The 59115-nt window shown below is 35.5% G+C and overlaps 6 protein-coding genes across 8 annotated transcripts; 5 read left to right on the top strand and 1 right to left on the bottom strand.

Moving 5' to 3' along the window:
* The first annotated feature begins 941 nt into the window (after positions 1 to 941).
* On the top strand, positions 942 to 1771 carry LOC142612261 (uncharacterized protein At4g02000-like). The gene is made up of 2 exons (XM_075784377.1): positions 942 to 1005; positions 1191 to 1771. Exons 1-2 carry the CDS (start codon positions 942 to 944, stop codon positions 1769 to 1771), a joined length of 645 nt encoding a protein of 214 aa, XP_075640492.1.
* Positions 1772 to 2150: 379 nt separating this feature from the next.
* On the top strand, positions 2151 to 3273 carry LOC142612260 (uncharacterized). Its single transcript, XM_075784376.1, has 2 exons — positions 2151 to 2236; positions 2553 to 3273. The coding sequence occupies exons 1-2, from the start codon at positions 2151 to 2153 to the stop codon at positions 3271 to 3273; spliced, it is 807 nt and encodes a 268-aa protein (XP_075640491.1).
* Positions 3274 to 10698: 7425 nt separating this feature from the next.
* LOC142613925 (SUPPRESSOR-OF-WHITE-APRICOT/SURP RNA-binding domain containing protein 1) lies at positions 10699 to 15406 on the top strand. Of its 2 annotated transcripts, none has more exons than XM_075786443.1 (4): positions 10699 to 10828; positions 11473 to 12576; positions 14065 to 14333; positions 14428 to 15406. In XM_075786443.1, the coding sequence occupies exons 2-4, from the start codon at positions 11537 to 11539 to the stop codon at positions 15186 to 15188; spliced, it is 2070 nt and encodes a 689-aa protein (XP_075642558.1). In that variant the 5' UTR covers positions 10699 to 10828; positions 11473 to 11536; the 3' UTR covers positions 15189 to 15406. The 2 variants fall into 2 exon arrangements, with proteins under 2 accessions (XP_075642558.1, XP_075642559.1); XM_075786444.1 differs by having other exon boundaries at positions 10707 to 10828; positions 11533 to 12576.
* A 2417-nt stretch (positions 15407 to 17823) lies between these two features.
* LOC142611669 (UDP-galactose/UDP-glucose transporter 7) lies at positions 17824 to 25255 on the top strand. Of its 2 annotated transcripts, none has more exons than XM_075783768.1 (9): positions 17824 to 17999; positions 18110 to 18310; positions 18731 to 18836; positions 18923 to 19168; positions 19855 to 19965; positions 20083 to 20241; positions 24178 to 24321; positions 24555 to 24748; positions 24870 to 25255. In XM_075783768.1, the coding sequence occupies exons 2-8, from the start codon at positions 18270 to 18272 to the stop codon at positions 24717 to 24719; spliced, it is 972 nt and encodes a 323-aa protein (XP_075639883.1). In that variant the 5' UTR covers positions 17824 to 17999; positions 18110 to 18269; the 3' UTR covers positions 24720 to 24748; positions 24870 to 25255. The 2 variants fall into 2 exon arrangements, with proteins under 2 accessions (XP_075639883.1, XP_075639884.1); XM_075783769.1 differs by having other exon boundaries at positions 17848 to 17978.
* A 13518-nt stretch (positions 25256 to 38773) lies between these two features.
* On the top strand, positions 38774 to 42681 carry LOC142614039 (putative xyloglucan glycosyltransferase 5). Its single transcript, XM_075786564.1, has 5 exons — positions 38774 to 39834; positions 40385 to 40693; positions 40787 to 41077; positions 41212 to 41325; positions 41454 to 42681. The coding sequence occupies exons 1-5, from the start codon at positions 39112 to 39114 to the stop codon at positions 42096 to 42098; spliced, it is 2082 nt and encodes a 693-aa protein (XP_075642679.1). The 5' UTR covers positions 38774 to 39111; the 3' UTR covers positions 42099 to 42681.
* Positions 42682 to 49567: 6886 nt separating this feature from the next.
* Positions 49568 to 57287, bottom strand: LOC142614278 (putative cyclic nucleotide-gated ion channel 14). Its single transcript, XM_075786862.1, has 7 exons — positions 56776 to 57287; positions 56102 to 56684; positions 55393 to 55605; positions 55002 to 55303; positions 52351 to 52462; positions 51490 to 51726; positions 49568 to 50597 (listed from the first exon to the last, which is right to left on the bottom strand). The coding sequence occupies exons 1-7, from the start codon at positions 56820 to 56822 to the stop codon at positions 49863 to 49865; spliced, it is 2229 nt and encodes a 742-aa protein (XP_075642977.1). The 5' UTR covers positions 56823 to 57287; the 3' UTR covers positions 49568 to 49862.
* Positions 57288 to 59115: the final 1828 nt, after the last annotated feature.

The following is a 59115-nucleotide window of genomic DNA, read 5'->3' as shown; positions in this document are numbered from 1 at the left end:
AAGAGAGCCAGCAGAGGAGGCGCAAAGCAAGCTAAGAGCCTACCCCCTACATGGTACCCACCACGACTCGAACGAGGGACCTTGTGCTTGCTTGCGGGATCTCCACCAACTGGGCCACCCCTCCTGGGGCAAGGTAGATTTGTTAAACACGTACTTAGACAGCCAAGAGCATTTCATGACCATGATTTTAAAAATCAAAGCGGCCAAATAATTGGAATTTGGTCATGTTTGCAACTTTTACTGGCTATTATTGAGCTGGATTAGGGTTTCATTCTCTTATAAATTGTTCAGCCTTGTTTGATTTTTAAAATAGTGTTCAACAAGTGCCTGATTTGTACACGTGTGCAATAGGTGAAAACATAGAGCAATTATCAATCAATTTGCATTTTTAGACAGTCTTATGGATGTCCTATTAGAAATGAATACTTCCAATGCATAAGGATAATATTTACTACTTGTTTGCTTAAGAGTTTTACAAGGTAAAAAATAAATAAATCAAAGTGGAAAATTTGTCCACACATGACAACACATTAGTTATTAAACTTGGACTAACTTAGCTAGTCGGATCAATTAACTAGTACATTGATGTGTTAATTTTTAGAACAATTAAGCATATGATCCAATCGAATCAAGTTAAATTTATAGAGTTGAACTTTATCCTTTTCTTCCATCAACTAAACATTGACCTATCCCACATACTCAGTTTCTTTGTCGCTTAGGAAGGTGGTATCCATCTCCCTTCGATTGTAGAATTTGTCGTCCCTTCTTGTAAGGCTTCTCTTCCCCTCTCGCGACGGTGTTGCGTGTAGGGCTTGTGGTTACTTCTTTTTGGGATTGGGGAAACAGTCTTTTTTTCTTCCTTTCCTTCCCTCCCCTTTTCTTTTCTCCAACTCATCTCTTACCGTACCTCTTCTCCTCCTTTGTTCTTTTTTTCTATCAGTATGGATGAACTCACAAAACATTGGAGCTGTCTCTCTCTGTCTGAACGAGAGGGGGATGAAATCTGTATCAATAAGGATCGCTACTCAAAGGAGTATATCATTGCAGCGAGATTTCTGACTTGACGTGCACTTAATATGGATGCAGTGGCAAGGACTTTCAAACCACTTTGAAATGCTGAAAACGGATTCACAATCAGTATAAGGGCGAGCATAGGGTCTTATTCGTTTTTGACAATGATGCGGATGTAGATCGTATACTATCCAATGAGCCTTGGAGTTTTGATAAGTCTTTGGTGGTTCTGCAGAAATATGACAGGCTTACTCCCCTTAGTGATCTGCCATTGGACAAGTCTTCCTTTTGGGTTCAGGTGCACAACATTCCTATTGGTTTTAGAAACAAGTCCGTCGCAGAAGATATCTATAGCTCAATAGGTGTTATTGATCGATCCATAACAGTTACGGAGTGTGAATGTGGAAGCTATATCCGAGTCAGAGCAACACTTGACGTCTTCCAACCCCTATGCAGAGGTAGAATTATTAAGTTTGAGGGTGGCGAGAAGGTATGGGTAAATTTCAGATACGAACGTTTACCTAATATATGCTATTGGTGTGGTTATTTTGATCAAGGTGACAGGGATTGTGATCTCTGGATACAAAGCAAAGGAACTCTAAAACTGGAATCACAACAGTTCGGGTCTTGGATTAGAGCAAGTCAGATGGGGACAAAAAAATCTATGGTTCGGGTTTCAGGTTTCTATAAGGATAGACCGGAAAATATCTCCACACAGCGGCGGAGGGAAGGGTGGAAACCTCCGTTCTCAGCTCCATAGTCAGGGAAGATGGCATCTAATAAGGAAAGTTCAAATAAGGAAACTGATGTTGTGATTCCAGAGAATCATAAAGACCAAGAGTCCACGGCTCCACCAAGCAAATCAGCTCCTTTTTTTTAGGATCGCGAAGATGAAGGGGATAATTTCTCTCAGCATTTAAAGGAGATTGACAAAGATTTGGGGACATATGAGGATCCCATAATCGCAGTTGCTGATAATTCAATTTCCAATAAGGATTCTTCTTCACTCTTTGACTTAGAGAATTTAAAAAAAATTCTAGAGGTAAACCCGGGTCTGCCACCTCAGCATTTTTATAATGCTCTGAACCACAAAGAAAGCAACACTCTTCTTCAAGACATTACCAACTCCTCTCCTTACCATGTGGCCTCTGAAACTCCACCCCAAGTCAAGTGGAAAAGACTTCAACGTGTCCCATAAGTCTTCACAGGTACCAGGTCTGATCAGGTTGGCTCAAAACGCCCAATCTGTCTGGTTATTGATCGATGTGAGTCACCAAGTAAGATACTACAGGTCTCTCAAGATGACAAAGAAAATACCCCGATGTTGGCGGAGGCTGGTTTCCAGCCCCGCCAGGCCCAATGAGTTGCTTAGTCTGGAACTGCAGAGGGCTTGGGAACCACCTAGCAGTTCAAGAGCTTGTGAAAGTTGTACAAGCAAAAGCACCCTCTGTCGTGTTCTTAGCCGAAACATTGGTAGATGAAGCAAGGCTAGACTATGTAAAGGATCGTATTCAGTTTGATTAAAAATTCTTTGTGCAAAGAGTGAATAATGGTGGGGGACTTGTGCTTTACTGGAAAAATAGTGTGGAGATTGATATTGAGTCCTCATCAGTGAATCACATAGATGTCATAGTTAATAGACATTCGGGTGAACCTTGGCGCTTCACTGGTTTTTATGGTGAACCCGAAACACACAGAAGGCAAGAATCTTGGGATTTACTACGTAGTTTACATGGGCGGAACTCGCTTCCTTGGTTGTGTGCCAGAGACTTTAATGAAATTATCAAGCAATCAGAAAAATTGGGGGGAAGATTAAGGCCATATGCACAAATGCAGATATTCCGGGAAGCCTTGGATGAATGTGAACTTACGGATTTGGGATTCAAAGGTTTCCCATACACATGGAGCAAACATTATAGGAATGGTGTTTCAATTTGGGAATGGCTTGACAAGCCAGTAGCTTCTTTTGAATGGTTTTCTAAATTCCCTGGCTCGCGGGTGCACCATATTGATAGTACTACATCATACCATAAAATTATGTGGTTGGAGCTTTCTGATCTAGATTTTCAAGAGAAAAAGAAGGTTTTCTGCTTTGAAGAAATGTGGCTGGCAGATAAGGGTTATGGGGAACTTGTGGAAAGGATTTGGCAAGCCAATTATGACGTGGTTGATGAAAAAATGGTGCTTATAAAATTAGATACTTGCAGCAAGGAGTTAACTCGTTGGAGTAAAGAATGCTTTGGTAATATAAGCACGAATTAGAAAAAAAGAAAAAACAACTAAGCCAGGCCGAGAGGATGGCTGCTCAAGGGGGGGAGGGGGGCTCGGATGTGCTTTTGCAATTGAGAAAGGAAATTAATACTCTAATGGACAAGGAGGAAAGGATGTGGAGGCAGCGGTCTCGTGCTTTGTATCTTAAGGAGGGAGATCGGAATACCCGATTTTTTCATTGTCGAGCTACACAAAGGAAGCGTCGAAACACCATTTCAGGTGTCAAGAATCGAGAGGATGAGTGGTGCACACAGGCGGATCGGATTTCTTCCACTTTCATTGAGTATTACCAACAGCTTTTTACATCTTCTAACCCGGAAGCACTTGAGACAGATTTAGATTCCATTCCCCACACCGTGACAAAGGAGATGAATGCTTCCTTGTGTTGTGATTTTGAGGCTTGGGAGGTTGAAAATACCTTAAAGCAAATGGCACCACTGAAGGCGCTAGAACCTGAAAGAATGCCACCACTATTCTATCAACATTTTTGGAGCTTGGTCGGTAGCGATATTACCACTTCCATTCTGCACTACTTAAAGGCTAGTTCACTGCCTTCCCCCCTAAACCACACATTCATCACCTTAATTTCCAAGACAAAAAACCCGAAACGAGTGACCGAGTTTTGACCGATTAGTCATTGCAATGTACTTTACAAGATCTTCTCAAAAGTACTTGCCAATAGACTGAAACAAGTGCTTCCACATCTTATATCTGAACATCAAAGTGCCTTCATTAAAGGTCGCCTCATTACTGACAACATCTTGGTAGCTTTTGAAACTTTACATTACATGAAGAATCACAATTCCAGGAAACATGGTTGTATGGCTATCAAATTAGACATAAGCAAGGCATATGACCGAGTTGAATGGTCTTTCTTGAGGGAAGTCATGAAAGAATGGGTTTCGATGATAAATGGGTGGAGTTAGTTATGGAGTGCGTATCTACAGTGACCTATTCCCTCTTAATAAATGGTGAACCTATGGGAAACATCAAACCAACCCGAGGTATTCACCAAGGGAACCCATTGTCACCCTATCTCTTTTTGTTATGCTCGGAGGGACTTCACAGAATGATTAAAAAAGCAGCAGATAATGGTGACATCCACGGTGTTTCTATTTGTTGTAATGGGCATAAACTAACACATTTATTTTTTACGGATGATAGCCTTTTGTTTTGCAGGGCCACCAATCAAGATTGTCAAAAGGTGCTTGATATACTTTCCTCGTACGAACGAGTATCGAGACAAAAATTGAATAGAGATAAGACATCTCTATTTTTTAGCAAATCCACCTCAATTGAAATGCAAAACCAGATCATGAATGCACTTGGAGTTTCGGCCTTGAGACACTATGAGGAGTATCTTGGATTACCAGCTTTGGTGGGTAGAAATAAAAGAGCTAGCTTTGACCACTTGAAGCAAAGAGTATGGAAGAAATTACAAGGGTGGGAGGGGAAATTACTTTCTCAGGCTGAAAGAGAAGTTCTTATCAAAGCGGTGATACAAGCAATTCCAACTTACACCATGAGTTGCTTCAAACTCCCAACCACTTTGTGCCATGACATTGAGTCTCTTGTTCGCAAGTTTTAGTGGGGACAAAGGGGAGATAGGAGGAAAGCGCATTGGATAAAATGGGATGACTTATGCCAACATAAATCTCAAGGAGGATTGGGTTTCAAAGATCTTGTGATGTTTAATGAGGCTATGTTAGCCAAATTAGCTTGGCGGTTGCTACATGATGATAACTCACTCTTTTATCGAGTCTTCAAGGCTAGATTCTTCCCAAATGGGACTATTCTTGAGGCAAAAGAAGCCCTATCTGCTTCGTATGCTTGGAAAAGTATCTTGAAAGGTCGAGAAGTCATAAATAAGGGAGCTCTATGGAGGGTGGGAGATGGGAAGCAAATCAGAATCTGGGGGGACTACTGGTTGCCGTCTAGAAATGCAGCAAGAATTACTACTCCAGTTATTAGGGGTCAAGAAAATTCTAGTGTTGAGGTGCTCATAAATCCAGCCACACGGAGTTGGAGAGGTGAAGTTATAGACCATGTGTTTAATTCGTTTGAAGCTGAAGTTAGGGGTGTGCAAAAAACCGACGAACCGAAAAAACCGCTTCAAACCGACCGAATCGTTGTAAAAATTTCGGTTCGGTTTAGTTCGGTTTTGGTTTTACTATATAAAAAACCGAAATTTTCGGTTCGGTTTTCGGTGGCAGATTTGAATGCACCAAACTAACCGAACCGAACCGAACCGAAATATATTATTATATTATATTTTTTTATTAAATATATAAAAAATAATATAAATTTATAAACGTGGGCTAGGCCTTGCCAAAATTACTCAAGCCCACTGCCTTTTTTTTTTTAAAGAAGCCCACTGCCCATTTTTTTTAAAGAAGCCCACTGCCCATTAGATAATCTAGATTAACTAACTAAACTTAAACTAATTAACTTAAACTAATTAAATTAAACAGAAACTAATAAAATAAAAACCCTACCCTTACCCTACTTACCCCACTTTAACTTACGCCTCCATCTCCCTAATCTGAGTCTCCCTCACGCCTCCATCTCCCTCATCTCCCTCCTCCATCTCCCTCATCTCCTTCATGCCTCCATCTCCCTCACGCCTCAGTCCTCCATTGCCCTCATCTCCCTCACGCCTCCATCTCCTCCATCTCCCTCACGCCTCTGTTGCCGCCTCCACATGCCGGCCTTCACACGCCGGCCTCCCCACATAGCTTGATATTTTCATTCTCACGGTGACCTTCTCTAGCCTCTTTTTAATTTTTGGATAACCCTTTCTCTTTTTTGTATTTTGGGTTTTGTTTAATACTAAATCAATGCTATTTTTTGTGAATCTGATGTTGAGCTGTTATTTTCTTATGGAAAAAATGTGATGTTGAGTTGTTTTTTTCTTTTTGTGACTGTGAATCTGTGAAGTTGACTGCAACCGAACACCGGCCGAAAAACCGACCGAAACCGAAACAAACCGAAACCGACGGTGTTTCAACTATTTCGGTCGGTTTCGGTTGACAACTTTGGAAACCGAAAATTTCGGTTTCGGTTGGCCAGTTAAAAAAAACCGGCCGAAACCGAACCGAAACACCCCTAGCTGAAGTGATTAAGAGTATCCCCCTAAGCTCATCAAATCAAGTTGACACACTAATATGGCCTTTCACTCCATCGGGTCAATACTCAGTGAAATCGGGCTATAGATTTCTGTAGGAAAATGCAGAAAATTCACGTGCACCAGTCCAAGATTCTGCCTTCTGGAAGAAAGTTTGGACTCTTGAAGTCCCTAGCAAAGTTAAAAACTTTGTCTGGCGTGCTTGTAAGGAGGCCTTGCCCACCAGGAAAAACTTGCAGCGAAGGAAAATAAGCCCTGATGGCCTATGTGATCTTTGTAAGGCCAGGGAGAAAGATTGCTCATATGCTTTATTTTTCTGTTCTGATGTGTAGGTAATTTGGAGCTCGGAATGGTCATGGATATCGGGTATGCAGGGGAGTAGTGTGAAGGAAATTTCCAATCATGCTTTTCTCGGAAAATAAGGATGTAGCACTACTGGCCTTCACAAGTTGGGCTGTGTGGAACTGGAGAAATCAAATTCGTTTCAAGGAGAGTGCTTGCCCATTAAAGCAGATTCTACTGTTGGCAAAGGAAAGAAAGAGGGAGTTCCAAAGTTTTCATCCAACAATTCTGAAGTTGCAGCATCGAAAACACACCAAATGGAAGCCACCAGAGAGGGAGTTTTACAAGGTTAATTATGATGGAGCGGTCTTTGCGGAGCAAGGAAGAGCAGGCTTAGGCGTCATCATCCGGAATTCAGATAGGGAAGTCATGGCTTCAATGTCTCAGCAAGTTCAACTCCCACAACAGTTACGCAGGTTGAAGCATTGGTAGCGAGGAAAGCGGCAAAGTTCACCCTTGAGATTGGTGTTAACAAAATTGTCTTGGAAGGCGACTCAGAGATCATTTATAAGGATCTCCAGAATAATGGTCCTTCACTGGCTCTACATGGTCACTTGATACAGGATGTTAAAGCTTTGATATCTTTTTTTTCTAGCATCTGTTTTAGCCATGTAGGTCGAGCAGGAAATAAAGTAGCCCATTCACTAGCTAGAAGGGCAATCCTCTCACAAAATTTAAATGTCTGGATGGAAGATGTACCACCAGACATCCTTGATGTAGTGCAGGCTGACTTCAGCCCCCATTGATTTTTTAATACAATTGCAATTTCATTCTTAAAAAAAAAAAGTTAAATTTATAGAGTTCTTGTAACCCGTTCAACCTAAACAGGTTCCTTAAAACTCTATAGTTATTTTCATGAACTATAAATAACTTATCTACTTTTTTTTTTAAAATGGTTTGAATTATTGTCTTCTGAATGCAACATAAGGATTTGATCATTAAAAATTGTTGTTAAAATAAATTATTGACCAATGTAATATACAAAGTATTCAACAAGTATAATTACTGTATGGGGTAAAAAACTGAGGTCCAATAGAAGATTGAGCTTGAATCAAGGCCTACTACAATTAATTTGTAGAGATTGGTGTACAAAACAACACTTGGGATTCCTAATTGGTGAATCGAAGCAAAGAAATGAGTCAAGAAAGAAATACTAATGTTAATCAAGGACAAAAGAGTTCATTTATCATTCCTTGGAATGGCCGAGGAGCCCTGTTACAACTGGAATATTACCAATTTTAAGAGTTATTCTCTCTCTAATTTCTAGGTTTCAATCACTGTTTATTGGGATTCTTCCCCCTTTTATAATGATCTAGTTCTCATCCTGACCTTCCACATGGAGGGTCGTTGATCTCCCCCAAGATACTTGTCCCATTCTTCCATTGGAGAATGTGCCGAGTAAGACAAATTATCTTGGCGCTGTTTAGGTGTCATTCAACCATTAATGCAGCTGACATGATTGTTACAATGCATTCAATGTGAAGATAATAGATACTTCCTTAAGAATCTTCCCTCCTCCCTTATCCATGCTTCTCATTGTAGCCTCCCTTGGTTCCTATACTCCAGTTTGGTGTGGTCTTCATCTCATTTTCTTCAAGCGATCTCCATCTGAGGGTCTTCCTTAGACCATCTAGCTCTTTGGCTACAAAACTCTTCTTCCAAGTTATCTTAGCTCACTTGGATCATGTTGACCACCAATTGGGCTTGCATACTCCTCGAAATTGGCCCAACAGGGCCAATGCCCTTGGACTCCCCCCATTACTACTATGATGTTTAATGTGTCATTATATATTATTGTGTGGGCCTTTTTGCAAGTGTTGGGCTGAGCCGCCTGCTGCTACACTAAGCCCAAAGTTTTCTTCTGGATTAAGGAGTTGGGACCGGTTCGAGAGCAAACCTTCCTAGTCCAGCTTATGCGCAAACAATGCCCTTTGGTAATCAGATCTTTACGGCAGACATAACTATCACGTTAACTACAACAGACAAATATAATAAAAATAATAGGAATTTAAGCAAAATAGTCAGTGGCCCTTGATGAATGGTGGCCGTTTTACACTTTGGTATCAAAATAATGAGTGTTAGATAGAGAGTAATAAACGTATTAAAGAAAACAAACATCAGCCTGCCGCGACAAGCTATTCCGTGGAGTTTGCGTCAGGAAGGGGAACCACTCCTTCAACGCGACTAATTTCTCTAAGGAGAAAATTAGTTGCTTTGAAGGAACGGGCCTAAATGACTTGGGTTGAGTGAAGTTTTCTCCCTTTTGTTAACAGAGAGCATAGGTTGGAAGGGGAGAGGAAGATTAACCCATTTGGTGCATGCCAATCACTCTATTAGCTTCGTTTCCTATTTCTCTCTCCCTCTGTTTCTCTTTAATCTTTTTCTTTCTTTGTTTTCTAGTTCCCCTGTTTTTCGTGATTCTAGCCACTTTCTCCCAGAAGTTCCCGTTCCCCTAGCCGTGCATTGTACGGCTTCTTATATAGGGCTAGCCGTGCTTGGCTCTTTACAATTTTAGCCTTTAACCGTTTTTGTTTGGCATGGGTTCCTTTGTCGACCATCATTGACTGGTCAGTCACCTAGTTAGTGCCGTTCCGCCTCAGTCAGAGAAGGCTTTTTCATTTTGTTTGCTCCTTCTGGCATTCTTACTTGCCATGGTGTGAATAATCTCCTTCCCTCTATCTCTTACGGCATGCACCTAGTAGTTCCCACTCAACCTTGCCTCTTTTAGGTCGTATGCCTTCCTAGCAGGACATTGCTTCCAAAAGGGCTTGAGCAGGAAACACAAAAATGAGTTTTCTCCCTCCCTACTTCCAGACCATATCCCTTTACCTTTGACCCATGACCTCACCATTTCCTGTATTGGCTGGGTACAGGCTGGTGGTGTCTGGGCCTTGCGCGTGCCTTGCCTCCATGCTTATTCAAATTCTGTCTGCTGCTCATTTGTCTACCGCGGTCTGAAGGTCAAACTGCCCAGTCTGCTGCTCGTTTTTTACTTCTTTTGGCGTGGGCTGTTTCGCCTGACTCATTATTTATGGTTTGCATCTTCTAAGGGCTGGGCCATGCCTGTTCGTGGGCCGTTTCAAGCCTTTATTCCCAGCCCCTATTGCTTGCTTCCTACCACCCAATTTTGTTATGTTTGTCATGAGGCCTACTTGACCCAAGCCTTCTAGGCCACTTTAGACATTTTCTATTTATTCTTTCTCTGAGGGCCCAATGATCTCACTGGACCCTTTGCTACTTGCGGGCTCCTATTGTCTCGCCTATTTCCACTTGGGCGTCCTCAGCCCGCTTACTCTCTTGGGTGTCCTTGGCCATTTTTTAATTCTATGTTTCCCACGGGCTTTTATTAACTTCTTAGGCTTCCTCAGCCCAAGTATTTCTCGCCTTTCCCTTGGGGCTCATGGGTTTTCCATGGTCCCTTACTTTCTTTACTTGCGCTACTTTGGGCCTGCTGTAGCAACCATGGCCCATTTTCACTTTTTCCACATCCATACAGCCCATGAGTTTGTTGTTACATTCTTCCGGGCCTTTCTAAGCCCACTTACTTCCTCAGGATCCATTTATCTGCTCCTTAGACCCACTATCCGTTATTCCTGCTACTTGCTTTAATGGCATTTCCACAATACTTTCTTTTGCTCATGGCTTTGGGTCTTCCTTCCTGCTGAGCTCGGAAAAAAAATGAGCATCTACAATTATATATTGTTGAGAATATTCTACCTAGTTTTTTGTTTTGTTTCTTTTTTAATTTTTCTAAAAAATTGATCTATATTTTCTAATATTTCTTAATTTTTATTTAAATTTTAATTGGACTTGCCAATAAGACATATGGTCCATGGAGGAGTCCAAGAATGAAATTTACATTTATTATCTTGGGGACAGGAGTGAATAATAAAATAGCTATGGGTATTGTTTATAAATACGTAAAGTTTAACCAAACATAAAAAAAAAGAAAAAGAAAAAATCTATCTGCTCGTTATTTCAAACGAAGCCCTAAACCCCCAAAAATCTAACTGAAAGAGCAACAGAGTGAGAGAGTTGGAGCTATCGAGATTTGAGAAATCCAGTCGATAAAGAACAAAGGTAAGTCTGTAGCCACTGAGACCCAGTAGAAGAAAAAATAAATAAAAAAGAGAAGATTGAATGCAAAGTTAAAATTTTGTCATATGCGTCTCTTATTGCTAACTTTTTAATTATTCTGGTGACAACAAAAGATAGCAATTCTTAGCTGTTTGTACGTACTATTGCATTAGTTACTGTCCTCCGATGTCTGTAGATTTTTCTATTTGATTGCTGTCTCACATTGTACACTAGCCTTTAAAAACCAATGGAGTAAACAACATAGTTGGGGATATATACATATTCCGTGTTCTTCTTTAAATGGGTTTTTGGTGAAGTATATAAGAAGTGTTTATAAATCAAAGTTAGTTTCACATAGAAAAATGGGGTTTGTGTTAGTATAATGACCCAAGGAAATACGCTAGCCTCTGTGTTATACCCAAAAAAGGATTAGTTTAGTCACAATCGAGGCTCCTTGTGGTTCCTAGATCAGCCCATGTCAATTAACAGGCAGTCAACTAATTCAGTATCAATCTAAGTCATCATAGTCAGTATTGAAACAATAAGACGCATTTCTCTGGTTATAATTCTTATTTGTTTTAAAACAACGCCCATATCTCTTGCTATATAATGTTTTTTTTTGGTTGGGGTGTGTATGTTTGGTGTAGGTAACGTTGAATATTGTGACAAGGGCTGCTGAATTTTTCGTTAGCTGATTCATTCTACAGGGTGATGGATCGACAGCCTCATGATTATGCATCAGCTTCTGCTATGGCGTATGCCCAGCAGCAGCGACAACCCCCTAACATGCAACAGCAGCAACAGTTTGGATTTCCTCCACAGCATCAACAGTTTCCTCCATCGGTGCACGGTCCTCCGTTCCTTCCCCCACATCCTTCTCTCCAACAATTCCCTTATCACCACCACATGCAGCAGCAACCACAGCAACTCCATCCGCATCCTCAGCCCCATCCTCACCTTCTTCATCTTCAGCAGCAACAGCCGCCACAACAAGCTTTCCCTCCACATTTAGCCCCTCCTCTCGCTCCTCCACCTTTTCATGGACTATACGATGCCCCTCCACCTCCAGCTTCTCCCCCTTCTGATCCAGAGCTCCACAAGCGCATTGACAAACTTGTTGAGTATTCTGCAAAGAATGGCCCTGAATTTGAAGCTATGATTCGTGAAAAGCAGCAAGATAATCCTGAATATGGCTTTCTTTTTGGTGGGGAGGGACATGCTTACTACCGTTATAGGCTTTGGTTAGCTACACATGCTCCAGGTGGCGCCTTCAATTCTCCTTTTCCATCCTCTTCTATACCTATGATGCATCCTCCTAATCCCATGATGAGTCCATCTCCTTTAAATGCTCCTCCAATAAATACAGCAGCTGCAGGTGTTGGGGCTTCAGCATCAATGTTGGGTGCTCAAATGCACCAGCCTCCTTTCCCACCATTCTACGACCAGCAGCAGCACCATCAACATGCTCAGACTTTTGGGATTCATGGTCGACCAGATTATGATCAGTCATCCAAGTCTTTCAGAGGTCTTTCTGGACCACTTCCATCCGATGTTGCACTGGAGCTCAACAATGTGCTGAATAATCTTAATGGTACAAAAGAGTCGATTAAGGGTGCCAAAATTTGGTTTATGCAGAGATCTCCTTTTGCACCTGCTCTGGCTGAGGCACTTAGAGACAGGATTTTTGTCCAAGATGATTCTGAGCGGCAACTGCATATAATATACCTTGCCAATGATATTCTTTTTGACAGGTATCATTCTATTGCTGCATAAATCATGTTATCTTGTAGACTTATGATTGCTACTCACGCTTTCCTGACACTTTGTTCATCAATTACTTTTTTCTTGCTGTACACCATGTCTGATAGCTCTTTCTCTATGAGTCTTTTCATTTATGTGATATTTCATTTATTTTTTTAATGTTGTCTTTCTATGGTTATTTTGGGGAATACTTCCAAGGATACAATATAAATTTGTTTGTCTTGCAGTTAACATGTGCTGTGTAGGCAATTAAGTTTAACAATACGAGGGCCACAAACACACACAGAGAAGCCTTTAGTTAGCTATTTTGTTTTTTCTTTTGTATTGACTGTTAGTTTTATTCATTGTCTGTTCTCCATAATGAAATGTGAAAGGTATTAATTTTTTGATCTTGGTTAACATAATTCTAGGAGCTTCGGTAACTCAAAACGATAAAAGCTATATATTTTCCTCCTTTTGTGTGTGTGTGTGTGTGTTGGGGGAATGGGGGCTGTTTTTACTTGTATTCCTTAGGAAGGCCTGAAGGCTATCTGATTTTGTGTTGGTGAGATTGTTGGCTGATTTGAACAAGAATCCATCAAATTTGGCCTGGACATTCCCTTGTGACATTGAAAACAAGGAACTTGTAGAGAATTAATCACAAATACTATGGACCTTAGTTTCCTTAACTGGAAAGCTTTTAGTTTATTTGCACCCTTTGTCCATCAACATAGTATGGCTGTATAATTTAGATTCTATAGTATTTAACTAGAAAAATCAGTAACCCAACATCAGAGGCTCCCTTAAGATAAGTTCAAGCCCTCAGACTTGGCTGAGTGACTCTTCAACTTTTATTTCAAACTAAATAACTAAATAAGTGTCAGCCCTGAATTTAAATCATGTTGCTTTGTGGTAGCCACCCTATGGATATGTTCCAGTCATTGCGGAATTGAATATATGTGGGTTGGGAGATTTCCAGGGAATAGTAGAGTGCTCAAAGAGCTGCAGATACTTTGACAACCCAAAAGAAAGAGTAGAAAAAGCCCCCTCCAGATTTTGTTCCTTTTTATTTGGCTCAAAGACTTTTATTTGTAAGTTACACACACACTTGGTGGATCTTGAACCCACAATCTTTCTCTGCTTTGTTTATCTAAAGTAGATGTTTTTACTTCTAAAAGTCCATCAAGTACTTACTGGTACTCAAATTTCTTTTGAATTGAAGGTTCCTGTGGTTTGTGATACAAGTCCTCACCACTTCCTTTCTTGCAAAATGACCTTTTTCTTTTCTTTTCTTTTCTTTTCTGTTCTGTTCTTTTTTTTTATTAAGAAAAAAAATATCTTGCATGCAATTTGTATTGTTCTTACTTCTTAGTCAAGTTATGGGATATTAGTTCCAATTTATTTATTTTTTCTTTGCTGCAATTTATTTTTATGCTTTCTACATATTAAATGTTCCCATATGCTATTTTCCTGATTCTTTTGCTTTGCAATTTTTGCAGCTTACAGAGGAGGACAAGCCCCGATTTTGATAATGAAGCCCATGCATTTAAACCTGTTTTAGGTTCCATGCTTGGGAGGATTTATCATAACCCTCAAAACAAGGAGGAAAACCAGACAAGGTTACAGAAAATCTTAGAGTTGTGGGCTTCTAAAGATATTTATGATCAGAATACTATTGATGCACTTAAGGCTGAGATGATTGGTGGACCACCAACTATTTCTTTCCCAGGGCCTCCTACAATTAGCGGTTCAGCAGATCCAGCTGCTGGTAAGCTATGCCTGTGTGTGTGTGTGTGTGCGCACGCCTTGCAGTTCTCACATTGTCAATGCTAGAAATTTCGCTTAATTTTCTTTTCATGCAGGATTGCCACAGATGTCAAACCACAATATCCAACAATGGCAACCTGATAGGAGTTTATCAGATCAAGAGCATCTTGATAAACATGCTGCCTCTGCCCAAGTAATCCCACCATCTGTAATGACCCAGCAATTTCTCCCCAATTCAGTCCCTGCTGGTGCTTTTGTGGGATCCATGCCCATACCATCTTCTGTTCAACCAGCAAACCAACAAGCTGCACCCCATTTATTGCCGGGTATGACTAGCAGTGGCGAAAAATTGCCGCCATATCCTTTGTTTCCACCTGGTCTTATTCCTGGAATGGTCAGAAAGATGCAGATTGGTAGCGGGGTGCCTTACTCTCCCATGAGCCCTTTGGACATACCAACTGTAATACCTCCATCTACTGTACCTCAATCCGAAATTCTTGAGAGAGTGTCAAAATTCTTCAAAGAAATTGGAGAGGTCAACCCTTCTGAAGGGCCCATTAATTCTGATTCAAGAGATGAAGATGATGAGTACGAGTATGACAGAGAACCTCAAGTACGAAAGGGAGGAGCTTGCATCCCCCCTCCCCCAAACCTGCAACTGGACCCAGAGACTGGGACTTATGCTGATGGAAGTGTAGATCGGAAACCAGGATCAACTAGCTCTGGAAGGCTGGGACTTGGGGCCACAGCTAATCCAAATGAGGTGAGTCAATATGATGATGTTTATACATCTTACAGGAAACAAAGAAGCACCACGTATCACTCATCCATGAGCGCAAGAGCTGCTGCCAGGTAGAACCCATGCAGTTATTTGTCATCAGAGATTGTAAAATAAGGCTGAATTTGAATGGTTTACTTGATTTTGAATGGCGACTTGATGTGGAGCGACAAACTTAATTAACCTATGGTGCCATCTAGAATTTTGATTTTTAGAAATGTTAATGCTTTCATGTACTAACCAGATGTAAACAGTTTGACGTATTGTTAAATCATACAAAGTTTCTTTTCATCTTATGGATTTCTGGACTCGAACTGGGATGGATGATAAATGACCAAATGATGTACCTATGTCACTAGTCACAAACATTATTATTTCCAGTGTAGGCTGCAGAAACTGTGAGGACTTGCAGCATAGCTGTAGCTAATTACTTAGAATTTGGAATTTACAGGCTTTGGGGCCTGGAGGGATGAGAAAGTCCTTTAAACCCACTATGTTTACTTTAGTTGTCCCAATTTGGTTGAAATTGGATAGGAAGAGATTATAGTTTAATGAATTTTTATGTATTTCACATTTTATTTTGAAACAAAATAAAGTCAATCAAACTAAACTTATCTAAAGAAATATATTCGTTCATTTTTTAAAAACATTTTGCTCTCCCCATTCCGAGAAACTATATGTCAAAGATACCATGTAGTCATGTAATTAACCAATAATTTGATAATATCAAGTATACAAATAAACCATATTAGAAACTTTTGAACCTTTTGATTTTGAAGAAAATGGGGGAAACATCTAAAGTTTTCTCCCATTTGATTCAAAGTTTCAAACCAATTTCATTAAAAGCAAAAGAGGATGCAGAGGTTCTTAATCTTGAATGGAAGGATATCAAATGTGGAAGAGGAAGAGTGGCACAACACCATTACACATGTAGCAGATTGCTTGCACAACCCCATATGACAAACAATATTATTACAATCATAACAACTTTCACAACTATTTTTTACAACATTCAAAATAGCAAATTATGATTAATGTAACCTCATTTTCGCATAAAAACTACCACTAATATTACTTTTATTGTACACTAATCACAAGTCGTCGTCTTGTAAAATAAGTTATGAAAGCACTTTCTAGATTTATAGTAAGACAAACCCAATACTTTTTTTTAATAGAGTTGTACAACTTATAACATCCGCTTGTAATGATTATACTCTTTATAATCATGCTAAAACATCAACCAATTCTTGGTGTAGGCGAAAATTGAACCCCAAATCTCTTATTCTACGATTTATTTTTGGTTTGCAAATGATGCAAGTATGTAACACTCTAATATACAATTACAGTTTTTTTTTTTTTTTTTTTGAGAAAATATAATGATACTTTTATGACTTTTGTCTGGATTTTTTTTTTTTTTTTGAAAATAACTATAATAGCCAAACTATTTTGTTAGTTAGCACAGTTTTGAAACTATTTAGGTATCTAACAACTCGAGTGTAACAAACTCGATTTTGGATTGCTAAATCGAGTACAATAAACTTGATTTCAACATCATGTTGCAGCTGAAGTGAAAATTTGTCCAAGTAGACATAGAACTCGAGTCAAATGGACTCGAGTCCAATCGTCTAGAAATCGAGTCCTACAAACTTGATTTAGTTTTGCTTCAAGAACTGATTGACTTTCTTGTTCTTCATTTCCTTTTTTTACTTTCTCCAGATGCCATCTCACTCTTCACTTCCAAGCCCCAAAAACTCATGAACAAAACCAAATACAAAACTCAAAACAAATCAAACCCACTCTCCACTCCAACGTGTTCTTCTCCTCCACTGGAGCGGTGGTGAGAAACCAAACGCCCGATTCGATTTCCGTCGCCTGAAGCTTTTGCCGCCTAGGTTGCTTTGTTATTGCTTCTCTGGTTTGCTGGGTTTTACATCGTTGCTTCTTTCTTCTTCATTGTTCATCTTTGCATTTTGATCTCTGGTTATTGATCTCTGCATTTTGATCTTTGGGTTTTGCTGATCTTTGCATTTTGATCTTTGGTTATTGATCTATGCGTTTAGGTGGTACTAAATTGAGTCATATGGACTCAATTTCTATATGACATAACTCAAGTTCTTTTGACTCGAGTTCGGTGTCTACGTGGAGCAAATGCCCACCTTAGCTGAAAATCGAGTTTATTGTACTTGATTTAGCAATCCAAAATTGAGTTTGTTATACTCAAGCTGTTAGATACTTAAGTAGTTTCAAAACAATGCTAACTAACAAGATAGTTTGATTTTTATAGTTATTTTTTTTAATAAAAAATCTACTTTTGTCCACCCAAGATAGATCCGCCTGTCCAGCTGGCTTGTGTCTTGACGCCACTCCCATTTGTCCCCAATTCCCAAAGGTTAAGACAAACAAACAAACAAACTTGGGTTTATGGGGTCCATTAGCAATAATTAATCACAATAAAATAAGCATAAAAAAATCAAGAAAGTTCCAAGAGAGCCTCAGCCTTTCTCGGCTTATCAGGAACAACATGTCACCCATACCGCATGAGATGGCGATAGCCGATAGCTTTCCCAATTTTCCAATGGAAAAATTTGCTAAAGCCATTGCAACAATCCCATGTGAATGTGAATGTGAATGTGAATGTGAATGCCATCACTCACACCCACTCCCAAATCCAAAAGTCCCACAAGACTCACTCACCCAACTACACAAACTATTGTTTTTATTATACACCCACTTTGTTTCTCTCCCACTCAACACTACACTCCTTTACTTTGACTCACATAAACTGTGATAGAAACCCTCACTTATTAGATCTCAAATTCATTAACCCAGTTTTTTTTTTTTAAAAGAAAAAAAAAAAAAACCTCGCATGTAATTTTTAATCCATATCAGGTTTATTTATTTATTTATTTGTATTTTATTATTATTATTTTTTTTAAAAATCTAATCTCAATTTCGTATTTGTTCTTAATTTCTTAGTTTTGATTTTGATTGAGTGGCAGTGAGTTCGGGCATAGGCTATAATTGGAGCTTTCTGTTTTTTGATTTGATGTCGTCACTCAAGTAACAGAAGAAACCGTTTTTTCAATATCTCGATCTCATAATCAATCATCACCATCATCATCGTCGTCGTCATCGTCATCGTCATCGTAATCATCAGCCATGGAAAATCACAGTGATTCTGATATAACTCCATTTTTAAGGTCCTTTCTTTTACATTCATACATACATACATACATAAATGCATATTTTACTTTTTATACACACAAACACGTGCTTATAGATATTTATTTGCTAATCACTGAATTTCAGCTTAAGCATTCTTGGAAACTTTATTATTATTATTATTATTATTATTAATAAACAGTTCTGAATTTCAGTTCAAGCAATTCTACTGGTTAATTATTCTTCGTTTAAATTTGTCCTTTTTGTGCTTGATTGTTAAATTGTCTGTTAATATCAATGGCAATGCGGTTCGGGTAAAATAGGACAAAATTAATTCCTTCATATGATTTTAGTTATCTTATCTAATCGTTGTCGAATCGAATTGTTAATCACACTATTTTGTTTTTTAAAATTTTTATTGGGCGGGTTCTAATTCAGTGATATTTGTGTCAATGCAGTTTATCTGCAGCCATTTCATATGGGATTGCTTCAATGGCGATGGTTTTTATCAATAAAGCCATACTTATGCAGTATGCACACTCCATGACCCTCCTCACCTTGCAGGTATCGTTTTGAAGAAGTTAAATATAGCACTGACTCAATGATATTTATGTCAATTTAATAATTTTTGGTGTCGATCGTTATCTTAGCAAATGGCAACAGCGATGCTTATACACTTTGGTCGAAGAATGGGATACACAAAAGCCAAAGCGTTAGATATGGCAACGGCCAGAAAGCTTCTCCCCATTTCACTGTTTTACAATGCTAATGTCGCGTTTGCATTGGCAAGTCTGAAAGGAGTTAATATCCCGATGTACATTGCGATAAAGAGACTCACACCCCTAGCTGTATTGATTGCTGGATTCTTTTCGGGAAAGGGGAGACCCACAATACAGGTCTGTGTAGCTTTTATTAAATTACCATGTAAATTAATCAACCTCTTTGGTTTAGTTTATGTGAAACTGCTTTCATTGTAGTTTTATAGTTTTTGACTCAATAAGATGTTAATGGTATTGACCAAATTTTGTGTTAACATTGTACACCGGGATGCTTAACTTTACTCCAACAGCATAAGCTTATTTGATACTGTGTACACTATTGATTTCATGATTACATAGCTACTTATGTTTTAATAAGCACAAGCTTAAATACTTTTAACGAGCATATGTGATGTTCAAGCATCATATCCGGAACAAGTTTTTGGCCTACAGGTGGAAGAATGGGAACAACATATTTCTTGCATTTCCATGAGAAAAGCATGTCTACAATGTCTTACCCAACTAGTTGTTGTCTGGAAAATTTGAATTCTAGTTTGGATCTTTTAAAATTTACATTATCTAACTAAGCCCAACCCAACTATCAATTGGTCTGTTAGTGTTGTGTTGTGTTGCCTGTACTGATCTAAATAAAGAACTTAAATGTTTGATTCAGTCAGTAATTTCTGTTTGTTATAAATGCAATGGCTTTTTTTTTTTTGGAATCTTTGATATTTTTCATGTTAAAACTGAGCAGATAATCTTCATGGCTATTAAATTTGAATAGTTGGTTTTAATCTATCGATGGCCTCAATATCAAATGTCAGGTGTCACTTTCAGTAATATTGACTGCTGCTGGAGTTATCATAGCTGCTCTAGGAGATTTTTCATTTGACCTTTTTGGATACAGCTTGGCCCTTACTTCTGTTTTTTTCCAGGTTGGACCTTTATTTTTTAACTATCACTGGATACGTTTTAGTTTCAAAACCGAGAATTGTTTTGGAGCTCATAATTATGCATGCTTTACTAATGGAATTGCTTATATTCAAATGCAGACTATGTATTTAGTGTTGGTAGAGAAGTCTGGTGCAGAGGATGGGCTTTCTTCAATTGAGATCATGTTCTATAACAGCTTTTTGTCCCTTCCATTTTTGTTATTTGTCATCATAGCTACAGGAGAGTTTCCAAATTCTTTAGCACTATTATTTGCAAAGGTCAGAATCTAAATTGGTTTTCTTTTTGTTAGCATTCATACTATATTGTTTTGGAAAGCAATGGATGCTTGGGCATGGAATAATACTCTACTTAAGAATTATCTTGTGCATTTTTATACTAGAAGAATTATGATGTGCATTATTTCATAGTTGTTAAATCTAATACATGCTGACTGCTCCTTCTCTGATGCACCATTGTTTTTTCTTTCCATGTGGACAATATAGTGATTGGTGATTGGTGCTTGAAACTGGGTCCATGTGGATAAGGAGCCAAATTTTTTCATGTATAGCACTTTTAAGGACATTCTCTTTGCTATTGAGACTAATTTGTATATGATCCAGTCTTCTATGTTTGCTCACAGCTGGTGATGGCATAACTATAGTATGGTTAGAAAAGTAATATCCTCTTTGGAAGCCTAAGGTTATGGTAAAGCCCAGGTTTAAGTGTCCATGGTAGTTAATTAGGTTGTTATATATTATTTGGTTATTCTAGAGTCAAGGCTATTTTAGTAATTTTGCAAACATTGGGTATGGGCAATAGTTGTGGACCTTGGGTTAATAAGAAAACCTGATTTAGTTATGGGCCTTTATGTGCGGGTTTTGGTTCAATTTAATTAGATTTGGTTTACTAGTCAAAGTAAAAGTCCTAGTTCTACTAGAAGTTAAGATTTAGGATGTATACAAGTGTGTTATTGTACTTAAACAAGTTATAATTGATCAATAAAATATTGAATGTTCTGACTTTTGAGTATTGAGGCACATTTGTAATATGTAAGTTTCTGTACCCCAGCACGCTTCTCGTGTACTGGGGGGTCTTTTTTCTTTAATAAAAATTTCTTATTGAGGCACATTGGCCTTATTGTTCTTTTTCCCTTCCATTTCTCTTCTGCCTTTTCTTCCTTTCTTTCTTGCAGTATTGCTCATGGATATTGTTTACACACATGGTTCGTAGATTGTGAAAAAATTCAATTTATGTTTCCTCCCCCCTCCCCCCCACCCCTCCTGCAACCCGAAATCAAATATTTTCTCTTTTCTGCTACAACCAAACTCATCTTGAACCCTAACCTTTCTTCAACAATTGTACTCCCTAGACTCACAAATTCTCCTTACCCTAAATAGCAATCACAATCTCGTGTATACAAATTCCCAATTTGTACTACGTCAGCTGGTTAGTGCTTAGTGTTTGTATATATTTCTCATAGACGGTCTCAAACCCAGAAAGAGGAGGGTTGCAGTGGGTTGATGACCAATGTAAAATGTGGTCACTTTATTATAAATAGGTCCTTTACTGTCTTCTATGTTGTACCGCAATATAGTCTAAGATATTATTTAGTTGTCCTTTTTTTTGATAGATAAAGATTGGGATAATATGGATGTCCTTACTTCTTATTCATAACATAGGGACTGGTGTCTCATACACCAGTTCATGTTGGATCTTGAATTTCCAGCCTTGGCTTTTGCTCTTCATTTTTTTCGTCCTCTTCCCCTTATTTTTTACTGTGTAATCAGTTCCAAAAGGTTAAAAACAGGATTTCAGTTATGATGTTTATTGTTTCTAAAAAAAAATTATGATGTTTATTCTTTCATTTTCACTTATTAAGTTATTATTCATGAATAGACCAAGGAAAATAATTACTTTTAAATAAAATTTAACGTTTGCCTGCACAATGTCTTTAGAGAACACAAAATACGTGTAGTTTAGAGCGCACACACACACAAGTATGTTATATTTACTTTCTGTATCTTTGAATAATTTTCCCTACAATTTGAATTTAAAATGGATTTCGCTTAAGCCAACAAGCTCTAGATAATTTGGCACCTCACTCCCCATATAAGTGTTGGGTGGAGGGTGAGCCATCGGGTGTGTGTGTTACTTACCAATGGAAAAAAATGGATTTCACTTAAACATCCTTTAGAAGTTTCGTTTTCAATTTTATTCTTTGAAAGACTGATTTGACTTGCACTTAAATGGCAGCCGGTTGCATTTTGTGATGTTATCAAAATGTATCACTTCTTTATAGCGTGAAAAAGTATGGCTTCCTGCTAAAGGCCTTGTAGCTGAATTGACACCTCCTCATGCACAAAGTGCTAGGGGGTCTAGGGGGGAAAGGGTTCAAGCTGCAGATTTAGCAATATGTTTGTAATTATCTCTCAAAAAAAAGAAAAAGTATGGTTTCCTGTGTTCATTGCGTGGCTATGTTTTATTTAATTCTCTTGCTACCTGTTTAAAAATGTCCTTACCTTTTTACATGGTACAATCATTGAGTACAGTTTGGTATACAGTGAGATGTAATGGAAACAACCTAAGTAGAGTTTATAATCAAGGAGACATATGGATCTTTTTTGAAAAGGAATTTTGGCCCCAGTAAGATTCTCCTTAAGTTTTGAATTGTAATGGCTTTCGAATTGTTGTTGAGGTGGGAAATTTTGAAATGGGAAGTGGGTTCTTGGTAATGGCGAGGAGAGCAGTGAAAAGAAGGGAGTAAGTGAAGAAACTTATAGAAGTGTATTAAGGAGTTGTTTGATTGTGAAGAGGGACAAGAGGAGCTTATGAGAAGTGTATAAGGAATTATTTGATTGAAGCATCACAGGTTTGTGGGGTGCAAGAAGCTTGTAGGAAGCTCTTTAGTCTTTTGGTCTGATATCCTTAGTACATTGCCTGTGTGCTTTGGGTTCTTGTAAAGCTTAGTTTTTCTTTCAATGAAGCATTAATTACTTATCAAAGAAGCTTGTAGGAAGAAATTGTCAAAAGAACGAAAGAGGAAAAAAGAAAAAGCATGTCAGAAACATTCACCATCAGTGTGTTGAAATCAGTAGTAACTAGAGGGGTACAGTGTGTACCTTTGAATTTGCAGCTCATGGTACAGCGTGGGTTTAATTTCCAAAATTTGGAACATTAAAAAAAAAATTATAGGATGCACATTTCTTAGCCTGCAGACATGTTACCAACTTTCGCTGGCACTTCCAGTAATTGTGGTTGTTTCTCAGCTTAAGATAGAGATCAACAACGCTTTATAAGGGATAGGATTTTCAAGTTCATAAGATAATTTATGGCTAGTTCAGGACATTCAATGAAGAATACTGTTATATAGGATTGTAATTTTCCTTGGATCTTCTCAAGTTTGTTTCAGATGATGTTGTGGATCAAGCTTTCCCAAGGTGGTGGTGGTAGTTTTTCCAGTTTCTGTCCACTTCAAGCAAATAGAAATTAGAATTTGAAGTACTCCACTCTTTTACCAGCTTTGAGAAAGCCTATATGAAGTGCAGGATTCTTTTAGATAAGACAAAAATTAATTTGGTGGAAGATTCTTGTGGTGGCATTATGAAATTAAGAAATAAGGATATTTCTAAATCATAACTGAAATTGAAAATTTGCCTTCAAAAAGTGGTCTATGTGAAACCCTATCTGATGTCATGATAACAGTTCTATCTGGGAGAATAAATAGAGTTATCCTGAAAAAGAGAGCCATTTTTTTGGTGTTATGATTTGGAAAACCTTCGAATAACTTGAAGTTTAATAACTGAATCTCCTTGACACTTGCTCATAGTCCATCATTGGTTATTGAGAAAGTGCATCTTTGTAGTTTTATAGTTCTTGTATACCATATACAATCTAAGTGCCTGGGTCTTTGAAAAGAGCACAACGCATATCACATCCAAAAGTCTGGCTTATTGGTTGAGAAATATGTATGAGTTGCCCTGACCTAGTGGAGGAGTAAAGATTTTAAGAATGCAGAGGAGAAGAAACTGAAAGTAGGAGGGGCTCATTTGGGTTCTTCATTATGCTAACATTATTAGATCACAAAAAATTGTTTTTTGTTCTGTTACATTAGAGAAAAGTATTCTTTTTTATTTAATGTTGTTGGCATATAAATGTACATTATGAATTTCTATATAGCATTGATATCTAATGTTAAATTTTTTCTTAATATGCAGAGTAATTCCATATACTTTTTGGCGATTCTTATTCTTTCATTGGTGATGGGCATCGTCCTCAACTTCACCATGTTCTTGTGTACCATAGTCAACTCTGCTCTAACAACAACAATAGTTGGAGTCCTTAAAGGAGTTGGGTCCACGGTATGCATGGAATATCCTTGGGCTCTATTTGTTGTACAGAACTTTGGTGATAGGGAAGGAAAATTTAGACTTCTCAAACAACCAGCCCATTATGAAATTCTTGAGGGCTTTAAATTTTCCTTCTGTTTTCCTGTCTTTACACTTGTAAGAGCATGTAGGAAACTGAATATGAACTATTCAAGTGCATATATCTGACATATGCTTTCATTTATTTATTTATTTTTGCTTTTCAGACTCTTGGTTTTGTGTTGCTGGGTGGTGTGGAAGTTCATGCTTTAAACGTGACGGGATTGGTTATCAACACAGCTGGTGGGGTGTGGTATTCATATGCCAAATATCAGCAAAAGAAGAACAAACCCCCGAAGTTAATATCAGATCTTGAGGCTCATAGAAAATAAAAGCATTATTGACTATTGAAGGATTGCAGGTGACCAACAATTGCTTTCTGTTTCAACTTTCAGTCAATTACTTACTGTATTACTTATCAACAATGAGATAATCTTTTTATTTAACTATTTTAATAGTAGTTAGTAACTTTACTTCAACAGCATAAACTTTATGGAGCTGTGCAGAGATGAAAAAGATTTGTTAGCTTGGATACTTTGTTTTCGGTCATAATACGGTAAAGAAGGTTGATCAGAAAAGAGAACTCTAGTTATCAGTGTTTATTGTTGTAGATGATGGGATTTGTACCCCCACTGCCATTTCATGGGAAATCAATGTATATCATAGCCATAAACAATGTTAAATGTTATCATCATGCAACCACAATACTTTCATCTTTTGGCCCCTCATACAATTCCTTTCTATTCTGATGGAAAATCATATTCTTTTTTTTCTCCCCTCTTCTTTTTTTGTAACAAACTTGATACTTGTCCTATTTTCTTTTCGCTGAATGCATTCCCTTTTCCGGAAAAGAACTTTAAACTGATAATCTTTTTGTTTCTTTCTGTTCCCTGGTTGTATTTTGCATTCAGTTTTGGATAGCAAATTGTCGTCAGGGACATGGCTTCCTTTCGCTGTACTTTGACTTGTATATAACAATAGTATTATGTTTTCGACAATTAAATTTAATATAATAGGTGTTTGAATTTAATTGAAAAACCTAATATATTGCACGTAAGATATTGTGCTAAATTTTTTACCAGGTAGTCGTTGGATTGGGTGACACAAGAACGACATTTAGACAAAAGCCTTGCCTTTGACTAAAACTGGAATACTTTCGTAAATATTATTTTTGGACTTTGGCATGAGTTTCAATTTGTTCTTTAGACTTTTGATTTAAAAAGCTAATCCTCTGGGCATTGGGTTCGTGATAAATTAAATTTAATATTTTCTGTTAGAGTATAATGGATTTAATCATTTAATGTCACATGATAATAATAACATTTCAAAATTATTAAGTGGGAAAACCACATGCACATCATTTACTAATACCTTAGACTTTAAGGAAAATTGTTAGACTTTCATTTTTTTTTTAATATTTTAAATTCAAGAGTTAAAATGAGGGAAAGAGATTTGAACCTTAAATATTTTAGTTGAAAATATTAGGGAATTTGTTCTTGTTAGGATTTAATGAAAAATATTAACAAAATGATTTGTTACAAACCTAATATTCAAGAGTTAATTTTTCAAATAAAAAATTTAAGGATCAAAATTGATATTCAAAGGTTATATTTGTAAATTTGATTTTTTAATTGACAATGAATAGAAAAGAGAATGAAACAAATTTAACTCCTTTGAATCCTGAAACAGTAGATCAAAGCTGACAATAACATTCCGGCCTTTTTTGCCCAATAGTATTTTATTTTAGGAAAAAGGCAATCGGTCAAATTTATTTAGTTATTTACTATGTTTTTTGGAATTTGAGTTTGTGAAAATCGAGTTCTAGTGAAACTCGAGTTTACAAAACTCAAGTTCCAAGCATTATGTATTCTGATAAAATATAATGCTTAAAACTTGAGTTTCATTGGAATTCGAGTTTCCAAAAAATATTTTACATAACTAAATAAGTTTAATCATGTACTATTTAACAATTTTTTAAAAAAAATTATACTATTTTGCAAAATTTTCCATAACATTCCCCTTTCACGAGTGTAATCATAAAATCTAAGATGAAACACAGCCATAGAAAGATAGAGACAGACCGAAATAATTTGCATTAAATGGTGGGATGTCTTGACTTGAGTGCTAAAAATCTAAGGACCACTGTGTTTCAAGTTTCAACAGAGGCAGTATAGATAGTATGCAGCCGCTAGTTCACATAATGTGGAACCCATGTGTGTGTCAGACCTACATTCTGTGAGGTAGTCACTGCATAACTTAATTTTTGCTTCGGACAAAAACTGTAAATTCAAATCAACACCTACATTCTGTGAGGTAGTCACTGCATAACTTAATTTTTGCTTCGGACAAAAACTGTAAATTCAAATCAATGTCAACAGCTTGAGAAAAAAAGCTTTATGCTCATTAGCATGCTCAATGTTCTAGGTGTACAGTTATGTTCATTCAGATTTTTGCTCCTGCAAGCCCAACAGCAGCAAGTAGTATGCTGCTATATAAGGTCATACTTAGGTGGAAGAAGTTAACTCAAAACGTCTCATACTCTCTTTTTTTTTCATTAAATTTTTTTTTCTATTTTTAAAAGTGTTTATTAGCAATATAGATGAGGTCCTGAGATCTAAAGATACAATAAAATCTTATAATATTTTCATAACATTTTTATTTTGAGTTGTAATAGTTCATAGTCTAATTTTTTTTCTCATTTTATTTTGACATATGTTGTGAGATTTTGTTAGGTCCGTGCAAGAACTCTTTGCCAAAGCAATCAATTCACACATAATGTACCATGTCCAGACCTTTACATATGCATGTGGCCATGCATGTGCACACACATGGGTTGCCCCAGGATTGAACTGGCTGCGGTTTGAGTCTCTGAGAGTGAGATTGAGACTGCCTTCGGCTTGTAGAGGAGACATTTCTTTGAGTTAATTTACAACCCTTTACATTAACCAGATGTGCCACAGCTACGAGTATATGACTGACTTGTAGTGCGAATTTTGTACTCCATTTTGTATATTTTTTACCATTGTTGTCAATGCTGATTTCATCCTAAATTATCTTTCATCATGCAAAAGACAACATTTTTGCACTAGAATGTTGATTGTTCCTTAGTGGGGGGTTTTTCGTGGTGATATTTCTCTGTAGTAAAGTAAAAAACATTAAACACCCTGTTTGTCTTGGAATGAGTTAGAAGTTATTGTTATTACAATGAATCTATTGACATTGAATTTTTTCACTAAAACTACTTATATGTATGATACATAATAAAAATAGTTTTAAATTATAGGTTCATATGAAAGTGATATTACTTTAATCAAAATTAACTATAAAATCTTTACTTTGGTATTTTCATCATTATTAATCATCGTTGTAGTTTGTTTCTATAGTCATCCTGAAAAATGTGTAGACAATATTGCACAAAAAATAGCTGAAGGGCAAGATTAATGATCCTATCGAATCCTGCCTCATGTTTTGATTGTAGTATTATGGGAAGCGAGAGTTGGCTATTTCCTGATTCATCATAAATGTGGGGTGTCTCTTAATAAGTGGACTCTTCGCCAACAATTTTGTAACTCAACTAATACATCAAATGATATTTTCAGTGTAGACATTTAAGGTTCAAATCTCTCATCCCAACTATTAATTTATCTTTAACAAAAATTACATTTTGAGATTGTACCCAAAGATGTTATAATTGGGTTACTGAAATCTGGGTCTTCTACAGTTTTTATTTTTCTCAGTAATACTTGAATGTTTCATAGTCTTGTATGGTGTATTAGTTGCAGATTAATTTGATTCTTAGCCAAGAATGCTAACCAAAGTAGAGATTTATGCCTCACAACTCACATCATCTCAAATTAGGCTTGGGCCAGAATTGTCGCCAAGTGGAAGTGAGCTTGAACTTCGAAGATGAGGCCTTTTATGGGCCTGCCTGGCTGGAGTACTAGGCTAAGGGCTCGTGTTTGGCTCTCACTGCAAAAACATCTTTTACAGGAAAAGAGAAAATTTTCCCTTTTTCAAAGGGAAATAATTGCTGAAGTATTGATATTGCCCTCATTTATGACTTACGTGAGATATTCAATTATGTCAGCCACTAAATTTTGCATGCAATTGAAACCTAAGCATTTATGTACGCTATTCTTTTTTGACGAATGATGATACTTTGTAGTTTGTATTATTATTGATTTAGGTGTGGCTTGTGGTCACACTATTTTTTTTTTTTTTTGGTGTCATTTTGTTTCAATTTATGTTCATGTACTATGAATAAATCAGAAATTGTGTTCATGGACAAATTGTGGTCACATTAATTATTGTTTGTGTCATTTTGTTTCACTTTATGTTCATCTACAATGGCAAGTATACTTGCTGCAATTTTTTTGAGCATTGAACTTGGGTGTATAATTTTAAATTATATGCATTGCAAGCTCAATTTAGCTCCAAATTTTGTTGTCAAGCACATGTTTTATATGAAACATTAAAGATAGAGGAAACATATTTTGTGTAAAAAGTGTGCATAATAAGAGCACTAGCAATGAGGTGTAAAACCTCTCCAATTGCTATTTTACCAACTGAACCCTTAAAAAATTCCTTCCACATTTGGATATGCAAATCCAAAAAAAATTTCATCTCCGGTGGTTGCATATTTGCAACTTACTGTTCATGAGGATGTAAAAAATTTATAATTTTTTTATCCTCTTCTCTCTCATCCTCTCACTTTAGAGTTAGACTCCTTTGACTCTCTCTTCTTTTTCTTTTTTTCTTTTTTCTCATCTCTTTCTCTCACGCTCTCTACTCTCTTCCTCTCACGGTGGATTCAGATTTGCTTTGCGAGGCTTTAGATCGGCGTGGCCTCGTCGGGACTGTGGGTGGCCGTGGGTAGGCATGGGTTTGTTTTGGCATGGGTGGCCGTTGGTGGGTGGTTTTATTCGCTGTGGGATCGTGGGCCGCCGTGGGTAGGTGGTTTTGCTCGCTGTGTGTTTGGGTTTTTTCGGTGATGAATCAGTGTTTAGATTTGCAAATCCTCATTCTCAATTGTTGTTTTAGCTGTTTGTTTGCAAATTTTGGATCTTTTTCTTTTGTCTCGATGGTGTAGTTGTAGGTGGGTGTTTCAGTGGTGCTATTGTGGGTTGCCGTTGTTTTTGGTGGTTGCAGGTGATATGTTGTCGTTGGTGGGTTGCCGTTGCTATGGGATTGGTGTTACAATGGGGGGTTTGTGGGTTTGGTTTGGTTTAGTGTTTGGGTTTGGTTTAGGTGATGGTGGTGGTGGTGGTGGTGGTGGTGTTTGGTGTTGTTGGGTGGTTGAGGTTAGTGTTTGGTGGTGCTGTTGTGTTTCTAGTGACTGCTGAGTCAAAATAGATAATAATTTTTAATATTATTTTTAGGTATATTTTATATTATTTTAATAGGTTGTTTGTAATAATAAAAACAGGAAAGAGAGAGAGTTATAAAATGAGATAGTAAAATAGATAAAGTAAGTTTTTAGGATATAAAATAGATCTTTGTTGGCCACTGTTTTTGATGCTTTAGGCACATTGTTGAATAGGAATTGCATTAACTTTTTTGAGGTGGGCAGTGGGCTTCTTTTAGTGACCAGGTCAATAGTGATGGTGCATTGATTAAATACAAAACCTAAGTGGATAACCAGAAAAGCAATACAAATGCAATAGCTAAATCAAAGGTTCAATTCTAAACATGGAATGGTACACAGTCCACTTTCATTTTCCCATTACGCTCTCTTTGTTTCAATAATGATATTTTCTAGAAAATGAGTTATTGTTTAAAAAACATTTTTTATAAAACTATTTCATTTTTCAATGTTTGGTAGTAATTTTAAATGAGTTGAAAAACAGCCTCCTAACTTCCCTTATTTAACTTGCTGTGAGATAGAGTTGTTTTCCAAAAAAATTTAATAGAAAACAATCTCAAAAAATAAGCCATATTTTTTATGTTGACCAAATATAGTTTTCCTTCGACTCATTTTTTTTTATACTACCAAACACTGAAAAACAAGGAAAACTATATTTACACAAGGTTTTCTATTAAAACAAACGGAAAGTATCTAAGTAGAACCCTCTATAGTCTATACATTAAATTTAGCCGACACAAAATTGCTGGGTTAGGGAGCATTTGGGGTGTGCTTTTAATAGCAAGTTGGATATTGACTATTGAGTGTGCGGTTGTCTTCTTCAGTTCTTTGGATACCATATGTGTCGGCGCTGCAGCACTTTTGTGGGTTAGAATAAGAACAATAGGCAAGAATGAAACTATGTAAGACATATATATGTGTTCTAATCCCTTCCACAGAATAGGTAACTTGTCATCCAATAGCAGCAACACATGAATCGGAGGTTGTTTTTTCTTGTTGGTATTTAGGATGTTAAAAAAAAAAAAGTGGGGGTATTGGTTGCTTTAAAACTGGGTTCTAGTTAGCTTAACTAATAAAGTTTCTGATGGTTGTATAAAAGATCTAGAGTTTAATCTCCGTCTTTATCAAATACTTATTGGTGTTTTGATATGATAATAAAGAGTTATCATCAGAAACGGACACTATAAGTTAAAACTTTATCTCAAATTTTTTTTTATCTTAGATGTAAAGTACATTAAGTTCTCTAATTAAATTCAAACATATGGATGGTGTGGGGACCCGCGGACCTAGGACGGAGACCCGAGGATCAAATGTGAAGCTTGAGGAATAAAGGAGATGATAAGTAGGATGGAAGTCAAGTGCCCGAGGATCCGAGAATGCAGAAGCGGGATTACCCAGAGAAATACAAAGGGTAAATTGGTGATGCATAATAGAAATATTAAAAATATCTGGGTTGAGGGTAGGTAACTATGAACGCCGCATTTAATGCTCTGCACCAAGCTTTCTGGCCACATTTAATAGGGAGCACAAGCTTTATCTGTTGCATTGATGTGGAGGTAACCTGAACAGTACAAGGCACAGCACAAGAACTTCTTCTCATTACTGACTATCAGCAAATGCACAAGTGTCAGCAAATGAAGCTAGTTAGGTGAGGGATGAAGGGTTGAGATAGCAAAAGTAAAGAGTATAAATAGGGAGGAAAGAGACTAGTAAGGGGGACTTCTTTTTGGGAAGGAGAGAGGAAGAGGGCTAAGAGAAGTGTAGCAAGTTCTTTTGAGAAAAAAGTCTAAGAAATCATCAGAACACCATTGTCCTTTGTTGTTTTGTTCACTTTCTACAAATTCATTGTTTTGGGCCTTGAATTATTGGACCTCCCTTGAGCTATTGGGCTTGTGCATGATTTTTGGTCCTTACAGATGGTTATGATGATATATACAATACGAATAGTGTTAATTTTTTCAAGAACAATTAAATTCTATACAACTGTGTTTAAATTTAATTGAGAACTTTTTTTTTTTAGAATACTAAGTATTTTTAACACACATGCAGAGATGCTTAGTGTTATATATATATATATATATATATATATATATATATATATATATATATATATATATATATATATCAATTATTTTTAAAATTTTAAAATTGGGGGAGGGGACTGTGGCCTCTCTTCCCCTGCTTGTTGAGACAAGGGATTAATCTAACTCCAAGTTAGGAACTCCAACATTGAGAAGAGGCTCTCCCAATTGCTTAGAAAAAATGAGAAAATATTTTATGTAGATATTAATATTATGGTTCTATTTATTAATTATTAAAAATTTATTTATTTTGATTGAGTTTTGTAAGGAAATATCAAATTTTCAACGAATAATAGACATAACATAATTTTATTGGATTGGAAAAGGCAATTATTAGGATTTTTTTTTTTCCATTAATGAGAAACAAACACACATAAGAGGGAAGGGAAAAAGACATAAAGTTCTAACTCAAAAACAAATGCATGCACACCACAATAATAATCTGTATGTAATATTCAACAAATTATGAGGAATTTAGAACAACTGAATTTTCATTGTTTCTCGCGGCTAGACATGCATTAGGAGTATGGAACCGAGAATAGAAGTACTGAACCCTTTAAGAGGTTGACATGTGCCAACTACCCAATCCTTATCCGTGTGTGTATATATATATATATATATCTCAATGGGAGTGGGCCGAGTGGCACACCTGTATCTTCATGTTATTGATTACCCCCTCAGTTACGTCACAATGCACATGTTTTGTTAGATGTATTATTATTATTATTATTTTTGCTGAATTTGTTTTGTTATAGGAGTAAATGCACTATTAGTCTCTATATTTTACATTTTTTTTATTTTGATCTTTACATTTTTATTTTACTACTTTTAGTCCCTAAATCAATTAACGCGTTCCATTTTGGTCCCTACCACTACTCACTTAACAGAAATTGCCTATGTAGCAAATGAAATACACACTCAGCACTCATAATGCTTACATAGCTATTAAAATAATAATAATAAATTTTAATTTTGCATTTAAATAATGCCACATCAGCATTTTAATATTTAAAAAAGTCACATCATTAAAAAAATTAATTTTTATTTTAACTAAATAAAAAAATTTAAAAAACAGATTATTTAAAAAGAAATTAAATTAAAACTCTGATCTAAACAGATTATTTTTAATCACTGAGCTATCTAAAAATAAGTTCAAATCCTGAATTAGAAAACTTCACAATCCATTAACTTGATATTTAGTTGTTGTGAGTTTATTCCAAATTTAGAAAAAAAAAAAAAAAGCACATTTTCCACATTCATCGATTTTCTCGGTAACCAAACAACCTCATAGAAGAAAAGGAGAGCATTACCGAAGGAAGAGCCGTCCAATTTGAGGACTGAGAGGTTGAGAGGGAAGCTTCGTATACAGAGATTTAGACTTGGGAGAAAGTCCATCGGCTATGAACGAGAAGGACAATTTAAGAGACTGCCGATTCCTGTCCACCGAAACTCTAGGCTTCGAGCTAAAACTGCCGCCGCCGCCTTCTTCTTCGTCCTCTGCCTCGATTAACAACCTGTTATCAACCATTGCTTCCACTAGCACCAAACCTCTCTTAACAATCCATAGTCTTAGAGAGAGAGAGAGAGAGAGAGAGAGAGAGAGAGAGAGAGAGAGAGAGAGAGAGAGAGAGAGAGAGAGAGAGAAGAACACGCATTAAAAGAAATTAAATTAAAACTCTGATCTAAATAGATTATTTTTAATATTTTTAATTTCTTTTTAAATAATCTGTTTTTAAATTTTTTTTTATATTTAGTTGAAATTAATAAATTAATTTTTTTAATGACGTGGATTTTTTAAATATTAAAATGCTGATGTGGCATTATTTAAATGCAAAATTAAAATTTATTATTATTATTTTAATAGCCATGTAAGCATTATGAGTGTTGAGTGTGTATTCCGTTTGCCACATAGGCAATTTCTGTTAATTGAGTAACGGTAGGGATCAAAATGGAATACGTTAATTAATTTAAAGACTAAAAGTGGTGAAATGAAAATGTAGGGACCAAAATAGAAAAAATGCAAAATTTAGGGATTAAAAGTGCATTTATGCCTTTGTTATATGTATTGATATATTGATAATGCCCCCTTTGATATCTCCGTCTCTCTTTTTCTTCTTCTTTTTGGTTCGTTGGGTTGGAATATTAGGGTTGATTCATCTCTCCTTGTCATGTATATATGTGTCTTTTCATAAGGATCATGACATGGTTGATTGTCCACTTTGTTTAAACCGATTGAATTAGTCTAATAATATGCAACTTGTTTCTTAATTCTTATACTTGGAACTTTTAAACTCAAGAAAGGAACAAAAAAATTTTGTCCCAATAAAACTAAAATTGAAGTGTGATGAAATCGTACTAGCATTAGAAACAATCATTCTATAAAGTTTTAGGCCATTCCCTATGGCTAGGAGTAACCTGAATTGATTCTCAACATTTTTTTTGGCCAAACCAGAATCAATTCCAATTTGGCTGGCTCACACTTACATGTTAGGAATTAATTTTTCAAATGCTAAGCCAACATCATCGATGGAAAAACAAATTCATTATAAATGCATATTCTGCATACAATGTCCAAACCTAGGATGCATGAGCATTGATATGGATACAAATAGACGCAGGTATATGATACAACGATACGCGCATTTTTAAAAAAATTATAACATAATACAGCTAGAGGTGTATACCAAACCACACCAAAACCGCCTGTATAATGACATAATCACACCACAAGTAACAGTGTACCACACCACATGGTACAATGTAGTTTGCGGTTTTGTAATAAGAATACCGCACAGTACCGTACTTTTTCTCTATATTAATATGTTTTATTTTTTAGTATTAAATATATTATTAATAGTTTAATAACCCTAGTTTTAAAATAAAAAAAAATTTAATAACCCTAACAAGTGTTAATTAGAAAAGCTAGCAAGAAAAAAAAAATTAGCTTATTAGTTTAAAACTTGGCCAAAAACAACGGGAAAAATCAGTTTTGAGTGGGGCAAAAAAAGCCAAAAGTTTGAAAAATATACTAGTTTCAAACCATTCAAACCACATCTTTTACATGCACCTACATGTAACTACAAAAGTGAGGTGCGCTACAGTTATGGTTTTCGCTAAACTCAAAACTACACCGCATTACACATGTGACCGCAAAAATGAGGTGCAGTGAGATTATGGTTTTGGCTAAACTGAACCGTAAAATGCAGTGCTAAAAATGGCTTAAAACCGCACTGCAAATATCCCTAGATATAGTAGATAGGACACTGTTATGATACGATTACGATATCCCAAATGAAGTGTTCAAATCCTAAGTCCAAATCTGCATATGAATCTGAATAATTAATTCTTTTTTCGACCATTTCATTTTAAAAGAAAGAACTTGCATGAATCTTGCAAATTAAATATTGAATAAAAAATGTGCATAGTAATCTCATGCAATCATATACTTATTATCTATATCTAGTCATTTATATTTACTTTCCAGCTGTAATGAAATGCAAATTGTTTCAAAGGAGTATATATTAAAAGAATTAAAGTGGCGTCTATGTGATGCAAGTGTGTGAGAGCTGTGAAGAGAGAGAGAGAGAGAGAGAGAGAGAGATCAAACAAAGCCATGCAAGGAAAACTGAAACACGACCAATATGATTTGTGACAGAGAGATTCAATGAGTCTATATACGTATAGGGGTTACCTAATACATTTTTAAACTTTATAATTTTAGATATGTTTTATAAACCTTAAACTTTCAAAATATTCAATTAAATCTTAATAGTTTTAAATATAATGATTTAAACCTCCTTTCACTATTCCTCTAACATTGTTTGAAGCACATGTGACAAAAAAAAATTGTGCATTTTATTGAGTATAGGTTTAAAGATATGTCTAAAACTATAAGGTTAGTATATAACTAGTTGAGACCATGCGATTTAAATCAAACTTTTCATAAACTATATGAGGTTAACAATTTCACAATTTGTGATTGTTTTAATTTTGTGATTTATGGGAAGTGTTCACTTAATAGTTAGGACTTGTGTTTAGAGGGAATTAATTATTGTTTCATACTTCCTAATGTATACTTTGCATATACAATATACACATTTTTACACAAAAAATACTAAAATATTCATATTTTTAAAAAATGCTTACATTTAACACGTAATGTACACATGATTTATACAGAAAGTATGTGGAAGAAGTGTGAAACAATCAAAGTTCGAATTCAAATCTCTAGAAATTCAAACTAATAGTAAATTATATATAAGAACTCTTTTATTTATGCATGTTATATTATATTGTATGAAAAAATTTTAGGTACTCCAAGTACAGAGAAATATTGTTCTCTCCTCTCACATTTATAATGGACTCTATCATGAATTTAACAAGTAAATCCCACCATAAATGTAAAAGAAAAAAACACCATTATTTGTATTATAAGAATACCTAAGAATTACTCGTATTGTATTGCGGCAAAATAATTAGAATATATATCTCGGCTATTTTTCTTATAACTCATAATCAATAATCAAGATAGAACGAGGTTGTTGTCCTATATACTTACCAAAGAGAAGTGCTGTCCAAGAGAACAGAAAGAAAAAGAAAAAGTAGCCTGTGTCAAATCTAAATTTAACTCCTTAGCTACTTAAGCCAGCAAAGCACAATGCCTTTAAAAACTAGTTAATTGTTATGCAATTTGAAAGAATCATAACATTGACAATAATCTAAATAATCCAACTACTTCAAGCTTTAAAGTTGTCAGTCACCTTTATGGCCTCTCCTTAACTCCCTCTCCTAAGAAAAAGGAAAATAAGATAAATGGAGAAAGTTGCCAAGAACTAAACATTTATTTATTTCTAGGTAAGTAATAATATTAGGGAAAAATTAACAGGTTTACTAAGAATATTAGTTTAACCACCGCATACCTTTAGTGTGATGGTTACTCCACAAGTATAAGTATTTGTGGGGTGTGGGGGGTAAGGGCCGGGGTTTAAGTCTCTAGGAGAGAGCTTCATGCACATATACACTTAGATTAGGTTATAATAGAATTCTATCTTGTATATATAAAATATATATATATATATATTAGTTTAGAAAATATTTTTAAATAATTTTTATGAAGAAATAAAAAAGTAATTGATTTTTTTGATTAACTTTTTATATTTCACATAAAAATAATAACAAAACATTCTTAAACTGGTCAAATAACAAATATCATAAGAACATCAGTTAATCAGATCCATGATATTATTTCCTTCAGGAAGGAAAATGCCATTATCAGTCTCCTTCGGAAAGTGCAAAATAGAGCATGGTATGGAAGAGATGAGATTCTTTGCTTCTGATTACAAGAAAATACCTAAATAATTATCAAGAATATAGACAAAAGAGTTTGCGAGTCTCAAAATATGAGAAGCATTCTAGTAAGAAAAAGACCTTAGACATTTACTACTAAATATTAATTTCTGATAGTGGGACCAAATCTTGTATACTTATATTATAACTATACTACATTACTGCAAGTTATTGCGGGGAGTAAAGAAAACAATCTATAGTACTAAAGCCAACATGATTCTTTAGATCAACCACACCATCATCTTCTTTGCCTTATATAATTTACTCCTACATTGTTTTCCAGAATAATATTTATATTCTTTGCTGATCAAAAAAAAAAAAAAAAAAACTTCGTGTACTACTTTTCTTTTTATTTGGGGCAAGCACATTTCTAAAAGCTTTTGTTCCTTAATCATCTAATGATGGTGTACTACTATACTTTAATTAAAAAATAATTAATGAATTATGATATGAATTTCCTCCAAAGACCTGTATGACAATTTAATATATATCCACTTTTTATCAATTTTTTTATTATAAAATATATATTCACTTTTTATGGGCAAGACAGTCATGTCGCCACATTTGTTTATGTTTATAAAAAATTTCTTAAAATAATGATTAATATTTGCTCTAACCAGATCAATAAAATTATTATGTCTATTAGTATTACTGTATTAGGGTTGCCATTCACAAAGTTTGTACTCTCTGACTGCCAACCGACATTTATACCCTTCTCTGAGATACTTTTCTTCTACACAGAAAAGGGTTTAGAACAGGTCAGTATGGGCCTTCGATGTGGCCCATGTGGGACCCTAAACTATATATATATATATTTATCTTAACTTTATATTTTTTTTTCCCAAGGTTTCTAATTTATGTAAACTAATGAAGTGATTTAATAGAAATATCCCGGAGCCCTTACCTCCCGACAATGTAAAAGCACAAAAGAATATTCTCAACCATACACAACTTGCATGTGTAACATGTCTCTCTAAAAATTTACTAGAAGTTAAATATTACTATTACTTTCCTTTTTGTTTTTACTTACCATTATTATTATTTTTTTACTACTACAGGAAAGCTGGCTTAAGCCAAATCGAAGCATAGCACCAAAAAAAGGTTCTTATTATAATGAGTTACCAACTTACCACGTCTAGCTCTACTTTTTTCTCCATGTTCTTTCATTCCAAGCGAGCTTGCTTACACTTGGAGTCAACACACTCAAACACCTGAAAAAAAAAAAAAAAAAAAACCTTAACTAGATTTTCAAAACATAATGAAAGTGCGTTTACTTTTAGTCAACTGCTCTCTGCTCTCTCTTCCAACTTGCTTGCTCAGCTTCACGTAGCATATATTCATTTTACACCATCTTTTTTTTTTTAAAGAAAAAAAAACCTTTTTTTATAAATAAAAAAACCTTAATGGCATTTTAAAGTACTAAAGTTAGATTCTATAAGCTGGAAATTATACACCAAAAATAAGAATAGTAAAATTTTTGGAGGGAGTTATTTGGGGGCTGTGCTTTTGTTGTCTGGATTGCTTGACAAATACCCCACATGTTTTCAAGGGACTCTTACAGCTGCATATAGATACCTTCCCTCATAACGTGGCTTTTTCCATGTTTAAGAGTGAGTGCGAGTGGCTTATGAGTTTGTAAGAGTAAAATTACAATTACATAGAACTGAACAAGCACTCACCTCCCAGGGCCCCCTTCTCTTTCTTGGTTTTTTTTTCTTCTTCTTTTTACTTTCTCACATTATGTGTGTGTGGAATTAATGCATAGCCTCGAAAGTAAATTCCTTTTAGCTTTTCTTTGATATTCTTAGCTGGTTTCTCAAATGGGTTTTGCTCATTTCTCAAATTTGAGATCTGGGTTCTGAAATTGTTTTTCTTTCAAAGGTTCTTCATTTTTGTGTTACTTTTTTAGTTTGAGGTTCCAAGTTCCAAACTTTAATGGCTCCAAGATTGGACTTTTCTAACTGGTGGGCGAAAGATACCCGCAAAGGAAACCCAGTGGTAGTCACAATGGAGAACCCAAATTTCTCAGTTGTGGAGATTGATGGTCCAGACTCTGCCTTCAGGCCTGTAGAGAAAAGTAGAGGCAAGAATGCAAAGCAAGTGACATGGGTTTTGCTTCTCAAGGCTAACCGTGCTGTCGGTTGTGTTGCTTGGCTAGCCACTGTGCTTTGGGCATTGCTTGGAGCTATCAAGAAGAGGCTGATCCATAGGCAAGGAGTAACCTTGGCAAGTGAGAAGTTGGGTAAGGGGAAATTGCTTTTTAGAGTGATTAGAGTGTTCCTAGTGACAGCCTTGGCAATCTTGGCCTTTGAGTTTGTTGCTTATTTGCAAGGCTGGCATTACTTCAACAATCCCAGTTTGCACATTCCCAAGACCTCTGATTTGGAAGGCGTGCTCCATATGGTCTATGTTGCTTGGTTGACATTCAGGGCTGATTACATTGCACCTCTAATTCAAGCACTCTCTAAATTCTGTGTTCTTCTATTCCTTATCCAATCAGCAGACCGTACGGTGCTTTGCCTAGGTTGCTTGTGGATAAAATACAAGAAGATTAAGCCCAGGATTGTGGGGGATCCCTTCAAGTCTGATGATTTGGAAGGGTCTGGCTATGAATATCCTATGGTTCTTGTTCAAATTCCAATGTGTAATGAGAAGGAGGTAAATAAAAGACTCAACTTTTTATCTCTCTCTTGCTCTCTTCTTACGTTTTTGTACAATATCTTTAGATTACTTAGCTTCTATCTAGTGGAAAATTCTGGATTTGGGACTTGTTCTGCACTAGGCTCTAAGAGTTATATTGTTCTTTTCTTTTCTTTTTTTGGAGAGGAGTTATGTCGTTTTGGGGAATGGAATAATGTGAAATTTAATAAATTGTTGAGGGGTTTGTAATAGTCCGGAGTAATTTGCATGGTTCAGGTATGATGAAAGTCAGAAAGTGTTAAAGATAAAAACATGTGCCTTTGCCCAATAAAAATAAAAAATAAAACTATTGAGATGTAATTTAGCAGTACTTAAAAAGGATTTGAATATTGTGTCACAGTGCTCAGATCTGCTTTTTTAGTTAGTGGAACCGAGGAAGTTACCCTTATAGTTGATATGTCTGATGAGGACATCTAAAATTAGTTCAAATATGTATAAATAATTATTGGCTTTATTTTGGTAGATTTTTCTTGATGTTGATAATGTTTTTGATATTGACCTCAAGCAGGTTTATGAGCAGTCTATCTCTGCGGTATGCCAACTTGATTGGCCAAAGGACCGTATACTCATTCAAGTTCTTGACGATTCTGATGACGAGAGTGTTCAACGGTTAATTAAGGCAGAGGTTACCAAATGGAGCCAAAGGGGTATCAACATAATCTATCGACATCGCTTGGTTAGAACCGGTTATAAAGCTGGGAATCTCAAGTCAGCGATGGGCTGTGATTATGTTAAGGGTTATGAGTTTGTTGCAATCTTTGACGCAGATTTCCAACCTAATCCTGATTTTCTTAAGCAAACTGTACCGCATTTCAAGGTGGAAAAAGAATTATACACTTTCTAGTGAAATTCTTTGGTCAAAGTACTGCTCAGGAATTAATCTGTTTGTCTCTCTTACCTTGTATTGCAGGACAATCCTGAACTAGGTTTGGTTCAGGCTAGATGGTCTTTCGTGAACAAGGATGAGAACTTATTGACTCGTCTCCAAAACATTAATTTGTGTTTCCACTTTGAGGTGGAACAGCAGGTTAATGGGGTGTTCCTTAATTTCTTTGGCTTCAATGGAACTGCTGGTGTTTGGAGAATTAAAGCCCTGGAGGAATCTGGAGGCTGGCTTGAAAGGACCACAGTTGAGGATATGGACATAGCTGTCCGAGCTCATCTCAATGGTTGGAAGTTTATCTTCCTGAATGATGTAAAGGTAATGTAACATATGAATACAGATGTAAGTGAAGAAGCACATGAATTGGACCTAATTTTTTTAACCCTTTCCTTATATCCTGAAAATTTGTAGAACTGTTTCACTTTCAAACCTTAATGTATGTACATTCTCAGGTCCTTTGTGAAGTTCCTGAGTCATATGAAGCTTACAGGAAGCAGCAACATCGCTGGCATTCTGGTCCAATGCATCTTTTTAGATTGTGTCTTCCAGCAATTATAACTTCTAAGGTACCTCAGATAGTCAACCTTGGTCATTCCCACATACTGATTACTTATAACTGTAGTATATTGTCTTCATTTGCAACTATTGATTACTTAAATAAGAACTAAAAAGGCTTAACTCTTGGATATTGCAGATATCAGTATGTAAGAAAGCCAACATGATACTGCTATTCTTTCTTTTGAGGAAACTTATCCTTCCCTTTTATTCCTTCACATTGTTCTGCATAATTCTTCCTCTAACCATGTTTGTCCCAGAGGCTGAGCTTCCTATGTGGGTTATTTGTTATGTGCCTGTTTTTATGTCCTTCCTCAACATTCTTCCAGCCCCAAAATCCGTCCCCTTCATTGTTCCTTATCTCCTATTTGAGAATACCATGTCTGTTACAAAATTCAATGCAATGGTATCTGGATTGTTCCAGTTGGGTAGCTCTTATGAGTGGGTTGTCACCAAGAAAGCTGGCAGGTCATCAGAATCCGATTTACTGGCTGTTGCTGAAAAGGATTCAAAGACAATGAACCAACCACAGATCTACAGAGGAGCTTCTGAGAGTGACCTTTCTGAACTGAACCAAATTAAGGAACAGAAAGAAGCAGCTCAAGTTCCCGTTAAGAAAGTTAACAAGATATACAGGAAGGAGCTTGCGCTGGCATTCCTTTTGCTCACGGCTTCTGTCAGGAGCCTTTTATCTGCACAAGGAGTCCACTTCTACTTCCTGCTTTTCCAAGGGGTGACATTCCTTCTTGTGGGTCTTGATCTAATTGGAGAGCAGATGAGCTAATAATGAAGGGAAGCAATACAAAGGAGTAGAAAGAAAAACCACCTTTCTGCTTAGCAGCAATGATGATCTGTGTGGGCAGTGCAAGCGAGGAAATCGGTTCCTTTTTGCATGCGAAGAATGCAGTGAAGGGGTAGCCCTCCAATTCAATAAAAATAAATTTCTTGCATTCCTTATTTGATTTTTAAGTGTCCCATAGGATTAATTCTGTGTTTACCCATCATCCTCCACACCATATTTACAATTTTTATTTTTAGTCATTTATTTCCCACATAGGGCATTCGTCATTGTAATCTTCCATAGGGATTGAATTATCTTTTGTTATATAGGTAGGAATAGAATACTCTATTTTCTTTAGTATATTACAGTTGACATCAACTCTTGCTTGTGTGTAATTTGGCATCTCCTATTCAAGCCATACTGTGTATTTATATATTGTAGAATGCAAATAGTAGAGTCTAAGAATGGGATTGCTCAATGCTTTATGGTTTATAGATTCTTTCTTTATTAGTGAGTGAGTCATGTAAAACATCTTTCTGTACATTTTTTTTTTCTGGTTTATTTCAAATAACAAACAATTATTCTACCTACCTCTCTCAAACATACATGAATGATGATGCATACACTACACACACATGTAGCTGAAACTCACCTCCCTTTTTTGCCATTCTATTACTATTTTGTTTCTTCTGCAGTGCACGTGTGCAAGTTTTGAGTTGAAATCTAGATCAAAAGAAAGTGTCGGCAGGAGAAATGGGTGAAAACAAGCTTAGCTTTTTATACTGTAGGGGTGGCTGGCTGAGGCTTTTGGTTCATAAACACTTTTGAATTATAGGGTTGATTATACATACATAATTGAGAGGACCAATATCTTTTGTAGGTCATATGCTGATTCTGGCTTTTCTAGTAAATATGGTGCTTTCTGGTTTGCAATATGGCCAAGTACAATTTAACCCCATGTCCTTGACCATCCATATATGGTCCACTCCCATTAAAGGTTTGTCATGGACTGCCGATTAACAAAATCTTTGATTTGACAAGCTAATTGTTATGCCCCTAGTATCTCATTTTATTCACGTTGGAATATACTTAAAGCAGCTAAGCTGGCAAGTCAGTTAGGGTAGGGTGACATTAATGCTAGGGGTATAAATTTTTGAGAAAGGTTGGCGCTTTAATAAATTGTAATAGAAATAACATCAGTCCTTTATAAGTAAATTGTAATTATAAGGTTGGTGCTGATTCATTTACAAATTTGACACCTTCACACTTTATTTTTCCTTTGCGCACGTATCTGGCCCAATATTTGAAACAATTCATGTTAGCTCATTAATCACTACAATTAAAAAGAACAAAATAGTCTCTCCTTTTCAATGTTGGATTAAACATTTTCACTAACTCCTCATCTTTCACATTTACTCTCACACCTTTACATTTATGTTATAACATTTATTCATTTTAATTATTTAATATTAAAATGCTCCAACACAACATATCAAAAGAACCGTTGTAAAAAAAGAATATGAAAATTTTTGTCCATAAGTGACTTATTATTGCTGTAGTTGTGATTCAATCTAACGGTCTCTAGTTCTATAGTTATAGTATAAAGTCTTAATAGTTACATTATTATTATACGATGAAGTATGTTTACAAAGAACCCTAATATGGTAAATAGGAGTTGCAATGTGTGAGATTAGCCCTAGACGGGCTTTACACTAAGTTGAACCTCTTGGGTCACAACAACCATAATAATATTGTCTCTAAGAAGATTACTGTTCAAATTCTCCTATTCTTGTTATAACTATTGAAATATATACATGTTATTTGTAACATTTTGCATACAATTTCTTCTTCTCACAATTGACTCTTCACAACCTACTCTTAAAAGGATGGTCGAAAGTTACCTTTCTATTAGACATATCCTTACATATAGAAGAGTATGGAAGAAAATTTTCAATGAATTGACATATCCAGGGTCAATTTGTAATGCAATTGTTTTTTTGTTGGTACTTCAGTACTTCATCCTTCAAACTATATATATATATATATATATATATATATATATATATATATATATATATATATATATATATATATATAAAAGCAGAGACCTCATGCAGGAATGCATGAGGTTGTGTGGGTCCTCTTTGGATAGTACCCAGGTCCAAGTAGAAACAAGGACCCTGGGCCCTTTACTTGTTTTGAGAGACTGGGTTTGGTTCACCGCAGCTAAATGGGTTGATTACGAACCAGATGGTGCATAGAACACGAATCTTACAACACATGCATGCTAACAAACGAGAAATATATGCATTGAACACCAAGAAAAAGTAAAGGGGTAAAGTGGTAAAGAAAGACATAGAATAAATACGTTAAGGGTCCTTAAGACAATGTGAAATATTCCATTACTTTCTAAATTGTGCAATATGTTATGCTCACTAGGACTTGTTACAAGGTCCAAATAAGTTCAAAAATCACAGACTTAGATGGTTCTTTAGGTTTCTAAGACTTGCAAAGTTTGAATCATTTTAAATCTAAATGTGCTCTTTAGTGGCTATTTGAGGATATCGGGCGGTATTTCTCTTTTTTTTTTTAAAAAAAAAAAAAAAATTCTAACAGAGTTTTCTCAATGATTCTACCCTAATTCATTGTTGCTGAATGCCCTTCACTGTTGGCTGCTCCCCCTTTTTATAATGTCATCCTAGGGCTTCTGGGGTACCTCTGATTCCCTCAATTTGCTTCCTTGGGTACTAGAACCAATGTTGTGCCATCAATATTGGGGGCTAGTCCCTTCCTCATTTCTCATAATTTTCTTCTTTTGGTATTTCTTCCCCAAAAGTCTCTTGCTGTCTTTCCATTCTGGGGTGTCCTTAGAAAGCTGACTTTTGGTCCTCCTTCCTTCAAGGCTTCTAAACCTCACCTTTTCAGATTCAGCTCTTGGCTGCCTTTCCCTTTGTCATTTTTCCCAAGTGAGCTGATTCCTTCCTGCCAGGTTGAAAGTTTCCCAGCCACTTCCCTTCATGGTTCTTCTTTTTGGGTTCCTTGAGGTACTAGCCCTTTGTTCATGAATTGTTGGTTCCCAAACTTTCTGATTCCTTTCTGCATCATTGGGTGGCTGATGGGGATATATCTGTTCTCGTTCCTTGTGTTTCTTGCCGCCCCCTTTGAGCTGTCTTAATCCAACCTTGGCTTTGCTACATGTCCAAAGGATCCCGAGCTCCTGGCAGTCCCAAAGTATTCGGACCCAGTTCTTACCACTGGGCTCCCTAGCGATTTTCTAACCTTGGCGGGCTGGGCTTTTCTTCTTCCCTTCGTTTCATGAGTTCTAAGGCTTACCCATTCGTGGGTTTGGGTTCCTCATTAAATCCCTTAATGAATTTGGGCCTACCATCTTTTTTATTTATTTATTGCGGGCTCAAGTATTTTTTTTGTTTTAATGGAGTTCAATTCTCTGTGACCTTTTTGGGTCTTGGTGCAACATTGTGACTTGTTAGACCTCAACAGAGGTTCTACCAAGTGGTGCTTTAATTTTGCATTTAACATTTTTTTACCTCTTTCATTAACTTTTTTTTACTATTACCTAAAAGTTCACATTAACTTATTTTATTGTTATCTCATTAATATCTTATTAATTGCCTAATCTTACACCACACCTTTTTCTATTCTTCATGTCTTTTAGCATACCCACTGTTTTAGTATTTTAAAAAATAGCAAAAACAAAATAAAATAAGTAAGGACTAATAGTAATAACTAACCAGATAAGGCCCTGGAGAGAGATAGAGAGACACAAAAATGTTGTGGATTGTTAAATAAAAATGCACTATTTCACTTTATATTACTAAAATAAAAGACATGAAACTAACAAAATATTTGAAAGAGAGAGAAAGAGGAATTTGAGGGGTTACCATGTTCGTTATATTGGCCTTCCACCACCATCAAGATGCCGAAACCCCTACGCGTAATTTTTTTCTTTTTCTTTTTTAAATTAGGGGCTTAAATAAGATTTTGATTTAGGTAATTTGGTTGGATAATTTTGTTTTTGAGTATATAAGTAGAGATAATATTTGGTGCGCATTGTAAAGCCATATTCTACCATGATTTAATTTTAAATCATCTATAAGATACATGCATAAACACTTGCCCACACTGTGTATTAATGTCGCACTATCGATAAGTGGAAGAAGGTCAGAGAGTTGGACATACTTTTATTTCATGGTATGAAATATGTGACCATAACACAAATAAGTTGATTTTCATGGTTTTGTTACTCTTTTGCATTTATTTTTGGTTTCATGTTTAAAAAAAATAAAAATATTATCTTAGGAAGGCTACAAATATACAGTGAAGTTACTAAACTAATTTTTGATATATCAAAATGTATATGTTTCTTTACTCTAATTTAGTTTACTTTTTCTTTATAATATATGTACAACATTATCCAAAATCGTCTTATATAGAATATTACAAAATTATCCGTGCATCGCACGGGTAACTTACTAGCATGTACTTTTATGGCATACATGATATTTAGGTTGGCTACACGTATTTTCAAGAAATGATGTAAAAAAGTAAAAAACTTAAAAAGGTATACATCATTTTACTTCTACCAAAAAAAAAACATGTACTTATCTTTTTGCATTTATTTTATATATTTTTAGTGATGAGGAATATCCGAAGTATGGATGTCTCTATTGAAAACATGACAATACTATTGAGTTATAAGGTTCTTAATCACAAAATTAAAAAAAAAAAGAAAAAGATGAAGGATCATTAATATTATTTTTTTATGAAAATAAAAACCATTCAAAAAATTAGATGGGAGCCATCTTCTTCTTCTTCTTCTTTTTTTTTTTTGTTGGGTTTTATGAAAGAAGACATCCATAGATTTAAGAAAGATCTGCTAAATCAGCTTGAACAAAAGGTAAGGTGCGGGGTGGAACATCCTCCACCCACACAGTACACTTTGACATGGTCATAGTTTGATACAAGATAAAATTTTTACTCTAGCCTAATTTGAGTGTATATGTGTGTGAAACTCTCTTTTGGAAACTTGAATCTCGACTCTTGCCCCCACATTCCACAAGTACTCATACTTGTGGAGTGACTACTGCATCAAGGGTGCACGGTGGTTGACATGGTCATGGTTAGCCTAGCTAAATTATGAGCAACTTTATTACCATCTCGCCTAGTATGAGAGTATGACAATTCTGAAAACACTCCTGAAAACTAAGGTTATGTTTGGTAATAGTTTTTGTTTTCTACTTTCAAAAACTTGTTTTTAAAAATATAAAGTAAAAATAATTATCTTGTATTTTGAAATCAAAAACTTGTTTGGTTAGTTGAAATTAAAAAAAAAAATTGAAGAAAAAAATAGAAAATACCAAAATATGTTGTTATTAAGATTTGAACTCTAATGCTAACTCATTAAATGAGACAGATTCATTAAATTAATTTCATTTTTTTATTGATTTTTGAAGATTAGAAACTGAAAACATCATTTTATATGTTTTTAGTTTCCTTCACAAATTGAGTTTTGAGAACAATTTTTGTTTTCTATCCATTTTGAGTTGCCAAGCAAGTTTTTTAGTCTCAAAAATAGAAATTTGTTTTTGGAAATAGAAAATTAAGAGAAAAAATAGTTACCAAACATACCCTAGGTTGTATCATTGATCAAAAGACCAAAAGAGTAGAAACCGTTATGCAAGTTCCCCAAAGCCTTCACAATTACTTCTGAATCTCCCTCCACAATTGCTCTGCGAATGCCAATCTAACTGCCAAACTCCAAAGCTCTACAAGCCGCCAATGCTTCGACTTCCACAGCTTGGTATGCTTGCCCCAATTGCTGCACTAATGGGAGCCATCTTACTTATCTTATGATTCTTATTTATGAAATTGGCGTTTTAGGTCTAAAAATCCTAGGATTTGCACCATTTTTCTTTAGTAAACAATAATACTTATACACACATGAAAATAATAATAATTATTTCCCTATACATAATAATCAAAATGGTGTCCTCTTTCTTTTTCTTATCACAAATAAAATTTATTCTTTATTTTCTTAATTAGGTTTTAGTTTTGATAATAACTTAGTGTTAAATGTCGCTTTTATCATGTACCTTATTGGGAGAGTTACATGTTTTTCACCACATAACTTATAATGGTTTTTATTATTATCAATTTTCTTGTAAGTTATGTGTATTTGTTTTTATTATTTTAAATTCTTTTATTTATTGAATCATGCATCATACGAGCTGACGGACATATACTCCTAATTTAATTCTCTCATTTTCCTCTACTTAATATTTTGATATAAATGAATTAATACATAAAATCATAATTTTATAATTGTGTTGATAAATTAATTTTGGTTGTATTATTTATCTCTTTAGCTTAAACGTAAAAACTTTTATTCATGTATTCATGATTATTGATATTATTTTAGCTTCGGTGTTTAAAGCAAAGAAATTTTATTTTAATATCCGCATGGACTGTAATCTTGTTAAGGGGATGTGAGGACTGAGGAGCTATTATTTTCTTACCAGCGTACAAGCTAACCCGAGTCAAGCCCAAAATATGTATTTAAAAGATGGGCTCACCCCCCAATATAAGCTTGGGTTGGACTAGGTCTCGAGATTAAAATGCTTGGGCTGGGCCTGGGTCCGACTCCAACCTGCCCCGGACCATCTTAGTTAATGTCTTACTCATTTCTATTTAAATTGCAATAATTGTTTATTCATTTCTAATTATTTTCTTGGATGCCTTCCTGTCCTAACAAAATTGGAATCATTTACTGGTGGATAAAATAATCAGAAGTTCAGAACTAGAGTTATTAAATAAAAAATTTCAACTTTCAGTTGACCAATCATAGTTTTTTTTAAAAGAAAATTTTAAATTGATAGTTACATTAATAAGGAAAAGGTGATTGTAACTTTGATTCTTTTAATTTAGGAGAGCAGACTATGCCACTGAGTTACAAGATTGTTGACTAAATCATTGAGAATTTAATTCAATGCTTCACTTGTAAGCTCACATTTTTATTTTATTTTAAGAATCAATAAAATAATAATCTCTGAATGAATAAAGCCTATTCCTCAACCTGCTAGAGAGAGAGAGAGTTTTGGAGAAGACAAACATAAGATAACAAAGAAACTCAGTTTTGTTAAGTCTAGGAGAGGAGTCAGGAGGAAAACTACTTGAAAACTTTTTTGTATTCAAGAGAAACCAATTTATACTGGAACCTGTTGTCAAACAGTCTATGTTCTGTAGTTTGTGCAACAATAGTGATGGTTTTTCTCTTTTGAGAAATAAAAAATTTGTGTTGTCTCTGTCAACTGGAATGTGCAAGTCATTTTCTTTGTTGTTCACAGGTGGGCTTATATGTTAGGAAATATTAGTGGAGTTTCAGTGTCCAAGACTGTAGAAATGGAGAGATTATAAATGAACAACTCAATAAGTTGCAAGTTTTATGGCACGCATTGAATCCTTCAGCTGTAAAATGTGCTTAAACTATGGTAAAATCCTATTTTTAACAAGACATGCTAAATATAAGTACATGCTAAAGTATATATTATACATGTTTGATACAGCTTTTGGAAGGGCAATACCAATTTAGCATACAGTTTATGCAATCACACGCCTGAGTGTTAAACCTATCCTACCATATGAAGAATTTAATTTCCTTTAGATGATTCTTTTGAAGCTGTGTTATCTTCTTCACCCTTGGTAATGATAGCCATTGGCCCTCATATAATTTAATTTAACACAATTGAACTAGTCATCCTCTGGTTCCATTGAGAAGTCTGGCTCTTCAGGCTTTTGCAACTTAGGCAATCCAACATCCTTGATTTTCTGAGCTCCTCTCCTTGTGTTTGCAGCAAACCTTGAAGCCAATATCGAGACACCTAGGTTCTGCTTTGCTTGCAAACTAGTTGAAGATGATGTAGAATGCTCTTCCTTACCTTGTTCTGTTTCATTAGCTACTTGCTCATCAAGACTATACGAGAATGACTCTTTCATGCTAAGGCTCTTTGCAGTCATCCTCTTCTTGTGTCGACGCCAAGCAACCTGAACGAAGCAGGCCGCCCATGTCCTCCAGTGGTGAGAATAAAATCGGAAAGTATGCTGTAACTTCTTACTATGGAGACGTCTAAACTGATTGGCAACAAATTTGAGATCTTCTGCTCTCAGTGCAAAGGCTTCCACTTCAACAATGGCTCTAACTGTTCTTGTAGAAGAAGGCAAGTTGACAGTAGATTTTGGAAGCAACGCCCACGCAAGCAGCTCTTCCCCACAAAAATCACCTGGTCTCAAAGTAATTGAGTTGAAGAAACCTGTCCGGCCTCCATTTGTAGTTGAGCTCTCTAGCCTCCCTCGGATTATAAAAAGCATCTCTGTCACAGGGTCACCTTCACGAACAATGCAGGTGCCCTGAGTACTTAAGGATGACACCAACCGCTCACAAATAGCATCAAGTAGTTGATCATCCATCTGTGAGAAAAAGGGTACCTGCAATTGGAAAAAACAGACAAGATCAAATACACTATTGATGTAAGAAAAAAAGAAAAATAAGATTACTGCTTCAATTTGTTGGATGGTTTTCAATGTAGGGAATAAGAAGAATTTCTCTTTAAATCTGAATGAACTGGAAGCGGATGAGTTTCTCTGTGACTTTCTCAAAGCATTGATAGGGTTTATAGGAATCAGGAACCAACATTGAACTGTTCAATCCAGTACCTACTTCCTAAGGAAAATAGAATTCTTAGTTTGTATTCTATAAAAGCTGATTTACATGGTGTATCTACAAGAGTACTACCAAAATACTAGGTTCTGTTCAAACACAATGCAACTCAGGCACATTAATGATAGAAGCTTCTAGTATTCCCTCCTGAAGACATGGCCATAACTAACAAGTGGGATAGGCAATGAAGTTATAAGCTACGTGATACCAGTGTTTACATTTATATCTACCAGCAGGATCATAAGGTTTGGGCACTGGCACAAAATTTTTACTAAGCAATAATCCTCACACCCAACACGCAAAGGCTTGATTTTGGAGGGGAAAGATATACCAATAATTCAAGAGAATTATCAACATATCCAGCAGGAAAGAAGGTATGCATAACTAGACCAACTACTCAAATGCATTCTTTTCTGCAGAGAATAGTAGAAAAGTCCACAGTATAGGGAAGTTTGTATTGCTTGTTTTGAATAATCAATCTTCTTAAAAGATCTCAAAGTACGCCCATCCATAGGATAAGAACACATAATTAGTCGCAGCTACTGGGTTTATCAGCATAAATATGTGATATACATTATCAGAGGATGGAATCTGCCTTGACAAATCATGGACTGCTTGCATATTTTAGCATAACTAAAATAATCTAGTACAAGAACTTACACGTCGAACAAGGTCCAAGCATAGGTGGCGTTGGATATCTCGACGGAGATCTGGAGGTAAGGCACGTAAGATTGACTCTTCATCAACTCCTCGAGTTGCAAGCCACTTGTACTGCACAAATCGCCTGACACGTTCTTGCAGATCCTGAGGGAGTTGGCGATGTCTCATCCACTCCTCAGTGTCTCGTCGCTTGAGCCTCCACTCCTCAAGTCTCACAGTGATAGATTGCAGATAGGTCTACAGCATATTGAAATTCTGGAAAATGAGCTATAAAATATACATTTCTCAATGCTTGAGAATTAACATCTAAAGGGATTGATGTGAATCTATTGCAACACAAGAGACCTAAAACGAACTATAATTTTAATAAGTGAGATGTTCAAGACTAGTAAACAAATGGAATTCTAAGTTCCAAAACCATCACCCTAATGAATTCCAATATACCTCTAAGAATGTCCAGGACATCTCAAAGAATTACTTTGCACAGAAGTGCTGAAATTTTTTTACACTAGTGTACTTGTCAAGGACCTTAAAAGAGCCTATCAAGTCTAGGGATTATAAAGATATCTTTCCTTCTACATACTATCAAAGATAGCATATGATCAGCTTTCTACTCTTCTGCTACTGATGAATGCAGAAGACATAAGAAAGCAAAGGTTCTCAGAATTTAGGAGTCAATCAGAATGAAAATTGAGGCCTTGGAAAAATAAAAATCATATTCTTAAAGGCCCAGTGAATCATTTACAAGTATCAACCCAATAGAAAAAGAGAAATTAATTTTATCATGGAAAATAATTGAATTGTGATTATGAACATAACGGTTACAGAGGTTAAATGCAGTAAATAACAGTGTAAGAATACCTGCATATTTCCAATCAAATGGGCAAACAACACCAGTCCCACTATTGAAATGAGTATGGCAAAAGAAGTTTCCCCTATAAATGTGCTTGTCATTAAATTCTGGCCATAAGAACTGAAAAATTTAGGAAGCAAAAAAGAGACATCAAAATTCTGAATGAACAAGCCATTTAAGGCACCTGTTTCTATTAGCCGCTCGAATAAAGTAGTGATTTTTTTTTCTTTCTAAATAAGCATTATAAGCCGGTGGTTAGTATTAAGCTTATATCATTAAGTACAACTAGTAAGTTGCCCGTGCGATGCACGGATAATATTGTAATGTTTTATGTAAGATAAGTTTAGAGAATGTTGTATATATATTATACCATAATTGTCATAGAACTTTGTTAGTAATGAGTTCATTATAAAAATTAACAAAAACTAAACAAAATAATGAAATAAAGATGAAAAAAACCTTAATACACTAAAATGCTAAAATCCTCGATTCATACATTATTGAAATTCATAGAAAAGAAAGCACACACCACATATAGATCATTATACAATCATCATTAAACCAAAACTCAAAAAAAAAAAAAAACATTAACCCAAAACTCAATTTATTGTAGGAAAATAGTCGATATGTATTTCTTTAAAGAAATATCAAGAGACTTACTCGAGAAAGAAGCTTTGGAGTCTAAAGAATGCGGATTGAATAGTCCTGTTGTTTTTCCTCTGCAAATTCAATTGCTATTGACTAAATCCCCTCCACCCTACCACTGCACACCCTTGGTGTGATGGTCACTTCACAAGTATAAATGCTTGTGGGAGTATGGGGGGTAAGGGCCAGGGTTCAAGTCTCTAAGAGAGAGCTTCACACACATATACACTTAGATTTGGCTAAAGTAAAATTTCTATTTTGTATCAAGAAAAAAAAAAAAACCCTCCACCCTAGATGATAACTGCTTGATCCCTATAATCCAATTTGTGATTTACAACATGTTTAGCTTTTGTTTATTTTGAAAAGACCAATCTACTAAAGTCATATGCGAAGATTAAATAATCTTGAAAGGACAATGATAATGAGACTTTTACTCTTAATAAACAATTGTTGATTTCTTAGTTCTAGACTTCAAGCATATTTTGGAAATCGATATACACAATAACACAACCTATAAAAGAAAATAGGAAAACAAAGAACTCACGATCTTAACCCTACCGATTGTAAGTGAAGAAATAAAATTTTGAAAGTAACAAAAGATAGCTTGAACTCATGCATGTCAATGCCACTTAATGTGCGATGGATAGCCACTGGCAACAACAAAAGATCACAAGAGCAATAGGTTTCTTCCATTGGCTTGGTGTTTTAAAAAAATTGTAAGTATGGAAGCAAAATTTGAGAGTAACAGTAGTTTAGAAAATTTAACTATTAAAGGTTTTTTTTTTTTTTTTGAAGAGAAAGAAAGTTTTTTTAAGAGAGAAAGAAAGAGAATGGAGGCATATGGTCAAAGTTGAGAGGGGAAGGCAAAGCGTGAGAGAGTGGTTGGGGAGTCAAAGATTTAGAAAATCCTACATTAATCATTATAGCATAGTATTGATAATGTACATAATGTGAAAACAAAAAGGCAAAAACCAAAACGTCATTTTAGAGGCAAGCTGTGATTAATGCATCTACACACTCATAAAGGCAGAAACTTTTTAAATAACTAACGTAAAAACTTGCCATACCAAAAAAAAAAAAAAGACTAACAGGGGAGGGAGACTTTGTTTATGAGATGTTTGTATGTAAATTCATAACTATAAAATAATAAGGATTCCCATAAAATAAAATAAAATAATAATGATTATAGTAAATAAAAGCTATGGATTTGTGTAATTTAGGCAACAGAAATGCTAGAATATTATCTATCTCGATCTCATTAATTATTAGTATCCCTTTTTATTAAAAAAAAAAAAAAAAAAAAACTAAAACATTTGGTATACTAAAAGACATGAAGAAGAGAGAAAGTTGTGATGTAAACTTAGTCAATTAATGGGAGAGTTGGATGATTGTAGAGAAACTTCATAGGAGGTGCCACTTGGCAAAAGCTTAGACCCTCACACAATGAAGTCTCTGCTTTTATATATATATTGATATTATGCTGCCAATGTAGACTTTTTAAGCAACAGACAATCTAAAGCACAGATAAGATTCAGAAACAAAGCAAAAACCTACTAGTTGTTCAAGATACCTCACATTTTTAGCAAAAAGTCCACTAGTCGTTCAAAAAATCCACAAGTTAGAAGATTTGATACAGCAATTTTTCAGTTTTCCTGAGATTTGTGACAATGAGGTAAAGTATTAGTTTTAACATGTCATTATTTTTCTCTATGCATTGGTTGGTTACTCTTCCCCGTTGATATCAGGTGGCAATTAAATCAAAAAAGAGAGAAAAAAAGAAGAAGAAGAAACATGCAATTGAAAGAGGGAGGAAAGATGAAGTTGAAATTTCACAAATAGTATATATAAGGAGATCAAATTGATTAGGCCCTCCCCCTAAATATAAGGAATAATAAATATCAACTTCAACTGTCAACAGATGATTACAGAGGCACTCATGTATCATAACATCCTTTAAATTGGAAACAAAATATAGTGGTGAATATGATTAGCTTAGAATGTTCATGAATTATACCTCAAGTTCTGTAAGCCCCACCACAGACAATAGAAATACTTCTCAACAAACGCTGAGGAGACAACATTATTTGTCATGGCACTTGCAAATAGGCCATAATTGAAACTGGTAGAATTATTTGGATTGCAGCTATTAAACACAGCAGTGCTGTTTTCCCATTTGATGCGATCATCATCATCCAAAGTATCACATGACAAGTAACGAAGGACACATTTTATAGGGCTATCTTCCATTCTGCATTCAGATTTCCAGCAAGTTGCATACCGTTCAATGGACAGCAAATACCATGATGCCCCTAAGACCTACAAGAACAGAAGTCAAATCTTTGTAGAATACTCGAGAAGGTATAGGATGTTGGGTTATCAAATATAAGAAGAGAAAAGTTACATACATGACTAGCTAACATGTAGAGTAGGAGATTATATGCAGCCCCAGCCCAAGCAGTTTTTGTGACGACACCAGTGGCTTTGATAATCTGAGAACTTAATGGGAAAATGAGATATAGTCTGGGAATATATTGGAGCAGAACAATCAGTACAAGGGTATTGTCAGTACGATGAGCTTGTGAGGTTTTAATTGCCGGTAGAATGAACCATATCACAATCTGCAAAGCAAAAAAAAAAAAAGTTCTAGGAATTAAGAATATACATGATTTCACACGGTTATTGTGTAAACTTTAGTCCACTATAGGATTGCCATCGCAATGCATCTAACATATTCTACAGCAAACCTGAGCAGTAAACAAAATCATTAGCAAACCCTCCCTTCTTTCCTATCCAAAAGTTCTTTTATTCTAAAATAGGCTCCAATCAATTGTTGAGAAACAGTAGGAAAAAAAGAAGATTTGGAATGTTAAAAAGCCACTTCAATCCAAATTAGTTACATAATGTTTGAAATTTTGCATTCTATTAGTAGAATCACTTGGCAATTACATAAAGAGATAAGCATAATTTTCTTTTACAATCTGCTTAGCTATAATTCAGTAACCAAATTCAATAAAACGATAGATTTGTTTTGGTTTTTCTTTTTCCCTTCTTTGAACCCCTACAAAACTATAGGATCAGTTGCACATGAATCACAGTGAAACCAAATTGCAGTACCTGAGGAAGAGGCAGTGCAGCTATGAGATCTACCAAAAAATCTGATCTTAAATACCGCCTCGAAATCATCTTTGGATCCATGACAAGCTCACCCCTCCCGAACACTCTTGAACTTGGTGATACATAAGCTGTCCGGAACTTTATGACTATATGTAACATGTAAAACATATCAGCAATTGTCCTAAAACACGTTATCACAATCCCCAGTCTCAAATCAGTTGTCATACACGAAGTACTGGCATTGTTCACTACCATTGGAACGTAGAAAAAAAGTGGATCAACAAAGAGTGCTACCAAACAAAAAAAGAGGAAAATCCTGTTCCATTGCAGGACAACATCACTTCCAGGATCAAGAATTCGCCTATGCCATTGCTTATGATTCTCTGGGGAAACCTTAAGCTTTCCAAACGTGGAAGTAGTACTAGTACTTTGGTTTTTAATATCACCAACACCAACACCACCACCTTCTGGTTTCAACAAAGCTGCAGAGACCTTGTACACTGGCAAAGTCTTTTCTAAATGTCTCTGGGTGTCATTTTTTTCCCAAGAAGGTCGTAGATTTTGTTTTTCATCGTTGTAAAACCTGTGGAATTGAAAACCCATTGAGCAAATTACATTAAGAATGAAATGGGAATAAGAGAAACAGTCAAACAGAGGACATAGCAGAGAATTACCTCACTTTCTTTAGCTCCATGCTTGTATTTTGTTCGGTCACATACATGAACCAAAATACAATGAAGAGAAAAAAACACGGAGTGCATGAGTACTACCAAAACAACATTTTTCCAAGTATCCCATTTTTTTTTTCCTGGAACAAAGTTTATGATGCTTCTCAATTCTCTTTCTATTATAAAAATATGGATCTTGATTAAAACTTCCAAGAAAAAAGGCTCAACTGCACCCAAAATTTGAAAACTTCTGTATTGTACAAACAAAATTTAGTGTATTCACAGAGAGAGAGAGAGAGAGAGAGAGGAGAAAAGAAGAGGAAGGGGCCTGATTGAAGGCTCAAACTTAGGTGAAACACTGTCTGTATAGGTTTAAACTTTTTAATGTTGTTGACTTTCGTTGAAGCCCAAGAAGAAAACCAACAGTAATTAAAGCTGGCAACACAGCTCAAATAGTTTTTAGTTTTTTTTTTTTCCTTCTTGATAGCTCAGATAGTTTTAGTCACTGTTTTTTATTTGTTTTTGGGTATATTCAATTAAAAAACGCATTGGGCTAAGAGAGAGAGAGAGAGAGAGAGAGAGACGTGCAGGCCATGAATTGATATGAAAGACTGGCAGTGTCCCTAGTGAAAGAGAAGAAGAAAAGGAACAGAAACTCATGTAATAAGAGACATTTTTTTATAGCAGATTTTTCGCTTTGATTTAGGATTTCATATTAGAAATTTAGAATCTCTTTCTTAAAATATATATTTCTTTTTTCGTTTTGGAGATTGGTTAAGGAGGCAAGCAAGATCTCATTTTTTGCGCAAACTCCGGGTCAAACTCATGTAGGATCCACACCACAGCTGCGCAGACATGGTTTACAGGTTACAGTGCTCCAAAAATAAATTTAGGCTCACTGTCATGTACGAAACAGTATGTTACAACAATTTGAGTATATATGATTCATGTGCCAATGTTTTTCAACAAATTGACTTGTTACTTGCTAGATAACTGCTTCTCTTTTTTTTTTTTCTTTTTTTTTGGTCACAAGCTTAGTCCCCTTTGATTGGATTATCTCTAGTCTTTTTTTCAAGAAAAAATTTATAGGTAAGATGATATTTTTATTAAAAAGGCTCAAAGGAGGGCACAAACAACAAAAAGAGAACCTGTTTATCGAGATCCGAAGAAAAAATTCCAAAAAGAGATAGATGAGATGAGTTGGGTCTCCAAATTGAACAAAAAAAGCCCAATAGGTAAGGGAATGAGCCAAGCCATTTGAAGATTTTGGGCAAAAATTAAATTTATAACCAGAGAAACGGTAGAGCTAGAGCCTGTACATTGGCAATGATGGCCCTGAGATCCCATAGAGGAGTAGAGGTGTATATCTCTAATCTCTATAGATAAATGATAAATCTTCATTCCATTTTAATGATCAAAGTCTAAACCTTGGTCCTTGCCTTATTCATTTCCATGTAGGCCCAAAGCATTAGTGCATATTATTGACAAATAGGTGTCACTAAATGATGATAATAATTGAAATAGATTGATTAACCAACGTACACACAAAATGACGTTTTGCATATGTTAGGAACTTAAGCTTATCTTCTATTTTAATATACATGAGAGAGAGAGAGAGAGAGAGAGAGAGAGAGAGAGAGAGTTTTGTCATTTGTGAATGAATGCAAAGGAAGAATCCAAAAAGAAGGAAAGAGAAGTATTTTAGGGCCAAGGGTTCTCAATGGAATTACAAAGAAAATAATTACGTGCTTAAAGAGTTTTGAACACTATGTTTAAATAAAAAATATGAGAAATTACATATGAAATGGCAGTCTCAATTTTATTTTATTTTATTTTAAAATAATTATTATATGCTAAATCATAAATGTAAAATTAATTAACCAATAGAAGTTTGTCAAACAGTGAATTAAAAGCTTTAATAGTGACAGACAAGTAACCAACAATCGACTATCAATATGAAATAGAGAAACGGCAATGTCGTGCCCAACCGATACCTTAATGGCCAATGATTGTAGTGTGACAAACTAATAATAACACAATGGCCAAGTTCAGGGACGGAGCCAGAACTTAGAGTTAGGGGAGGCGGCTCTGCTGTTGGTTGTATGCAATGACTTTGGCCTTCGACTTTGTTACTACTTAGTCGTTTAGCTGCTAGTTGTTTAAATTTTTTTAAAGGGTTAGATTTTTTGTTTTAAGTAAAATTGGTTGACTAGGCTTAATTTTTTATTTTTTTAGTTTTACTATTGATAATTTTTGTTGTTGTACTAATTTTTTTGAGCTTGTATATTTCTTTTTTAGATTTTAGACATATAAACATTTTTTAATGGTTTTTAAAATGTGGAAAAT

Source organism: Castanea sativa, chromosome 10 (assembly GCF_040712315.1).
Source record: "Castanea sativa cultivar Marrone di Chiusa Pesio chromosome 10, ASM4071231v1".
NCBI lineage: Eukaryota > Viridiplantae > Streptophyta > Magnoliopsida > Fagales > Fagaceae > Castanea > Castanea sativa.
Note: the sequence above shows the minus strand (reverse complement) of the source record. Positions and strands in the feature narration are given on the sequence as shown.

Bases quoted from the DNA above. Each gene is read 5' to 3' on its own strand.
- LOC142612261 (XM_075784377.1), top strand. From the start codon at position 942: ATGGATGAACTCACAAAACATTGGAGCTGTCTCTCTCTGTCTGAACGA. The intron at 1,006-1,190 runs GTATCAATAAGG...ATGCGGATGTAG, and splicing joins ACGAGAGGGGGATGAAATCT to ATCGTATACTATCCAATGAG.
- LOC142612260 (XM_075784376.1), top strand. From the start codon at position 2,151: ATGTGGCCTCTGAAACTCCACCCCAAGTCAAGTGGAAAAGACTTCAAC. The intron at 2,237-2,552 runs GTTGGCTCAAAA...CTTTGTGCAAAG, and splicing joins CAGGTACCAGGTCTGATCAG to AGTGAATAATGGTGGGGGAC.
- LOC142613925 (XM_075786443.1), top strand. From the start codon at position 11,537: ATGGATCGACAGCCTCATGATTATGCATCAGCTTCTGCTATGGCGTAT. The intron at 12,577-14,064 runs GTATCATTCTAT...CAATTTTTGCAG, and splicing joins AATGATATTCTTTTTGACAG to CTTACAGAGGAGGACAAGCC. The intron at 14,334-14,427 runs GTAAGCTATGCC...CTTTTCATGCAG, and splicing joins TTCAGCAGATCCAGCTGCTG to GATTGCCACAGATGTCAAAC.
- LOC142611669 (XM_075783768.1), top strand. From the start codon at position 18,270: ATGGAAAATCACAGTGATTCTGATATAACTCCATTTTTAAG. The intron at 19,966-20,082 runs GTTGGACCTTTA...ATTCAAATGCAG, and splicing joins TTACTTCTGTTTTTTTCCAG to ACTATGTATTTAGTGTTGGT. The intron at 24,322-24,554 runs GTATGCATGGAA...TTTGCTTTTCAG, and splicing joins TTAAAGGAGTTGGGTCCACG to ACTCTTGGTTTTGTGTTGCT.
- LOC142614039 (XM_075786564.1), top strand. From the start codon at position 39,112: ATGGCTCCAAGATTGGACTTTTCTAACTGGTGGGCGAAAGATACCCGC. The intron at 39,835-40,384 runs GTAAATAAAAGA...GACCTCAAGCAG, and splicing joins CAATGTGTAATGAGAAGGAG to GTTTATGAGCAGTCTATCTC. The intron at 41,326-41,453 runs GTACCTCAGATA...TGGATATTGCAG, and splicing joins CAGCAATTATAACTTCTAAG to ATATCAGTATGTAAGAAAGC.
- LOC142614278 (XM_075786862.1), bottom strand. From the start codon at position 56,822: ATGTATGTGACCGAACAAAATACAAGCATGGAGCTAAAGAAAGTGAG. The intron at 56,685-56,775 runs GTAATTCTCTGC...TCAATTCCACAG, and splicing joins ATGGAGCTAAAGAAAGTGAG to GTTTTACAACGATGAAAAAC. The intron at 55,606-56,101 runs GTACTGCAATTT...TTTGCTTTGCAG, and splicing joins CTGCACTGCCTCTTCCTCAG to ATTGTGATATGGTTCATTCT.